The sequence below is a fragment of the Stigmatopora argus genome, chromosome 15 (genome assembly GCF_051989625.1).
Source record: "Stigmatopora argus isolate UIUO_Sarg chromosome 15, RoL_Sarg_1.0, whole genome shotgun sequence".
Taxonomy (NCBI): Eukaryota; Metazoa; Chordata; class Actinopteri; order Syngnathiformes; family Syngnathidae; genus Stigmatopora; species Stigmatopora argus.
In genome coordinates this window covers 10214862-10286950 of record NC_135401.1, presented here as the reverse complement: position 1 = coordinate 10286950, position 72089 = coordinate 10214862, and the positions used below count along the sequence as shown (strand labels likewise).

Here is a 72089-nt window from a genome sequence, read left to right as displayed (position 1 = left end):
TCTGAATTGAATTTAATTAAATTCCCAAGTGGTTCAAGTCCTAAGGATAAAAATGACGACCGCAATTCACTATCCATCATGGAATGCCGACCATTTGCTGCTCCATGTATCCCTCCGCCTCACCAGTCGCATGTGCCACAGCGTCTCCCATAGAAATGGCCCAGACTGATTGACAATAATGGGAAGTGGCAGAATCGATGAGAAACAAGAGGGTGCTGTGTGTGAAATTCTCCCTGAGCTTCAAGTCACAGACCAAAGGCTCTGACTCGGCTCACTTGTCATCCCTCCAGCGTTGAGATTAAGGCCTGTGACAGCCGCAGAAGCCCGGGAGAAGGATGCCGCTCTCGTCATTGACCATTGACAGCTGGGAACTTCTGACATAGACGACATATTTGAATCATTACTTGACTCGACCCAAAAAACAGCACAAGAAAATACAGGCATGGTGAAGACCTATTTATTGCATGCAATATGTTTAATTCTGCAATACGGAGGGTCCATTTTTTTCAAAAGTGTAACCACTCCAAAGTGCTTTAAATACACCTAAAACACTTTTACAATAAACTATTAAGTTTTACTTAATAGGCATAGGCCTCTCTCCATCCCCTGTCCTTTCACAATTTTTGAATTCATGACGTCAAAATAAAATTTAAAACATACTGATTTTGCATTGATTTGTAATGCTTGTTTGCATTAAGTGTACATTTCATTTGTTTGTGACTGCTAAAAAAATAACATAAAAATAAGAACAGATAATACAAGATACTGAACATTTGTATTTTATCAAAAGAGTAAAATCTAATGCTTTATGCAATTAAATAATGGCCATTCAATAGAGTGCTTTGGTAAAGTATCCGATATCTAGGACTAAAATAAACACTCACCTTGGATACGTATTTATGCGCACTGTGCCCTATTTGTGGATGGGGTGAAAGTGTGACAGTAGGGACACTTCATTCTCTAATTGATCGGCAAAAGATGCACACAAAGAAGACCAAAATGAAATCATAAGAGTGGATTGAGGCATTTATTAAGTCAGACCCTCCGAAACGTTGAGATTGTTTATTGATTTTTTGTGTTTTGGCTGGCTGCACAAGGGTAATCGCTCGCCACACGGCCAAAGCGGCCACGCCGCTTCAGTACATCTCAGCGCTCAGGCGGAGGCAATGACTTCCTCTTAAAGGATGCAACTTTAACTCTCCAACTTCAATTTCTTGCACTATTTACAGTGTTTGTCAAATGCTGCAGATTTTATCCGCAGGCCAATCAACAGCATAATGTAAAATGTAAAAAAAAGTATATGTGCTGCAGCATTATGGCTGCTGGTAGGATGAGTGTGTGTTTAAACAAGAGGGGAGCATTTTTTTGTTGACAAGCATTATACTGCGCTATCTTTGTTGTGTGTTTCTCAGCTTTGATGTATTTATATATACTTGCGTACCGTATTTTCCGGGATTTATGTCGCATTTTATTTCATAGTTTGGCTGGGCCTTCGACTCATAGAGGTATTTTTTCTGTCTCTCTGACTAACAACAACCTGTTATGTTGTTATTTTTAGACTATAGTAATCTCAAAGACACTTGTTAACAGATGCTTGTTCTTCTCTATTTTACTATTGTTACTTTATTACTGTTTGTTCTTGGTTTCTGATGAAATATAAAATTGCCCTCCAAAAATGTGACTTAAGATAAAGACACAAGACGAAGTTTTGGGGTTCGTGATATGTGTCATATTTCCCTGTCTCTGTGGGTTCAATTCCCATACAGTGATAGGGTGTCATCTGTGTCCAAAAAGTGCCTGGAATTAGTAACCAGCCCATTGTGTCTGCTACTTGGACTGAGCTGAGATCACACCCAGCTCCAGCTCCCCTGTGACCCTGAACAGAATAATCAGTATAGAAAATGGATAGGATGACTGATATTTTATGCATATGATTAACTGTAAACAACAGTTGGAGTTTTCAGTATTCTATGAAGTAATAAAAAAAATCACTGCTTCAGCACTGACCTACTGTATACAATACATGCATGCATGCGCGTGTGTGTGTATGTGTGTGTGTGTGTGTGTGTGTGTGCATGGGTGTGTCCTGGCAAGTGTTAGGCAGAGTTCAACCGTACTGGTGACATCAATCTGCCTGTTCTTTATTAGACGGTGCATTGAAGTGTAACTGACTGCAATGTCCACAGATGGACTGGGGCCCATCGCACACGGGACCCCGCTCTGCCCCCCTGACAATACAATCAATAACCACACACTCATTACAGGAGCCCTGCCTGCCTTCGGCAGCCTGCTCTGGCTCGCTGCATCTTAAACTCCTTTTCCTCCGGCCATATTTTAACTGTTTCATCTCTTCCATATTTTCAGGTTTAGCTTATATATGCACACTGTTCAATTAAATGAATCTCTCAAACTAACAAATCAAGGGAAAGGGGAAAGTTTAAAGGAAAACTGACTGCACTACCTACCCTCGGATGTCCTGGATGCAAATATGCTGCTCCTGCTGTCACTCTGGACAGTTGCAGATGACAGTCGTCCAGGATGGAGCTTGGGGCCTATAAATGGTAATGCCCTCCACTTGCTTTCCTCATAAAGTATAATAAAAAGAGGTTATAAATCGCACCAATTAGCAGCGTCCATCAGTCGGCTTAATTGGAGTGTCGTGACTGGCTACGGCTATGGGATGACCTTGTGCATGCTCCATCGTGCTAAGACAAACGAGAGGGCCAGAGGGGACAGCTCTGTGAATATGTGCAGGAAGGACTTAAGAGCTTCCTTTAGATCAACTCTTTGTAGCTGTCCATATTGTATAAAGTTATGGCTCAAGCTTTGTGTTGTTAACACATGCGCTGTGTCAAAATGGACAATTTCGCTGAAGGGGGGAAAAAACGGTAAAAATATATATATTATTCATTATCTTTTATGAAGCAGTTTTTGGAGCTCACTACATTGGCCAGAAAGTTGTGGCAACTGAGTATACATTTCATTATCCTTTATGAAGTAGCAGGTCTCATAAGTGATTGTTTTTTTTTGTCTTTTTGTTTATTATTTGCTTATGACTTTTGAAAAAAGGTAAATTGTTGTGTTTGCAGTTCTTGGAGCTCACTACATTGGCCAGAAAGTTGTGGCCACTGAGTATACATTTCCCTTTGATTTAACGCCTATGTTCTGATTCAAGAAGCTCAAGTACCCACATTAGTTCTGCAGTCATGTCAACCTTCTGTGTTCCCGTGTGGGCTGCCTGCTAGCCCCACGCCACTCCACCTCTCATCACCCCATTCAAGCACCCTCTGTGCCCAATCACACCGGAGACCTCAGTTTCCGCTGTTTCTCGGAAGGAAAATCTCATGACACCGCTTGCCCTATGAGAGGAAACAGTGAATGTGTTTGTCTGCGGCGTTTAGGGTGGGGGGTGCTTCTTGATCTCCGAGTGATGAATCTTTACACTCTCACCTCCCCGTCCCTCCACCCCGGGATTAGGCGGCAAAGAGCAGTTAGCCAACCAGCTGTCGGTGAAGAGTTTCTTTCCGACTGACCGAAGGCTGACGACAGTTGTTTCCTCTTCTCTTTTGGGCCAAAGATAATTCAGTCAATGCTCTTTGAAGTGCAGATAAGACAGGAAGGGGATGACCCGAGGGATGGGTCCGTGGGACGGGGGCAGCAGACTCGAAGGGCAGGACAGGAAGAGAGAAGCAGGTGTATGGAAACTGGAGAAACTGGAGAGGGGAGAGTCAAATCAGATGATTTTCTATGTGAGCTCTTAATAGCAGTGCTAATGTTTTTACTTGCTTGCGGAATTCTATTAGTGTGTACAATCAAGGTGACTTGATTCTTCATATCAAATGACCTTGACAGACCATAAAGGAACTGAAATATTTAGAGTAATTGAAACCGCGATGGATGAATCACAATTAGATTTTTGAGGGTTTTTTGAAAGGGTTTGTTTCCCTGAGCATAATTTTGCATGAAACACTATGTTCAGGGTGAACATTTGGGATTCATTTTTGTTATATTTATATTTAAGTATTGATATTGGGGGTGACATCGAGATCACTTGAACTGATCAAATGAGCAAGACGAATTTTCCACAGTGGATATTTCCACAAAATGTGTCTTATCCTTTATTAGTTTCTGTCCTTGGGTATCAGCACCACATATTTTTCTTGATGCCGACGGACTGGTGATCAATGGATCACCACCAAACTCCGTGTAGTGTTTTTTCCTACCCCAACTCAAATGCATGCCTTCAGGTGTTGTGTAATGGAAAAAAATGCAGGACCTTGTCTCTATTGGAGTAGTCCACACTAAGAGATTCAGGTCAACAATCACTTCTTCCGCACACTTATCAGAACTTTAGCCAGTTCAATCAATGAAACAGGTTGATTTGTCATTTATATATGCAATGCAAATTAATCACAACAATGTGATGATTGCAGTAAGTATTGCATCTTTAAAAAAATGATTTTAAAAAAAAGGACTGGCCGAAGTAAATGGTTGAAGTGTTTCTGTTTTGTCATGTGTGGCTTTAACATGCTACACACTTAAAAGTTTAAGCTCTTTCCATGAATAACCCTATTGAACAATCCCCTCCTAACGTCACACCCAACACAGATGGGGGGAAATGTGTTTTAATGAAATGTAATTTAATTTAAATTATGAGCCTCTGAAGTTAGCAGCAGCTGCATCACGACTGGGCTACCGCGCTCATTGATGGCCCCAAATAAGCCTCGCCTGTTGGTCACTAAGAATCACGTTGGTGACTTCAATCGCTAGTAAGCGTGCAGTAGACATGATTCTTTCATCTAATGCCTCAGCTACAGCTATTCATAAATAGAGCACAAATTCCGACCAGTACTCAATAAACTCATTGTACGTGTGCAGTTCAATGCTTTGAGACATAAAAAAACAATACACGGTCAGTTTCTGGCCCATATCATATCTATGATTAGATGCTCACCCATAATACATGTTAATCATTGTTATGGCTTTGTGGATCACATTCTTACAGACTCTGGAAAGCAATAATAAATGAGATTTGTTCTTGTTCAGTTCTGGGCCTGCAAGACTTTTCAAAGTTTTTTTTTTAAGTTTAAAAATGCATTTTCATATCCCATGACATACTTAACCTTTTTTGTATATATATTTTTGCATTGCCATGGTGCATATGTATTTTTTTTGTTGCCTCCAATAAAAATATCTAAACAAGACAATGGAAAATGTTTTGATGGGCTACCTAAAATAACACTGTTCCATTTTTAATACCAGCATGATTGATTCCATAGACAATGGGATGATAAAATTTATTTAGCAGCGTTTTAACATTAGGAATAGGAAATGAAGAAAATAAACAGTCACACGTGATGCAAACAAAATCTTGATACAACTTGCCTTGCAGGTCCTTTGATTTACTGAAATGCGATCATTACAGAAAAAATTACACACATTAATAATGGGAATATTTTACCATATACTTGTGTCGCTTATTGTTCAAAGCATAGTCCATCATGTGGCTGAGATGCAGCTTTCTGTGATTATACATCTGGAGAGAAGGTGATACATTGAAGCTTTGAAAAATTAACTCTTTCTCGAACAAGCGGATCAATTGGATCAATGCTTGATGAGGCTTCATCTTACCATTACTGCTTTACAAACATAAGACGTTAATATTATTATCTCTTATTATAGTTTAATCAACTATCCTTTTAAGACATAATACTGCTGGAAACAACATACTTTGGGTCAATTTATAGTGGTGTTCATTTTGTGGTATGTTATTTGGATGTAGAACATTAAGTTGTCAATTTAATTAAATGATGCTAGTCTAAGTATTGAATCCTGTCACCTGTTTAACGACAGTCTTAAATAATTGTTTATATTGATGCCATGGTGGTTGTTTGTTACTCAGTAAAATATCTCATGAGCGGAGCAGAGGAGTTGTCACCTGTGGTAGCTGTTCACCCTGGAACCGATAAATTGCTGTCTAAGACGTTCACTGTATCCTGCAGCTGCCTTTCTGTCACCTCAGTCCACAGCAACCCTCAGATCTCTTAAATGCACATATGTTTGCACCTTTTGCACGTGGCGGTGCTTTGATGAGCTGTCCCCTCACCACACAAGTAGATTCCACCCCTCCCCTCCGAGAGGTCACGCATCTTCTTCAAGTGCCGCCCCAACCCCCCAAAGCTCCGTGCCAGCGTGCCGGGCACATACAAATCACTACGGCCTTGTTAGCATAGTTTAGTGAAGATGTCAGCTTTACGATGAGCCCGGGATGTTTGCTATGCGTGTCAGGGACAGCCAAGCCTGACCCATGAGGGAGAAATGCAGCATGGATCCACAAGTATATATATTTCAATAAACTGAAAATGCATGCTAGAAATGATATTCATATGAAAGAGGGTTGCTCGAAGAATCCTAAAATATGCAAACTACAAATTTCTTAGGACTATGATCATGGAAAAAAATTATGATTAATCAGAAAATGACTCACTGAGATGAGCCTTGGATTTGGCATCTTCATTGAGAAAATAGTCAACATGTCAATCAGAACTAAGTGACGAAATAATTAATGTTTGTAATATTTGTATCATATAACCACTGAGAAGACTCTGAAACATCAGTAAAGAGGGGGAAAAATAGGCGCAGACTTAATAAAAAGATAAAACAACTACATACTGCACGACAACGAGAACAGTAGACTGCAATAGTAACCATGCCACACAGAACCAAATTACGGTAATGCATACCAACCACCAATAACATCAGTAAGACAAAATACACAACATTAATTTTTGTATATTGTTTTTTCAACTCCTGTAAACAACATGCCATCACAATAGACTTGAAAATTGCTAGTTTAACGAGTAACGCCGGACGAACTAAAATACACGCATTTGATTGGCATTTATGGAATTTTAAAAGAGGTATGCTAAAAAGATTTCCTGGGAATATTGGCTTTTATTGACTTTTTCTCCACGATAACACATCAGAAAAATAAAATTTGGTTTTATTGTTTTGTCAAACAATTCTTTCAGCTGGGATGCTCTTAATCAAAAACTTTTCTTGTGCTATAAGTCTTGGGGAGCTGCGGAATGGATGAACTCCACATACACCGACAAAGAAAATGCTATGGTTCCTCCGTGAAACAGATACCGTACGTAATCTCTGATGTTTCACTAATGATCATTGATCAATGCCTCAATGGTGGCTTTCTGTCCATGTACATGTCGGGGCTTCACTGGCTGGCATCATTACTCTGTTAATCTCATTTCTGTTCTGACAATTGAAAATGGAGAGAGGCTGCGAGTTCATCAGGCAGATAAATGGAGAGCCCATTCTCACCCGAGATCTAATCTGTTTTGCATCCAGCCTGCGTTTGAAAATAACCACATCGAAGGGCACTGATGATTTAGACCAATCTTTTGTTTGCATTTAAAAACGGCCACGCTCTCATTTATTAACACGCCTCAATTAGCGACACACCTGACAGCACGAGGAGCTGAAAGACGTTAAAATGCAGGCTGGAACTCAATTATGGCTGACCTTTTCTGTGAAATGACTGATATTGAGATTTCATTCAAAATTCGATATAAAATTCTTATACTTAGTGTCCGAGCTCTTTTCGGCTCTGCCTTTGAATGGCGTATTGCACAGCTTCCAGCTCGTTAATTATGATCTTTATAAATTGAATTAAGAGTATGTCACTGCTTGATTTATTTTTTTTATCTCCTCGTCCTACAGGTTATTGAGAAGATAAGATACTTATCACCTTTGGAATGATGGGGAAAAAATATCACCCCTTCCATACTAATTGCAATATGTTCTATTTGGCTTCTTCTGCCCATGTTTAGCTTATAATTCATAGAAAATGTGATCTATTTTTTTACTTTTTTTTTTAATGTAACAAATGGCAGGGTACACCATCAAACCTAATTGGCCAAACATTTCATATTTGAAACATGAATTTTGTCTGTTTGTTCCTAGGGACGATTAAAGGCTCATCGTTTAACAGATTTTAATTTGCCGTTGATTAAGTGGTGGTAATTTTAGTGGTTTAGTGATTAGTTAAGAAACAGACCAAATAATGTAATTGTGATTCCACAGTCATCGATTCATTCAAGGACGAACGTGGTGATGAAGTTAAAAAAAAGAAACAAAAAAACACTACAATAGAATCAAGTCATAGTCAAACAATGTGTTTTTATATGTTCTCGATCAGTACACTAACAACTTCAACACCCAACTCTGTCTGCTTGGCCTGTTCTTGGGTTGACTCAGAGCCATAAAAGCTGCCTGATCTTATTTTATATCTCTCTCCACCACACACAAGTATACACACACATACCGCATGCATTTATTTATTTGTTGGAGTTCCTAATTCACTTTGACGAATGAGTGACAGTTTGACACTTCATTCGGCAAGATTAATAGAACGACACAATATTTACGTGGCACAGACAGCCAATTATCCCACCATCTATCATCCAGATTATCTTTCTGATTGAAAACTGCTCGTCCATGTAATCGGAATTATTTGGAATTAGAAGGGAATTTATGGCGCCTTGTGTCACTTTTCCCGCACGGTGCTAAATTAGAAATATTAGATACATAAAGGCAGTAGAGGAAATGGCATAAATAGAGGCACTGAGTTAATGTCACACATTTATATATGTATTTTTCTCGCTCCCTCTCAGTGCCCCTGCATGAACCCCATTTTTGAGTCACCGTTTTATTGGTTCCCTGTGCATATTATTAATGCATAGATTACATTGCATGGTCAGGCAATACTGCAGTTCATGCCTGTGTGTAGGAATTATGCACACTGGTCTCATGGGCATGAGGGGATGTTGATATGTTTGAGTCGGAAGGGCTTATTTTAATGAGAATGCTGCATTAAATGTGTTCACGGCTGTAATGGATAGATCTTATCATCATATACTGTTTGTTGAGGGAGAGTTGACATTATTTAGTCTTTCGGCCGTTGATGAGTCTTTCTCTACTATTTTCATTTTTTTTCATTATTTCCTCCTCACTTTGTATTTAGTTTCTTGTTTACATAATTTCTTGAGTTCATGCCTTGCTATACTACGTTTTTTTGCCTCCTCCCAGCTTTTCTTTGTACCCCCATTTTACCCGTTTTTTAAAAAATATAAAAAGATATAAATTGCTCGTGCCCCCCTTCTTCTCCTCCTTGCTTCCTGCCATTGGATTCGTGACCGGACGTTTGGTCGCCGGACGTTTGGTCGCCGGACGTTTGGTCGCCCGGGTGAATATAATTTTGAGAGCTGGTTTCAACAGTAGAAATTTAGATAGTAAACTCATTCTCTCATGAATATAATTTTGAGAGCTGGTTTCAACAGTAAACTCTCTGTCATGTTGTCAAACGTCCGGCGACCAAACGTCCGGCGACCAAACGTCCGGGCGACCAAACGTCCGGGCGACCAAACGTCCGGCCACCAAACGTCCGAGTAACCATTGGATTCATGCTTTCCTCATGCTTTGCCTCTCCCCAAAGCTGTCATTTGCGTGCTGTAAAATAAATTACGTCATTTATTTAGAACACAGCCATTTCACCATACCTTGTTCTTTTTCCATTATAAACATAGATGGAATATAATTGTCAGGCTTTTAAAAATCAATATGTTCTGAAAGTCTGACAGCATTTGGTGTCCGAATGTTTTCATGGATGTGAACTTTCCATGGAAAGAGCTTTGTGACCGTTGTCTGTGAAAGGTGCTACACAAGAATTGATGGCCAGCCCTTTTCTGTGCAGGCCTGCAGTAATGACATTTGAAAAGTGATGTTTTATCCTTTTATCAAATCCTAACAGTCTAAAAGCGTCACACTCTTTCATTGCCTATTTAAGGAATGGTGAAAATTGCTACACATACTGTTGAAGGGACCTTGATTTTATTGGCCAGAGTGCATTCTGACTTGTAAATAGGATTAGGCCATCCCAATATAGTGCCTTGTTTATTTTTATCCTCTTATTAGGACAGTTGGATCTTTAAAGGGTGCCAAAATTATCCTGCAAATTGCTGACAAGGAAAAATGAAAGGTTATTATAAGCAATCTGTCTGCATTGAAGCACAATGTGACTGCTGCGCTTGCTATACCAACGAGGTGACCCCACTGAGGCAGCAGAGGGAGGGGCTGGGGTGCGCTGAAAGTCAGAACAGCGTACAGACTGGACCACCAGGCGCGTATACAGACACAATTATGGATGTGGAGCTGTACAGTACATATTTAAAGGTCTCATGCCATCAAAATCTAAATGTTCCACTTGTTTTACGCATTAAAAAGGTAAAAATGAGCCTTTGACCCGATCAAAGTTTAAATTATTTGGGGCCATTATGACCTAGAAAGACCATTGAGAATGTAATTTTGTAGAGTGAAAATAATTATAAAATTGAGATTGTATTTCACAAAATGTCATTTGTCAAGAATGAATGTCGAAAATGTGACTATATATTTACTGCGCCAGCTTAGTAGCGGTAGTGGTGAGAGGTTCTTGGCAGGAATGCAAGTTATTATTTATTGTATTTTCAAGCAATTTAAATTTAGATACAGACTTTATTTCACAAACAATTACGATTGATTCCCATTTTTTATCCAATCAAAATACATAGAGGATTAAGAATTGCAATACATGCAAGGTCTACAATGTATTAAATCATTCAGTTTTTAGGGAGTGGTGCTTTTATGGCATGCCACTGCCCATTATGCTAATCTGTATATGCTGCAATTCGACTTTCTTTTTGACTTTGTGATAAAAATGCCCACCTGGCCGTCAACTAATGCATGGAGAAATTGGTGTGTTTATAATGTAAAAGAGATGTAGGTAGTTGTTCATTTTTTTTTACTAGATTTGTCCACCAGCATGCCAAAGAGGAAACTGTTTTTGCACTAAAACATTATATCAACAATACAAACCACAATATACAATTATTCAACAATTACAAAACAATAAAAACAACAATGCAACTACAGCCACATTATACATTATTGTTATTATTGACAGAAATTTGCTGACATTGCATGCTATTAATTTTGTTTGACAAAATATTCTTGAACTAAATTGCCCCTACTTTTAATTAAGGCCACCAGCGCAAACCATACTTTATTTTAACCTAAAGAAAGTACAAGAACCTATTGTGTGCTCTGCAATCTCTAACTCAAATTGATTGCATTGTTACTGCTGTTACATTTAAAGCAAAGCTGCTTGTTGTCAAAGTTATTTTTCATAAAATTGCCTCTGGCTGCCATATGACCAGGCAGCTAGGTTGAATATATCTCTTGAGTTAGCAGAGTCAGATCAGGGTGTGAGCTGACTTCATGAACCCCAGGGAGCAAATTAACAGTATCAATCTCTGTGCTTGGCCGTAACCTTTCCCCCATCCTGACTGACATTTGTCTTCTCCTTTGCCTTGGGCCTGCGCGTATGGCGGCCTGTCAGGCGATGCACACGCAGTCTCTGCATATGTTAAACAATCGCCTGCATGAATTATGCCTGTTTATTTTCTGTCTGATGTGAGAACACGTGCACATATACACCATTGTCTGTGTTGGTGCAGGTTAGCCCGACTGTGGCGTGTTCACTTCAATCTCCAGTGGAACTGAAACTGCGCAACTAAGGTTGCAACCTCGGGTCATGGCAGAGAATCACAAAGTGAGACACAACTATCTGCCTTTTTTTAAAGACATGTCTATGTTATCATCAGCGTCGTATGACGCTGTATATAAACCTTTACTGCATTAAAGGGTAATGCACATGAAATGGAATGTATTTAATTAGTACACAGTTTGGCTATATTTTAGAGGGAAGTATTGCCCTCAAACAGAAGTTAAATTAAGAATTTAGTGCATTTAATTTTTTTTAAAGAAATTACTACAAATTCAGTTTAGAAAAGGCTATTTTCTTCATTCTTATTTAGGTCACTTTTTTATTTATTTTTGTTGTTACCTGTTTTGGCAGGTTGCTAAAACTACTCTAATCAAGCTGCGAAAAGCGTAGTAAAAATATTTCTCTGAATTACGATTTCAAATGAGTGGGAGGTGTTATCAATATTAAGAGTATTTTTTAGTAAAAAGCCTGTTCTTTGTAGCATATATTGTTTCACATTTTAAAGATGACAGCCATTGTTTGAATTGAAAGCACTTGTCGAGGTCTCTGTTTTCTTCCCTACCCTTCCTTGTTTGAGGTTAAATTTTCGATATGGAAGGATCTCTTTAATATGAATGAACGTCTGAGTGTTAAGGGGACACTTAGGAGTTCTGTCCCCCCTTCAGGTGAAGTGGCGTGGGAGAAAAGGGGAGGGAATAAGGCGGCGCATATGAACCTTTCAGTTGAGCTGTCATGGCACTAATGGAGGAAGTGGAGCAGAGGGTCAGGAGTCCTGAGCACCTGCGCAGAAGATTAACGACCACAGAGCCAAGGGATGAAAAGCTGGGCTGAAACATTTGGCTACCTCTCAAACGACCTATCTAAAGAAAACAACACTGAGAAATGTTAGTCCTTTGCCAGAGGAGAGTATAAGATTGCAAAATATATCCTCTTTCAAAAATCACTGAAATCTCGCTTTCTGCTTTCAGTTATGTGACGCCATCATGGTCTACCTGGAAGGTCCTCAGTGCGCAAGGTGCCGTGAGATTGCTATTGGGCTTCAGATTGTAAACTGCAGCCATGACCGCAGAAACCTTTATGATTACTTCAGCATGTAGTGGCAGAAAAGAAAAGAGATATCATCATTATTTCGACTCAAAGGCGGTCCCTCGCATTGTTAAAACAATTTGCCGCTCGTTAATGGAGGCTGTCAGGGCGGTGCGTAGAGGTCTGCTTCGAAGAGTTAAGTTGTAGGCTTTTTTTTCTGCCTGGGGAATCACGGCGGGTACAAAGCTCATTTCCTCATCAAACACAGCACGAGTGATTTGGAATATTTATGAGGCTCCCAATTTAAGTTAAACATTTAACGAGGAAAAAAAATGCATCCGATTAATATGAGACAGCAGAAAGGGTTTAAGTCCCTCTGGGCAACCAAGGCTAAAAATTAAACATGAAATGCTAAGCATGAATTAAAGTGCCAGCATAGTTTTACACGCATGTGGTGTTACTGTTTTGGATGTACTAAAGTGATACTGTACTTTGAAATAAGACTTTCATCAACTGTGACAAGAATACCAATAATCTTTTATTTCTATCATGAATTAATAAAGTGAATGCCCCATACTAATATGAGAATGCCATATAATTAAGACAAATACGTGAATACAGTGGTATTTAGAAGACAAAAAAAAAGATCATTGCATCATCTCTGGCTGACTGCCGACAAATTATAAACAATCTTCTGCCATTTTTCTGCAGACATCACAGTTAGTAAGCTTGCTTAGGTCAGAGGGCACATGTAACACAACTCTGTATTGACTTTATTGATAATCCATGGCTCCCTTTCATTCTTTGCAGCGTCTCTTGCAGTTTCTGTTGCAGAAACAAGCTGCTAAAGAGGATGAGGGGGTGAGACAGATTCTACTAGGCTACTTTGCCTTCCTGTTTAATTAATGTTCATTTTGACATAAACTGTAGTCATAAAACTGCAAGTGTGTAATGGCAATTTCCGACCTCCGATCAGGGAAAACTGCATAGGAACCTCACTCAAAGATGCGTTGTCTTAATTGTATTTTAGGATAGATCTACCTATGTGTCTTTGTCTCACATTACGCAACAATGACAGTGCCCCAGAGATACACACCTAAACAAAAGATTCCTTGGTAGGACTTCTGGTAAGAGGCCCACCACCGTCATTTTGACCACAAATTTTTATGTTTTTACATAATGTATTGATGGGTCGGTAACATTAGGAGTAGTGTGCTGAGGACACATCCCCGTTGATCCCCCTGTGGGTCCTGAACAATTCATTACGTAGTATTCTCTTGAAGTTTCAGAGAGAAGCACTGAGTCACAACAGATTACAATTTTGAATGAGCTGCTAAGGAACAATCATGCTGAAAATCAAAGATACAGATTTTTTTGCTAACAAATTCATTGTTGTTGCACATATTTGTTTCCCTTATTTCCTTAAACATGCAAACTAAGAATCCGGTTTGTTTGTGTATTCACTGGCAGCCTTTAGAGAAATACCTTTAGAAATTTTGCCTCAGGCCACCATGCTTTAGCTTTTTATAAGTGGCATCTCGATGGTTATGTACATTTATACATGCATGCCTGGGCTGTTGGTGACAAATTACACTCTACGTATGAACCCATTTCTATATGTTGTGGAACTTGGAGTGGTGGTTGACAGTCCTTCAAGAGGGAAGAATCAGTTGAATGAGTGTACCATCCTCTTAGAGTTGTGAAATTTCCTGCGTTGTTCATGCAAATGTTTTTCTGCTGTTATGTTGTCTAAAAATGCTATAGGCAAACCACCCCCACCCCCAGGTGCGCTGTTGTGATCTCATGTTCTTAGCTGATAGGAGCCACGTCAGCCTCCTTCTGATCCACTTGGCAGGAGGTGAGTTTGGAAGGAGATTCGGCGGATGGCCCCTTGACCCTTGGGTAAGAACCCTAGCTGAGGCGACGGAGTCTGGATGACTAAAGCAATAGGAGTGTGATTAGCTGACCTGGTGTTTGAGTTTTGCAAGCTGTCCCATTTCGGGGGTTGTGGATGAGCAAAAGGGGCAGGGCAACTAAAATGGGACTGGATATTGATCGCGCCGCCATTATGAGAACAACACTCACATGCTATTTTTACAGCAGATGTGAAAGAGGAGGAAGAGGGCAATGCTGCTGAAGGCAATTCCATCTGTGACGTAATTCAGCTCCTAAAAAAGCAATGGCACTCAGTTTGAAAGGAGTGAGATGTACTGGAAAATACCTGCACAATCTAGCCAAATCCAATATAGCAGCACAAATGAGCAATTACTGCCTTTCACGTCTTGATACATCTCTTGTAGAGGAAATGTCCGCTGGTGAAGTTGTAGGTGGGTGAATGACACTGAGGCACATGCGCTTAAATCCAGCATCTACATATCATGGTAGGCCGAGATTTTGTCATTCTGGCCAATATTTTGCTTCATGAAAATGTATTATTAAAACAAGGAGGAGATGAGGGCAAAGTTTCTTACCCATCAACAGGCAGTCTCAAGTTGGAAATGCTATTCATATCAAAGCACATGATGTGTGATCAATACCGGTTTATAGAAAGGAGTCAAGACAACTAATCACAAAAGTAAAATTAAAACATTACAAATCACCTCCAGAATTTCCTATTCACGGGACTCTGGTGAACACCTGGATGTGGTTCAATCCCACGTGCCCCCTATCTCTGCCTCAGCCACGTCAGCCTGATACAAAGTGCAGGTTGCTGGTTTAGCAGATGGCAGAGAAATCTTTGAAAAGTCTTGGCCCCCAACAAGCCCCAGGCGGCCCCACGGGCTCACATGTGGCCAAAGCGCCACATACGCTTCAAGCTAGAAAGGACATTAAGGGGATAATAGTTAATAGCGAACCAGGTCATTTACGATCATGTGCATACTTTATGGACCACAACCACCGAAATTGTGTGTGAGGGACTTATGCATGGCTGAGCACATTTTTAACTTTTCAGTTCAGCCAAAAGTACTAGAAGTATTCATAGTAGAGTCACACTGCTGGATAAACATTGCACAATATTTCAGCTGACTTAATTGCTTGTGCCAGTTGACATGAGTGAGATTGTTTATTTTTTAGTCATATGACTGACCATGGAGCAATGGAACATTTTTCACTCAGCATGATATTGCCACATTCCATTGAACGGCACGTGACGTGTCACTCCACCATGGTTAAGTATATAGATGAAAAGATAGGCTCTTTAATATCCAGGAATCCATTTCATTGTGACAAGCATGATGAGAGCTAAACTAGCTCACAGCACAGAACATAAGCCAGGTTAGTGCATGTGAATTAAACCCAGTCATTTCCTCCAAATTGCAGCAAGCATTCCTAATGTACCCATATTGAGACACAAAGCATTCACGGTAATTAAACACTACAATAATAATAACATATACATTCAGTAAGTCACCTGGAATTTTTTGTCCTACTGCTTATCATGTAACAAAGGTTTGAAGGGACACAAACTGATATAAGATAGGACTGTTTAAAAAAGTGAATCGGGACATCTTTTTCTACTATACAAAGTGACATTATATGTATTATTTATAAATGTGATAGTACTTTATTCATAATTCAATTCTAGCTGCAGAATGCTGCAACATGCCGTCAGCATCTCAAATATTGGACTTAGACGGCAATATGAGGAAATGCTTCTATTCACAAAGCCCTCTCTTTGTTCCTTGTCTGTTGAAATGACATGGTTTTTAATCAGCCAATCCACAAAATGTCTGAGTGCACCCAAGTCATTAACATACATACACACGCACGCAAGCACACCTATCCTGCTCACTGCAAAGCTATTAGAGAGATGGAAGATGACGAACTAAATGAAGCCATTAGTTACGCAAACCTAATGACCATCTTATTTGTGTGTCTAAACCTGATCCATTCCCCTTGCCGGAGGTAAATAGTTCCTCCCTCAAATGGTTTTCAAGGAATTGAGTAAAAACAACAGGCGCATCATCAACAAAAACAACATCAGGAGCCATAATGAACAGAGCGGGGTAAAACACTCAGGCGATTGCATCCATTACTTCTCTACACTACGCAGGCCCCTTCATAGGGATTACCCCTGCTTGCAGAGAGGTTGATTATTAGACGCTCGCAAAGGTTTCGTTTGAATCGCCCCAGTTAAACGAGAAATTGCAGGATGAGGAGAGAGGGTAATAACTGTTATTAACCCCGTGCGGGCGGCGGTGTAAAAAGAGCACCACAATAACGAGGTGCACCACCAAGGTTTGAGTCTCAGCGCAGCTAGCACACCCCCGAGGAGAAGCTAACTTATTAAAATAATGAATTAGCCGACCAGATTACTGCAGCCTGCGGCAAAGGCAATTATCCCCCTCCAAATCCCTGGACGGGGCTCCCTAGCGCCACCATAAAACAAGTGCTTGGAAAGCAGGAGCTTGTCCCTCCACACAAATGAATAGGCTGTTAATTAGGAGCCCTCCCGTTGCGGTTAGTCTTCCCACTGCCATAGAAGAAGCTTCTTCCATGGCTGAAATAGGAGAAGGAGAGGTTTCTCAATGAGCATGTGAGTGGAAAAGTGGAAAAGGAAAAATAATGAAACTGAATGATTGGATGACAATAGCCAGGAGACTTGTTGGAAAAACAGTGTGTGGCCTCAAACTGCCATTTCAACAATTAAAATAGTTTTGTATCTGGAGATTTTATTGTGTGAATGTTGTCAGATGACAGAAAGGCATTTTTCATGACCGAAACAAAACATTTTTAATCAATATTATCGATAAGTATTTTCAAATCTTGTTCTCTTACAGAATTTTGCCAAAAAATAGCCATGTCCGTTCTTGTTGTTGTTTATCAGAATTATCAAAGATGTCAACATTGTTTCATATTCTCTTGCTTAAGGTAAAATGTAATGATGTGAATTTACTGTGTTAAGTAAGTATATATTGTAATAAACTGACTCAACTTGTGGCAGACTTTGTAATGTGAACAATACTATCTTCCATTTGAAAAGGTTTTTTTTTTTCCCCTGTGGAGTATTGGATGTTTAATTTATCTCATTATAGGCATTTGAAATCAGTTTGGAGCTAATATGGAGCAAGTCACAAACTTTACAGTGTGACTAGTTCCCAAGAGGATGATTAAATCGTCACACAGATATGCAATATACAGAACATTATGCCAATGTACTGTATGCATATGGCTGCAAGCCTGGACACAAATGCAATTTCACGTCATTTGAATGTCTTTCATGAGGCAAGAACTCTTTTGAACTGTCTTAAAACGCTCTTCGGCCATGCTAGCTACTAGTGGCCCTGGGTACAGAGGAGTCATGTCGACAGGCCCAATTAATGATGGGCGTCGGCGAGCGAATGAATGAAGAGCTTTGAGAGGATTCCTCCACCTTAAATCCCTCTGTGCTGCTGCTCCCAGACTGCCTGTGAAGAACAATCAAAAGGCAGCAACCCCCTCCTATTTGTCATTTTTAGACATTAGCCAGACATGGGCCTGAATATTAACCAGCTCCTTTTCCAGGAGAGTTCCACACCAAAGGCTGTGTGTGGCAATATACATTTTTAATCACAGCAGAGAAGCAGACATCTCAGTCACTCTCATCTATTTCAGTGTGTTTAACTTAACTGTCACAAAACAAATCTCATATAACTGCCTTCATTTGCTCTGCTTCATTTTGATCCTATTCCCAATTAACGGGAACATGTACTTTTCATATATTCTATGTTCTCTTTTGTAGAACAGGTAGGTCAAAATGGCAATGCTAGCAACTCCCTTCAAAATAATAATAATGGACACCTCACTGGTATTTGACAAGTGATTTTTTTTGTAATTACAGCCGTACCTCTACTTACGAGGTTTCTTCATGTGAAATATTCAAGTCACAAAACACTTCAATGGCAAATTTTTGTCTCTGGATACGAAATAAGTTCAAGTTATGAAAAGAGAAGTCTCAGAAATTCAGACATCCCCCAAAAGGTAAATAGACTTGTACCACCCTGTATTTTATTTTGATATTGGTGTGATAGAGTTGCTCTCCCATTGGCTATCTTCCAGTACCCCGCTGGCCTCCCATTAGCTAGAATCGAGCTGCTTCTTCATGATGCTTTTTGTGTGCCTCACCTTTTGTGAGTATTTGCAAGTGTGCTTAAAGAAACTTTTTGCTTTTCATCATGGGCCTCAAGAAAGTTATTGCGGTGCAAATGAAAAGAAGAAGCATGCCCTGTTATCAAAGAGTTCACAGGTGGTTCTATCGCCCAGTTTGCTGATGCATGCCTTGCACTTTTTAGGAAAATTCGAAAAAGTCCTCAAAGTCAATTGTCGCTGGACCGATGTTTCACCAAATATAACATAAATTAAAGTTGAATTGAAATTACAGAACCACACAATAATTAATTTTGTAAGTAGAGGTATTTGACTCAAACCTGAATTAATTAGATGGATATTTGAGTTATATAAGAACGTAGAAAAACAATAGTTATTAGCAATGTATTGTTTTTAGTTTTACTGCTTAATAATAATTTATAATAAGTCATAATTTGCTGCTCTTCTCTGTGCACCGGGCCAGTGTGGTGTGAGACGTGTGGATAGAGAACGAAAGGTAGGGCACGGGTGCCAGGCCTGCAGGGAAATGATATGTCCACCCATCCCCCTATAGGCCTCCCCTACTGTGGCCCGAGGCACCTCGGTTACAAGATCACTTGACTGTCATGGCACCGCACGGGTGATCTGGCCTTATTATCAGGAGACAAGACATTTTTTAAAAAAAGATTATAATGGGGAATCTGATGTCTTATTATTAAAAAAAAATACGGACATGGCTGCGTAGAATATGGACACGATTCAGATGTGGTAACAAGTAACCCTGCTCCAATTGGCGATCCATTTTCTCTTCCTAATTCATGACACCAAAGAACAATGCTCAAGACAAGTACACCATATGATTGAAATATTACATGAGAAAGAGCTCTCTCAGCAACATGCATTTGAATTGTCTATTTTTCACTTGTGCAGCTTGCCATTTATTAATCATTGTTTATGGAGAAATTATAGAAATCCGTTAAGTGAGGCACGCCATGCATGGCCTGGCATTGCACTGCCAGCATTTATCAATCACTCTCTCCCTGTGTTACTAAAGTGAAAACTGAGGAAAGTCATTGGCGCCCAATGAAAGTTTTCCTATGGAAATGTTGCCTTCCATTAAGAACCAAATTAACCACTAGACCAGTGCTTTTCTAGAACATACAACCGCAACGAGCTACAGTCACTAATGTGTGATTTATTATGTTCTTGGCGTCGTTATATTACTACTTCTGCCCAGCTTATCCGTTCCACTGTTGGGACACTGTAAGCATACGTGTATTTGTGTGAGAAGGGGGTTGAAGCGCAGAAGGCAGCCATCATTCAGTGGTGATGGTCGGCAGTCACACGTAACAGCAGTTGACCAATGACAGACAGGGAAGGTCATACGAGGCTTAGACATCTTTAAAACCTAGCAAACCATCACACACCTTTTAGTCTGATCAATCGCTTATATACATCACTTTATAACGCGCATTTGTGTAATATTTAAACCAAGTTTGCGTACTTACTTTCATATTTTCTCTTTCCAGATGATCAACTCTACTGGCAATGAAAACTGACTAAAAGTTACCCTCAATTGCATGGTACACTTTAATTTTTTTGCATACCCTCTCTGATCATATTTCTGTGTTCTATTTATGAAATTCAGTATTCTTTCCTAGCAATCATTTCTGGAAAGTAAATATGCTGCAATGCAAACATGGACAACATGGATTTTTTAAAAATGTTGGATCAATCATAATGTGTAAGGTCACACCCCGTTATATAGATTACGAAAAAAGCTCATATATACTAATATATTACGGATGCATAGACTTGTAAACAATGCAATGTTGGGAGTATTAGTTTTGTTTTAATGTGCCACTATCTGGCAATGTTTCTATTCACATATTTTGGTTTAAAAAAAAACTGGCCTACAATGGGTGTCCCCCCCATGTAGCCCGACCCCATGGATCAAATATTTGCAAGTGGAGGAAGTTTGTGCATGCTTGTGTGTAATATTCCAAATTTATGGCAAATATAGCTATATTTCATGCTTGTGTGTATTTGGAGATTGTCTAAATAAAGCTCACGTTTACTTCTGTTAAAAGTTTACATGTACAGTATATACAAACTAAAAAAAAGACAAACATGCAACTGTCACAATTGAGGTCTATAAGGTCGATGTCAGCTTTGGATGGAAGCGATAATTCTTTGCAATTTAAAGTCGAATAGTATGACATCTGGCATTTGATATCATCTTTTACCAAAATATCAGTAAGTACATTAAAAGGTTTTTTTGTTTTGTTTAACTATTAAGATGTCTGTTGGATGGAGATTACCCATGAAGTTTTACGTCGGCAACCTTTGTACTAGCCCCTCCATTGTGGAAAAAGGGCATAGATAGGAAGGCAGATAGAACGGATCAATAAGAAGTGCAGTTTTCTCCTCAGGCATTCTTTCATATCTCTCCCTTGTTTGTGCTTTCAAGGGGTCGGGGGTAGGGCCCAGTAAAGTGGTAGCGTGGGCGGGCTTTTACCCCCTTTATCAATCGGGATTTTAATTACACACGTCTGGAGCGACAGCTAGATTAGAAACCAATCGACGCTATCGGCCACAAAATCTAATTACTGTTTATTGACAGATAAGGGCAGGCCCCCTTACTTTTCCAAATAAGATAACCCCCCTCTTGCACAATGAAGAGCAGCTCATACTGTCATGAAAGACTCTATAATAAGTAAAGCATCACCAGAGAATTCTTCCACGCTTTTACAGAGACATTCCCTCTAAGGAGTTTTCTCAAACGGATAACATAGGATCAGTGAGACAGAGAGAGAGAGAGAGAAAGAGAGAGAGAGAGGAATGACACCTCTTCTTTCGGAAACAAAACATGTGCGATTGAAATGTTACAATACCGTTTCAATATTCAAATTCCTCCATTTTACACATTAATCGATCAAACTTAATGATGACTAATGTGTGACCTTTAACCTCGTGGAGAGCACACAGCCCTCTCTGTAGCTACAGCTCCCTCGAGAATGTTCCATCCTCACCCTCCAAGATGTCCCACTCTCATCCAACTCTCAGCCCCGCCCCTTGACACCCTTGCCCATCTCGTCCCTTTTACAGCCTTCTAGGCCGCTCTTTCTCTTTAAACTGAGAATGTGCCTCAGGTAAATATGGGAGTAAATGATTGGATTATTGTTCTTTCATTTGGCTGTGTAGTAATGGCTGGATTATAAACATTGCAGGATATAGATTTCCTGTCAGATCCTATGAATCAGACATCCTTATCTCATTTCCAGACTGCCGCTCCACCCAGAGCGGCTGTGCATGCGCACGCAAACACACGCATACACACACAATAGCAGATACATGCAGCTTGTGATTGAAACTGGGAGGGAGATGGAGGGACTCTGGCCACCAAGCACAAAATAGGCGGTCCAAAGTCCATTTGAAGATTTCAAAAACCACTTAAGCCCCCTGTCCATATTTGTTAAGCAAGTAAATCTAAGGGCCGTGGTGCATAGAATTCAAAGAGCACACAGGGATGGCAACGTAGGGAGCATCAAAAAGCAGGGGAAAGGGAGTAAGATGTCTCCTAAATGAAATTTAAGGGTGGGCTGAATTGAGCGTGGCTGACAGTAGGTGGAGAGCAAGAGGCACTTAAAACCTGATTCAGTTTGAATGCCAATCACACAAAAAAGATTGGGTTACTTTGATGCAGTATTTTTGGGCTGAAAAAGACAATATTGCTCGTCATATCAGTGTTTGTGCCTGAACATGTTTCACGTCTGTTGCTCTTCGTTGTCTCTTGTTTCTTTCTGATTCATTTCTCTGAATGAGCCAGCAGTGTAACCATGCTGAATGGCCGAGTGAACCAGCAAATGCTGCAATTCATCAATAAAGTCTGCTTACAATTACAGCCAATAAAACCACACACTCTTCTATAAGGTCACTAAAGCGACTGAGTTTGAGGACAGATTACGGAATAATCGTGTAATGCGCTGGTTTCCTGAATGATGCGTCCTCCAATGAGAAACTCTGTATGTATTCGTATGTGTGTGCATGCGTCTTGATCCCGTCTAATTTCAAAGTGCTTTAGTTTGACTTGTCTCAAAATTGTATTTTTAGACCACTTCAAATGTTTAGCGAAGGGCCATCAGAGCGAGCAGCAGAGAGCGATAATCGCTGTTTGATTGAGGATGACTTTGAGAGAGGCCGTACACATGTGTACACACCATTGAGTTACTCTTGGGAAGGAACAATGGGCTTCTTTCAATAGGCAATTCTTTAAACTTGTGGCACTTGCATTGGTTAAACAGTATCTGTGCTTACATGTATAAGAACACATTTTTACAGCTTAGTAAATGACTATTAGTTTAGTAGTTATTGGTAGTGAAATTGGCACAGTCAGTAGTGTATGCTGTACAAAGTGCTCAATTACAAAACAGTAGTACAATTCACTCATTCATTGATTCATTCATTCATTTTCTTAACCGCTTCATCCTCATTAGGGTCATCGGGGGTGCTGGAGCCTATCCCAGCTGATTCCGGGCCAGAGGCGGGGAACACCCTGAATCGGTGGCCAGCCAGCCAATCACATGGCACACTCACACCCATACTTTGGGGCAATTTAGAGTGTCCAATCAGTCTATGCATGTTTTTGGAATGTGGGAGGAAACTGGAGTACCCAGAGGAAACCCACGCAGGCCCAGGGAAAACATGCAAAGTCCACAGAGGTGGACCGACCTGGATTTGAACCCAGGACTTCAGAGCTGTGAGGCCGATGCGCTAACCACTCATACGGCGGGCCACCCGGTAGCATAATCATATTTAAATTATTCAAAGCAAAAACTTGTTGATGGTAACAATTTATTGAATTTGTCAAGCCTAGTGTAGTGATGCAAATGAAATGTGTTAAGAGTGTACTCTGGGCAAGTCTCCACAACATTAGGCAGGGCGCTTATCGTGATTTGAAATGAAATTCCATTTTGAGTGTATTTCATGGCGCATGGTAGCAAACATTGATATATCACGCAAAGGAGTGTGATTTTTTTTTTAACCGTTATTATTTGTTTTTCCTGACACATTTTGGAATAGAGCTCTTCATACAAACATAATGTTGCATTTGATTTCACATTTAAGACTAGGAAAAGACATGATATATTTTTAAATTAAGATTAGGTCAACTTAATCCATTGTTTTTTTTAACCACAGACTGGTAGTTAATGCTCCAAACAGAGGGAACTCAATGAGGCCCTTTTGTCATTCCTTTGTGCTAAAGTGCTGCACCATTACATTTATAGATTTTCTCTTTGATGGCATAATTTGGCCTTTATATCTCTCTCAAATGAAGTGATCCTCAGTTCTCCTAGTGTATGGCTCAATGTTCAGGTTCTATTTTCAAATACAGTTAATTGCATTTGAAAGTCATCAATAATACTATCTCGGGTGGCAATATAATTATTTTGATGTCACTTAATTTCCACACTGAAATGATTCCATCAATAGTCTCCAGTCAATTTCTATCTTTCACCATGAATTAATCTATTAGAGACAGTAATTACATGTTTGTAAAGGAGGTGCTTTTTGTGCTCATAATTCAGTGGAGTTGAGTGTCCATTGTGCGCCTGCCTGTTGGCACTCTTCTGGCTGTCATTCATCGGCTATGCGAATAACAGTCTTTTTTTTAGGAAAATAAATAAAGGCACCCCTGCTGTATAGGTCCTCTGTGGCTTTGTTGTGAGAGAGCCCTCCCTCTAGTGGAGACGTTCAAATCAGAAGTACAAACTATCAAATTGAGAGGGGAAAATGTATTGCTTTATGTATTGCATGACTTTGAATTGAGCCGTTTTTTTCTTAATATACAGTATCTCCTATTATTGATGTCACTTATAATAGTTTCCTCTTTTCACTCTAAGGTTCATATTTTTCACCTTGTAACTTTCAATTAACTTTACAGAACCGATCCTTGAAAAATGTGGAAAAACTGAATTTATAGAAATAAAATGATGCTTATTGATATAGTTTTAAAAAACTGCAATAAAATATTTGTTAAATAAACGTGTGTTACAAAATGGTAGTCATTTGCTTAAATCTGATCCCAAGAATAGTTCTCAGTAAAAAATTAAAGTAAATAAATAAATAAAATGTTGAGTTCTCTGCACTCAATGTTAAAGCAGGACAAGTGTATGTTTTTTTGTATATGTGTAAAAATGGTAGCCCTTTGCTTCAACCCCCAGAATAGTTGTGAGTTAAAAAAAAATAAAAAAAATAAAAATAAAGTTTAATTCTGTGCACTTAAAGATTTGTGTGTGCGCTTGTAAAAGGCACACGTTATCAAATTTGAATCAACCACTGAATAAAATTGAATTTAATTTAATTTGATTATTTGCACCCTCACTTATTCAGGCAAGATTCAAAAATAATATCATTTTAGGCTTATTTAAGCGAATAATATTGAGACGCTCTTTCTGGTTGACGTGACTCGCAAGTCTAGTTTGCAGGTGGGGGGGTGTTTGTTTTTACGTGCCGGGGGCGGAGTTGCAAGTGAGGCTGTGGCGTGCGACAGTTTGACGGGGCGCCCTGGTAGCCCACAGCCAGCATTACGCCCACCGAAGTACTATAGCCTGCTTTCCAATACTACTATACCGCACTTCCAGAGGCTGAGAAACCCGACAGACATCATCACTTTGTGACAGTACGCTAGTCGCCTGGGACAGTGACATGCCTAGAAAGGTATTTTATACACTAGTTAGCTAATCTCATATTATCTTTACATTCTCCCTCCTTTTTTTGGTGATGTTTTAAAATTGTAGCTTTCATTGTCATTCAGGAAAATATAGGGATGGATTAGTAACATTTAATTGCATTTGTCAGTGGATGTTAAAAGTCAATAAATCATTCGTTTCAGGACTAAATTGTATGTATTCTATCAGCATCACTCCCATTTTATTTGAGGTCCTGTAAGGTCAAGAGGAGGTCAACTTTAGTGACTGAGAAATGTCCCACAAGATTGTAATGTTACTTTACTTTCATTTATCTCTCTACCTCAACTCCTTGTTTTGGAGTGTTTGCTTCTCACAAGCAATCACAGATGGACTTGTGTATGTATAAAGTACCTATATAAACATACTATATTACTTAACTATATTTAATCTATCGTTTCTGTCATACTCATGCTGACATCATGATCATTTTCCATTCAGCAGTCTGTCTTTTTTTTTCACTGTAGGCAAAACAGTAGTAAACATACAGCAACTAAATTCTATTCTATCACCAGCACTTGATTGCAATAACCATGTAATTTATTATTTGAGATGCTGAGGTGTCATCTAAGTTGGAAAACTTTAATAACTTTGCTTTTTCCCCCCTTCGAGTGTCACTTCTTAAGTAGCAATTGTTAATTAAAAATAAACACAAGTGGACATGATTTACTCCTTGACAAAACAAACACTTATTTTCAGTTTAAGCTTGCAACAATTCCAACAGATGACATAATCAAGCCCTTGCCTACTCCTGTTACCGCTTTAACTTTTCATGCAGTGTGATCGAGTGCCGGCCTCACGTGGCTCTATTCTTTATTTCTATCAGATCCTTCTCTGTCAAATCAACTGTCACATGCTGTGATTTTTCATAACAGAGCTGATAAGGAGGAGCGATAGCAGCTTTCAGCAGGGCTTTCATAGCTCACACGGTGCGACACAAGTCAGGATGTCACTTAAAAGATTTGGCAAGCCACGTGAAAACATGCAGATATGAGATTTGTCTCATCGAGGCAGTTACCAAGGTGAAAGGTACCATTCAGGTTAGATACCAGGATAATACTATTGTGCATTGTATCATGACAGTATCACCACTTCTTCTGATTCCCCTTGGGCTCATTCGTGGTGATCCCAACATAAAACAACAAGCCTTACTGGGAGGCATAGCATCATCTGCTTTGCACCCTGAGTTTTACTTCCATCACTCTCTGCGGTGTGATGTCCTATTGGAGTCTTGAACCTTTGTTTGACAGTATGTTTGTATGGGACCCTGGAATTACGCTGACAGATGCTGGATTTGGCACCGGTCTTAATTGGATTGAATTTATTTAGTCATTTGTTTTCGTCCCAAAAAAAGAGAGAGCAGATGCTATGAAATGAGTGCCACTGTGGAGACACTATTGTTGCGCATCAATAGGCTTGTGATGATCAATAGGGATTGCGTGATGTTTTTGCATCGATTATAGAAACGTGAGCCGATGAATGGAACAGGATTCCTCTCCAGGGCTTACACTGTTCCTGCTCCATCTAGCAAAACCATGGCATGAATCTACTTTGCCTCTGCTGCCACTTGTGTAAGTCTTGAGTCAGACTCATCAGGCCTTTTTTGCCAAGTTGCATCTATTCGTTTTACCCAATAAATGCCATAATCTGTGCTCGTACAATGTGAGGATACAGTAACACGGCAACTCTTGCTGACTGTGAAATGCTATCTGCATTCTCTGCATTCTTACTGAGCTTGATCAACACTGAAACACAGGCGCTTCTAAAGCCAGGGTTAGAGGAGCAGAGCTGGATTTTCCGCCGCTTTAGAAGATGATGGGTCTCCACACCATGAGTTATAGCTCCAGATCATTTCTCGCAGGTGTCGAAAGGTTCACAATGCTCTCACACATGTAACATCCGCATGCGTTGCCAGCGACATAGCTCAATAAATAAATTAACTGTCTTTTGTGGTTTGAAAGCTATTGCCTTTTTTTAAAACTGAAGTGCTGCAAATGCAAGTGCATCATCCATACATACTGTGGCTTTGCTGTATTGCATTCACCTATGTGCTTTTCAGACACATTCTGTGACACTTCAAAATTGAATTCAGCAGGGTTCTTTTGACAGTAAATGTCCATTTTAGACGAGTTCACTATTTGCGTACAGATTCTAAACTCAATATTAAGGAGAACACTGGATTTTGACAATTATGAAATCATCTTTAGAACAAAATTGCTTCCCCTTTTACATTTTTTGTTGTAGTCTGTGTGGTATACTCCAATGATTTCAATGGCGTTCGCCATATACATAAAGATTATGGTCTTCCACGATCTCGGAAACGGTCGTAATAACCAAACACATCTCCAATTTAGTGATGTTACAACAAGATATGGATTCTTTGGACAACAATAACATATTTGCCGATATCAAAAGTTTGCCAAATTTTATTGGCAAGCATCACAAGCCTCTGATCAATTCAATATGTTATTTAGGTACACATTAAACATAATCGGTGACACTCAAAAATGTATTCTGAGACTTTTAAAACTGTTGCTAAAGTATAAATGAAACTAATTATTGTTAACAAAACCACATTTTAAAAGATGACAGCATTGATCAATGTTTTACGTTTTTATAAACTTCCATCGATTTACTGATTAATGTATCGATCTAGATTAGGGTTGTCCCTATGCGGACTTTTTTCACTTCGGATCCGATGTTTTTCAAGATATTTTTTGCTGCCCCGATGCCCATATTTTTAGACCAGTGAAAATAATACAAAGAATACTGCAACCAGTAAATGACAAATCATATTTTACCTATAAAAGTGAGCCCTGCTGGTACTGCTTCAGGAAATATTATGTTACTGTAATTAGTTTCTAAATAGAAGTAGTCCCACTCAGCCGACATGTTTGCTTGCTTAGTGGTTTGGATTTACATTAGCCGAAAAGCACCATGGGACTGAAAACACATGACTACTGGATTGGATCCGATCTTGTGACAAAATCCGATACTGTCCAATACTCCAAAAATAGATGTATCGCATGCCAATACTGAATATCGGATCGGGACATCACTAATCCAGATTGATGTGTCATTACACCGCTTCACTAGTAATCATACATGTTTGCTTAAAACATGTATGGTTCACTCGCCTGACTTCTGTGCAGGCATTCGCGGGCTCAATTCCCGCTGCTGGCAGTATGATTGTGAGTGTGAATGGCTGTCTGTCTCTCTGTGTCCCCTGCGATTGACCGGCGACTAGTCTAGGCTAGGGTCTAGTCTGCCTTTCGCCCAAAGTCACCTGGGATAGGCTCGGGCAACCCTTACGAGGATGCGCAGTACGGAAGATGTATGAATGAATTAGACACCGCGAGGTCCGCATTCTAAAATAGCAATGCCGTTAAGAAAAAAAGAAACTTGTTTTGGAAAACATTTTATTTTCCTTTGGTTTTATATAAGCAGACAACATCTTTTAGGAGCTTTGCTTTTATTCACAACTTTTGTTTTATGCGGTTCAGTCTCAAACACTTTTTTGATCCAATATCTCCTCCTCCCAGTTCCAGTGCAAGTGATTTTGTTATAGTTTATAGTTTCTCAATGACTGTACAGTGTGGTGTTTTTTTTACTATTCATTGCATATTATGTTTATGGCACCTTGCTGAATCCTGTCTATGTTTTGAAAGTTTTATACAGCTTCTAATGTTGTGTGTGTTGTGGTGTGAACACGCGTATGCGTCCGTGTGTGTTGTATCCACGCAAAGCGAGAATTTCGGATCCCTCCTCCTCGGCGCTGGGCCGACTGCCTCCCTCACTTTAAGTCCTCCCCCTCGGAGCCAGCCAACAGCAGCTGTTCCATATTCATCAAGCCCTTGAGTCTTAAAGAGCCCTATCCCGCCTGTGGAAAGAGTCATTCCTCTCGCTGGCGCTTTCATGCACTCTCCATCTCCGTCCTCCATCCCGTCACTGCCTGTGTGTCTCTCCCTCCCTCTCTCTTTCTCTCTCTCTGCCCCCTCCGCTCTCTCTCTCTCTGTCCTACACACATGCACTCTCTTGCAATCAGAGACAGTCTTCTTGCCACACATCTAGGCGTAAACAACACACATGTCCCCTTACACACCCTCACAGTCACTCAGTCCATCAGAGTCCAACATACCTGTGCAGGCTGGGGGAAGCGCTGTTGGAGGGGGGTTTCGGCAGCAACGTCTCTGAGGGTGCCCTGCTGTCATTTGGGGAAAGAAGCGGCTCTCAATTGTTTTCTCTTTCCTCTCCCTCTCATTCCTGGAATGCTAAAAGTGGACTGATGGACATTTCAGAACTTTGTCTTCCAGACCCTCTCAGCTATCATAACCAGTAGGTGCACTCTTTTTCCTTCCTTTCACTTTTTCATTTTAACTCCTCTGTGTTATCATTATTGGCTTTAATTCATCTTACGTCTTGTTTCATTTTGTCTGCACCTATCTGTCTAGTATTCCATTTTTTTACCTTATTAACTTTTTCTGTGTATATGCCCTCTTGCATCAGTTATTTTAGGTGACAGTTTCCAGCAACAGGGCAAGAGAAACTGTATGTGTGAGCATGTGCGTCTAGTGTACATGCTTTGTGTGAGCACATGACCGCCTTGACATGTTCCATTCCGTGTTTGTGGGCTAAATTAAGTTATTCTTTTTTAGTTATTCTTTTAGTGTCATTTTAATTACTTCAGGGTATGATTTTGGCTATGGTCACCCAATAGCTGTGACAATACAAGTTTTAGGTTAAAATGGGTTAAAACAAATGTATATAACATCACATCAGTGTAGAATATTTGCACAGTAAAGGCCGTAACAAAAAACAAAAGGACGACTCGCTGTCATGTCCTAAGCGGCACGGAAAACAGTCTGCCACCTCAGTTCAACACTCTGATTCACCCCATTTAACATCACTGCACCTATCCTACAATTTGAGCTTTTAAATTACATATGTGCAACATTTTCATGGTATGTTCAGTACTTAAGGCAAAATTAAACACTGCTAATTTTAAATGCTCTTAGTAAAAAAATAAAATAAAGATATCGGCAAGCCTTGGGTGTAAAGCCTCTCAAGGGTTTTTCAAATATTCAGAATTTAAAGTCAAGATAAATTCAGTCAGCTATTTATATGTATTGAAATATTTACTTAAATATAATTCACTGTGTAGTTTAGAATTTACATGGCTTTTCTTGTTAAAATTATGGCAAGTTTTCCGCCAAATGAAATCACATAAAAATGTAAAATCATTATTATTCAATCCCTTGTTTAGTTACTTTATACATTTAAAAAGTTTAGAAGATTCAAATAAAAATGTCAGGGAAGTTGAAAGGTACTGGGCTTGCTTTTTTTTAAGACACGTCCTCTTGCCGATATTCTACTTTGCTTTAAAAACTTCAGTTTGTAAAACTTGTGGCATTATTAAAATTGTAAGGAGTCTTTGTTCATATGCTAGATGTAAATTTTACTTGCATTATTAAGCTTGTCAAGTTAATAGTAAAGTCTAGGTATAGCACATAGGATATATTCTAAGTATAATTTTAACTTTACGTCTAAAATCACTAGTTTTATTTCAAAGCAACTTTTCAGACGTCCCACTGTCTGAATAACTATGATCCTTTGTTTAATAAATTGTGCACATCTCATTATTTATCTGAAAAGTTAGATGAAGAATTCAGGTATTAAAATCTGAAAATTCATTTCCCAAATCCCACATGCCATAAACGCAAGTACATCACATTTTGCATGTTTCCCAGATATTGAAAATTATTTGTGTGAAGTTTGTTTTACTCTCCTTTAACTGAACTTTCACACACACACGCATGCACACGCACACACGATGAACACATTTAATACAAGCACTAAACTGATTAAATATCAGCATATTTACAATTTTCTAAATATTGAAATATAAAGGATTCTCTTAGTGTCGCACAGTATTTACAAGATGATAAATTAACAGGCATAAAGTGCGGCAGAATGTTGGGAAATATGTCCTGCCAAATAAATGTATGATTATTACACCCCCACCCCCATACACACACGAGCACAACCCCTTGCCCCCCACCACCAACACAACCAAAAGCCAAGCAAAACTTGACAACGAAAAACATTGTCAGCCTTAAAACATTTTTTTCTTAAATATATCTTTTTGTCTGAAAATTTAAAACTATTTTAGTTAAGAATTGTCTTTTTTTTCTGTAGCACATACATGACATACACTTTCCTTTGAAGTTGACAGCATTGGTTGATGAGAGAATTAGTTGAATGTACAGAATTGACTCCGTTTAAGTAACAGTAGCATCATAAAATCCCTATCGCAGGACTTTATAGATTGACCTGAAAAGCTCACTTTTTCCAAAACGGTCTTCGGAATAGATGCTTATTTTAAATAAATTATTAACAACAGGTTTAATTGTCATTTTTGGGATTTTTTTTATTTTTATGAACATAGCAGCAGTTTTATGTTTTCTCAAATTGCAACCTTACAGCTAATAGTCAAATGTTACGACATAGTGGTGCTTTCGGACACTCAGCATGTGACTTTTTGGTGGTCTTAAATGTTCCATCAACACCTTGGTTTTTCTTCTTTTCCCACCGCTTCAGTGAACTGCGCTATCCAATCCAGCCCCTCATGAAATCAGACCTTTTTCATGTTTTTTTGTTTTTGTTTTTTAAGTTAACTTAGCACACATTGATGGATTAGATTTAAATTTATTTGACATTAGACCCTTTCTTCTGCAGCATTGGAGCCTGCAAACACCCAAGCAGGAGTCCATCCGATAGATTCTTATTAGGTTTCAGGAAAACAAGGCGAGGGAATTACATTAGTGTATCTTAAGTTAAAAGCTCTTTGCTCTTTGACCAAGTGTTTCATTGTTGTTGGGCTAATCAGATTTATGCTGTCTTCATGGAGATGCTATCACAGGTTAGAGGCAATGGTGGGTAACCAAAGCAGCCGTGCACAGACACTATCCAGATGGGATCATCTTACGATAATTTGGTTTCAGAATACATTACAAGAAGAGGCTCCTAGCTGAGAAAGGCCACCCCGCTAAGAGACGTGAGCCTCAGTAGCCTCTGAAACTGCCGCCCCAGCTGACCAGCCCGCCTTCTTCCATGCCGCCTGTATTCAGGAGGCATTGTGGCGTCTATAATGTCTATAAATTCAGTTTGTCACACCATTCTAAATACTTCTTCCTTGTACCAACAGGGCTTTGTTGTCCAATTCATTAGAGAGATTCCTGAGTCCACTGGCCACGCTGGAGCCTTCTCATTTCTGGTATCTAGTATTATTACTTTCACTGTAAATGTGTCACTCAGATTGAGTTGAAAGGGGGAGGGGTAGAAAGTACCCTGGCCAAATGGGGATGCTGAGTAAATGAACAGTCCATGGATGCTCACGATTGTTTTTTGTCAGCCTAGAACAACCTTATATATTACACAGAAATAAAATCATTTTAAAGGCGCTATTCCCGGATATGTATTTTGGGTCAGATAATATTAATATAAATTTTAGACATTAGTTTAACTTAAGATGCTGTCCCCAAAGCAGACTTTTGGCATTTTTTTTGCTTTAATACTGCTCAAAGTAGCTACTGCAAAAAAAATGGTTGTGTACTAAACCGTCATCACAAATACGTCAACTGATTTATTTTACATGGTAACCTTGGAGACCTTCGCCGCAGTACGAGAATCTGTTTAAAAATAACCAGGTCCATTAGTCTATAGAAGGATAATGCTAGCCTACGTGGGCTCTTATGCCCTTGTGGCAGCCGAGTGCTATCACTGACAAAGCGCGTCAGCACTTCTTCCTGTTGCTCCAACAGTGGCAGGCTTCTCTTCATTTACAGACACATTTTTGCAAACACAAACACAGGCTTTACTCATACAAGTTCCCTAAAATAACTCAAGGAAGAAGTGTGAATGTTGAAAATGTGGAAATGTGCAGGAAAACAAACAAACTTTCTTTGCAAAGTTTCACCTGCTGCGAAAAGTGTGCTTGATGCCACTTGGCTGAAAAAAAATGATGTGAGGGGATAAGTATATGGGTGTTTATCAGTGAAGGCTATTGGTATTGAGCGGCCTGTTGTTTGAAGGTTATGTTTCTGAGCAGTAATTGAAATGCAAAATAACATTAGGATCGATGGTTAGCTTTGTTTATTTATGGAATCAATATTGGAACCGTCCGTCAGAGCAGCAGCTCCCATTCCCACTGACAGCTTCACCAAGTCTCCTCTGTGTAAGCTGGATCAGCCTAACAACAGCTAAAAAAAATTACACAAAAGCGCTTTTTCCAGGTGTGAGCAACTGACACACCTGTGTGTGCATGTATACGGATGTTGTTTGCAGTCCAAATAAAATGTGGATGAATCTTTCTAGGAATTCGTTTTAATTATTAAAGTGAATTGTGATTGTGCAGGTTACATAATACGAATTTAAATGTAGCGGTATCGTTATATTACATTCAATGACTCATGCCTGTCTGCAATTTCAGGCTCATCTGGATATCGGTAAAAAAAATATGCTCTTGTTCAAACAGCACCTCAGGATAGCACTGCGACGGTGCTTAGTGCAATCAAATAGTTACATTGAGTGGCTGGTTGTTGAACCTGCCCCTTGAAGGCAGAAAGCCCCCCCACACACGCACACACACACAGCATGACACACACTTGCTGAGTGTCCGCAGATACCAGTAGCACGCTGAAATGTATGTTTAGATTGCCCCCTGAAGGAGACACATTAATTCATGAAATATCCCCAAAGTTTAATTATTTCTGAATGGTGTGGTGGCGGACCCTACCATATAAATCAGTAAGGCCCACCCGCCTTTTTATTACCGACACTATTTATGGGAAATATGTGGCAGCTGGTGGAGATGAGCTAGTAAAAAGCTAGAGGCCATTGCTATGACGATGTGTGCCACAGCCGCAAACATCATCATAGCATCAATTAATTTACATTCATTTGATTTTGCAATCTTATTTGATGCCGATGTTATTTTTTAGACAGTTCTGACGGCTACATTGACCGACCTATAAAAATAATATGTATGTTAAAAAAAGTCATCATTGTAATGATGATCATTTAGTAATTTTGTTTGCATGTTTTTGTTTGATTGTTTTCATCTTCTGTTCTGACTAGAATTATTGTTTATGGTGGAGGTAGGACAGGCTCTTTGTTTCAAGCAAGTAGCGTTGCCCCCCAAACAAGAACAGCCTATCAGAGGAAGATTAATGAAGCAATTTCATGCATGGTGCTATGCCTCTGTCCTCCTGTACGCACACTCACTGTTTCTAAACCTGTGAGCTACGCTGGACTTAAATAGCCTTAACCCTTTACAATAATATTTCTGTTTGCACTAACAAAAACACATCCAACAATACCCCATGCATCGCTGATAAACCTATTTTTTTTCCATCACAATAGCGGTATAAATATATAGATATTGAATGTAATACACACTGTCAGTGTTTCAATAAACTAATCGTATAATGTCACTTTGACGGGTCTGAGTGATTAATTTAAATTTTTTGACTTCCCGTATCACTTTAGGATGGAAAAATAGGCCATTTATAAAAACTACTTGAATGTATTAACTTGCTGAAAGTATGACGTGTGCAAATGATTCGAGCCTACTAACACAGCACAACTATTTTGACTTTTTTTTTTGGAACACAGCACCTGTAGTCAAAAAGCAAAATTACAATGACTTTTTATTTTTCATGGCCCATTGTAAATTCATGTTGTTAAATTATACCAAGACAATGTCACAGAACAGATGTAATGGGAACTAATCTTTTCAAATTAAAAGACACAATTAGACAATTAATCCCAAATGTACTGTACCGAGGGCTAGACTTATCATGAGCTACTTTTTTCCATTCGGCATGATGAGCTGTTCAATTCTGCAGGGAAGTCCCCCACTGGGTTCTGAAGATGATTGTACTTCTTTGCTCTATATAATCTAAAGTTTAGTCAGTCACCCCCTTCCCCCACACTCACACAATATCTCGATCAGAAGCCATTTGCTCCCATCAACATCCTGAACTCAGCCACTTATACGAACTAGATCTGCCCTGTGCGGCCCAGACGGTTTACGTCAGTCGGAATGCACAACCTATATGCCAGCAGCATCTCCACAACAGGAAGGAGCAGGAGGTGGAGGGAGGCGGGGATCAATAGATGTGATCTACAGTACTTCTTGGTCTGGGCTATCATATGGTGCCGCCGGAGCGTGGGGCTCATGTTGTCATAGTGGAGTGAGCTCATTGCTTTATAAAGATGATAGCGGTGCTGGCATGGTGCAGCTAAATATAATCTTGTGCTAGAGACTGTGAGACTTAATTGTAGAGGCCACAGATAGCATTGTCTTAGCATATGCACAATAGTCTTGTATGATTTGCTTTCTCTTTCGTGCTTTCTCACATTTATATCTCTTTTTTTAACGGCAAAGTTTTGTAAACTTTTGGAAGGAAGCCCATCCCATATCTTGCAAGGTAACTCTGCTCACCCACTTTATGAGAGAATAAGACAAATAATTGCAAAATTATTGACCTCATCTTGACTGATTGAAGTATGTCCACAAGAAGTGCAATCACAAGAGGGCCACTCTTTCCCGCTGATATTTCCATCTTTCATATTTTGTCTGGAGATCACACATTTAGCACAAACGGCCATTCAAACCTTGTGAACCCCAAATTCCCGTATTGGTCATTAACGTTGGACCAGCCAGATAAAAAGGATATCTTATGTGTAAACTGATGCTATATCATAACCCCGAGGGGTGTTCAAAGTCCTTCCGGATCCCTGATCCCTTTTCTTGTCTGTTTACCCTACTGTGAACACACCCTGTAAACTTAATGTGTCTTTTAATAGCTGGAAGGTTCTCCCTCACACTTCTTCAGGCATCACTTTTCCACTGAGTCCCTGGCTGTGTGTTGAACCGGTAAAGGGTGGTAGTAGCCCTTCGAGAAGAGGTCACACACAGTGGCGACTGCCAGGAGGTTCTGACTCTGCTGCAGAGGTTGAGCTATGCTCAGAGGAGGTCTGTCAGGAGCTAATTGAGTTTTTCCTACCTGCACATGACTCCAGGACCAGTGGCTTATCAAACCACATTGCCTGGGGCCACGTAGACAGATCTCCCCCTACTGGGGCATCTGATATCAACATCACCCCGCCTGCAGATGTCATCCCCCACCTTTACTGCCCATCCTCACTCAATTTGAGGTGGCAAGTATGTGACGCCTTGTGATGAGGTTAGTATATGGTTGAAATGTGTTTTTTGGAATCAGGTCTTCTTGCTGGTATAAAAGATCTGAAGATTGCCACTTGTGTTGTGAGCCGAGCCTATAGAATTGCTTTGCATGTTTTATACATGAGTCATGGGCTACAATGGAGAATGGCCCTATCCTCCAGAAGTGAGCAAGTTCTTCACAGGAAGAGTTACAAATTGGCTCAGTTACAAACAGCTGTTCTCAACATGGTCTTGTCAAGGTTTCGCTTGCAGGGGAAGGAATAGTCAAGAGGATGAGGGACACGTGTTCTTGATTGTTCCTTTCTGGTGTAGAGAAACTGGGAATATATGAGAAGCATTTTGATTGGTGAGAGAAAAATGAAAAAGGAGGCATTACTGGGTCTAAAAAGAGCGCTGAGATCCTTTGGCCAGACAGGCAATAGAATATGAAATGCTTGTACTTACCTTGAGGAAGGAAGTGAAACAGAATGATAGATTTTTCAGCATGAAAATGTCTGCAGTATTTTGGCGCACCTGCTAATTGTCGCCTATCCCACATTTTGAAAGAATAATCCCGCCTATTGTGACTGTCAAAATATTTAGTGTTTGTAATTCGTGGTGCAATATTGATGCAATTAAATCAGTTCGGTCCCATTTGTCATCAGGAATATTTATGGATTTTTTTCAGACTGTTTGATTAATTCCACAGGTTCAAGTGGTTAGTATTCCCTCAGTATCATTAATCAATATATGCAGACTTGTTAAAAACATACGCATAGCAGTGGTGTAATGTGTCATAGCAGAATGAGTTAAGGGTATTCGAGCCAGCACATTTATAATAAATGACCGCATTGAGCTGGAGGCGAAACAGTTAAGACACTTATGCAATTATGCTAAGTGTCACCCTGAAAATGGCCTTTGAACCAGGGTTAGGCTTACTCTGAATTTGTGAAATAAAAGCTAAATGGAGCCATCTTGTGTGCCTGCGTTTTAATATATAGCCTTTAATAAGCCAAGTGCAGGTGCCCTATCGCACAGGTGCACATATCCATCTGAAACAGAGAACATAAAGCAGATGAACAGGGAGCTACGCATTAATTTACGCAGATGCAATCTGCATTCATTATCAGGAGCGGCAAGTTCTATTTTAGAAAGGCATGAAATTGATTCACCTTTCAATTTCTGTCTGCAAGGACGTTTAAGAGAACAAATGGAATTTTTTCTAATCAGTAAATCTGAATAACAATGCCATCCCTCTTAAAAATGGGTATTTGCTTGTATTTTATATTAACGTAAAAAATGGGAATATGTATATTCTTTTAACTTAGTTAGGACAATACATTTAGAAGGAAAAATGATCAGTGAATGCTGACAGCTATGTCCTATCAAGGTCATTGTTTTTTAGCAGGAACTGTTTTATTATTTATTTTAGCGGTTAACCTTTTTATTTAATTTTTGGAATTTCCAGAAGTGTTAGGGACCTAGAGCTCCGATGAATATACATGAAGGCACGGAGAGAAACCTGGGAATCAGATTTAATTTGACACACTGACCCCCATCTCCACGGGCTGAGGAAGCCAGGTTGAGAAAATAAGGTTGACCCGTTGACCCTTGAGCCTGAAACCCTCTGTCACCCACCTTCGCAATTAAATCATCCTCAGAGAGCAAGAGACAGTTTGGCCAACTGAATGGAGACGTAGCGGAGGCCTCTGGTTTCCTCTCGTCAGCGAAAAGAGCTCAAAGACTGACAGCTGACTTCCAAGTCCTTGAGTGCAGCAGTGTTAAAGCTGTTCAAAAATTTCCAACATGTAAACATTATTATTCCTTTGCAATATACTGATAAGAATAATGTGCCAAAGCCCAGGTTTGACTGCATTGGTGCTATTATTGTGCAGCCGATGCATGCCAAATTAGCATACACCACGCCATGCTCAATGTTGTTACTGCAAGAAATTGCAAGTGAACTTTCACCTTCTCTGCAGTACCCAATGCTAAGGGGCATGTCTGTATTCAAGCGTATGACCCTGCCATCACCTTAAAAAGTCACTAAATCTTCCTAAATCTTCAGGTTACACCCAGTCATTCCCCTCACCCAGCACACCTAGCCAAATTAATCTATTTACCCATTAAAAAAAAGAAGCAAAGTTGTGGCATTTTTTTCAGTCCACTGCTAAAGGTCACCTGAGGCCAATTGTTGCTGTGTGCAAGGAATTTTTTATAGCACTTTCTCCTATCCAAATCCAAAATTCTGCACTTTATCTTGGACACCCTACATCATGCACCATTTGTACTCCAAAATACAGTTATTACAGACAGGGAAAAGCCAATATGTTGTCGTGTTTCCTCTCGGTTCACTGCAAATTCAAGGAGACAATTCAAGGTCCGGTCTTGCTTTTGCTGTGTGGAAATTGTTTTTAATTTACAGTTACTCCCTCAACGCAAGTTGGTAGGGCTTAAAAAAACATTGTTCCCATTCTTGTGTACACATAAACATTGTATTGTAACTGTAAATTATGGTTGTAGTTTGTTTAGTGGCATATAAAGCAGGGATTCTCTGCCTTTTTTGAACAATAGGCTGGTTTATCATAAAGATTTATGAGAGACGGAAATAATAAATGTAAAACTCGAGTAAAACTACGTGGAATGTTGTAGTATTCATGAGCCCCTAATTATCGCTTCATTGAGCTGGTCCCTTCCAAAGGTCTTTTTAAAATATATCTTTAAAAAAACAACACATTTTTGGGTTTTAATGTTAGGTGCTTGAGCCATATACTGTAGTGTGAGCTCCTTGTGTCAAAGGAGATTTGATGGCTTAATTGCTTCATTTGCAAGCCTATAGTGACAGCATGCTATATGGAGAAATGTGTGCGGGATAACCTGCAATACAGCTTGAAGTAGGGTTGCCGATATTGTCTCTTAATGGCTTTCTTTGTCTCAAAAGTTTCATTTTCCCCACCTTACTTTATTTTCCTCACATCATGTGATTGAGATGAGCATTTTGACAGAGGCACGTACTTGAGTGCAAAGATATATATTTTCTTCAGACTCTGATGATCAATACATTTTGTTTAGTTGGCCCATAATGGCATGTTGGCTGGGAACCTCTATTTTAGAGTATGCGTGTAGGTAATCTTCTCATCATTATCACAATCATTATTTTTGTATTATTCTTTTTTTTCTATATCATGAAGAAAGAAAACATCTACTAACAGTTTATCTCTGTTCCCCCCCCCTGTCATTTCTCACCACCTACTTACAGGCTGCTGAATAGAATGGCTGCTGATGACCGGCACCTTCCCTCCAGCTGTGGGTCCTACATTAAAACGGAGCCATCTAGTCCATCCTCAGTCATCGACACGGTCAGCCACCATAGTCCCAGCGGCAATTCTGATGCTAGCGGTGGCTATGTCAGCACAATGAACAGCCACTCCAACGGCATGGACTCTCCACCTATGTTCACCCCCGGCGGGCTCGCTGCCGCCACCTGTCGCAAGCGCTATGATGACTGCTCCAGCACCATCATGGAGGACTCATCCATAAAGTGTGAATACATGTTGAACTCCCTCCCCAAGAGGCTCTGCCTGGTCTGTGGAGATATAGCTTCGGGGTATCACTATGGCGTGGCTTCTTGCGAGGCCTGCAAAGCCTTTTTTAAAAGGACAATACAAGGTATTTTCTTCTTCATCTTTCCTCAGCTAAATCTTGAACACACTGAATTGACATGATTTTGTCCCTTTTTCCACACACAAGAAGCACATCTCGAAAACACTCCTGATACTACAAGACTGATACATATGAATTCTAATATATTCAATCTAAAGAGCCATCAACACCAATAAGAAATCAAATAGCGATTTAGAACATTGACGTACTTGTTTAAAAAAAACACTTAGCGTTTTTAATTGATTACAAAGACCAGAGGGATACATTTACTTCAAAAAGGTCATAAAATTTACATTTTAAATATATGATATCTGCTTTTTCGTCCTGTAAGTAGTGCATCGTCAGTACATGTTTGGAGTCATTGACTCCCTTAATAACTTAAAATTATAGGACAAGACTGAGACCTGAGCAGATATTATTAGGTCATTAAAGTTGTGATTTAGGTGTTAATATTCTGACTCCATTTTTAACACAAATAAATTTAATTTATACACAGTATATATACTTAAATATGAATGCCTATGTTGAGGTCAGTCTGGGAGGCAGGATATGACAATGCCACTATCTACAAGACATGATATACCACAGCTTCTCATTAAAGAGGAACTGAAACCCCCTACTTCAACCTCTATATTGTTTACTCTGTTCAGATTATTCTAAAATACAGACACCATTCAACCTGGAAAATAGCTGTCCTTGTCTTCATCCAAGTGTCTTAAAACTTCAGTATATGCACTAGACAATTAAATAGGATGAAATGACTTAGTGTAAGTTTAAGAGGGTTGACAAGTTTGAAATGAATGCGATACGTCCCACCTCTCGCTCCCAGCAAATGTTCCCCCACAACGAACAACGTGCGTTATGATTACGCTGCCTGTCTTGATGGGAGGTGTTGATTTTGGACCTGGCATCACTATCAGCTTTAGACAGTCTATGTACCTTTTTCAGGCAAACACAAGCATTAGGCCAAATCCACATGTTTACCATTGCCGCCATCTGCAATCCTGTGTATATTGACAAAAGATGAGCATTTTTTCCCTAAGTAACATAGCCAGCCTTTTGTCCCCTCACTTAAAGTAACACAATGGAACAGAAAAGAGTCAGAGAAGAAGGAGATGTCTTAAGAGAAGCCTGGGCCTAAACAATTAAGAGGAAGGTACATGAAGAAAGAAATTGAAAGCTCCTAATCCCCCATCCCACCCCCACCACACACACACACACCACCCACTCCGACTCCCCCCACTTTGCATTGTCGATTTGAAATCCCTCTCTTTCCCTTCTTGGAGGGCTGCCTGTAATGGAGCTAATCTGCCGTCGTTTGTCCGAGCCACAGGAGTTTTGTCAATAACAATCAGCGTTTGGAAAGTGTAATTAAGGCCGAGGCTTTTCATTAGGAAGAAGGGAGGGGGCGTCTCCAGGGACGGGCATGCCAATTAGAAACTCAGGCACGCGTCGCCGGGTAATTTCAGGGAAAGGAGGGGAAGAAAACCCTGGACTTCTTTAGATTGAAGAGGGACTCTGCTCCTCTTTCACATGAGAAGAGGGGAGGGTTAATGGCATAATAATCAGACAGGGGTCCCGGGCAGAGAAATAGCGACTTTTTAGGGGAGGTGAAAGCACACCAAGACCATAATAGATTCACTTGCAGTACAGGTGGAGAACAAGGAAAGACTAAATAGAGAGGATTTACCACATTTGAAATAGCACATGAGTGAGGTTGATGAGAACTGATTAATTAAAAGGGATAACTAGGCAGTTAAGGTTGGAGTGTGTGACGGTGTGAGGTAATAAGAAAACAAAGACCATGTCCTTTTCAGCTATTTATTACGTTATTCTATTGCACTTGGAGCAAATAGGTTCATGTTAACCACCATTCTAACAGTTATTTTTAATTCCCTTGGTTTCACCTTGTGTTCAATTGCTAGACCTCCTACTACTGTGTTTTCAGAGTATGTTGGCTAAATTTGTGCATGTAGACCTACACTCACAAGTCAAAAATTTATGTTTTTTTTCCAAATCATTTTAACTGGCAGTCAGAAAAATATTTATTTACCCTTTATTTATAAGTTTTCATTGTGTACAGCTATTGCATCATACTGCTAGTTGGTGATTGCATTTTTTTTACATCTCAGTTTAAACTGATCCTAAACCAAAAACTTATGAAATATTGATGATGTTTTATTTATTTTTTGCATTTGTTCTCGTCAGTTTAATAATTTTACTTCTATTTTTTTCCACTACTTACACCTTTGCCTCTTTCACCTATTTAAGGTCTACCCTTTATCACCATTTATTTCATATAATTAATCCCTATGAACTCATTGTTTGATACAGTTAGATTCAGGGCCAACTTTATGTTAACCTGAATCCAGAGCAATATCAGAAATCCTGCTCTTGTCTAGGTCCTCCTAAACACACATCCATTCCAAACCTAAGGTGCCTAACCAATTAAAATCATCATTCACCTTTTGAACCATGTTTTCTTCCCATTTTCATTCTAAGTGTGAAACTGGTAGAAAAGTAATTGAACTCAGTGACCCTCTTTTATATGAACTCATAGACCTTGACATCAGGCTTGTAAAAGTCAGTTTAGATTTTGATGAGAAATACCTGCCATTTTAGTGTAATTTACTTACAAGACCTGACTTTCCCCTCTGTGTCCTGGCACGGGTCCTGAAAAGCCATAAAACAGATTGAGAGATACTTATCAAGAGAAGGAAAAAAATCTTTTTTTCTTCTCCCTTCACTCTAAAATGCTTTTCGTAACCAACCCATAACCTATTTAAAAACAAATAAATGTGCATGAGCTTTGAGCAAAGAATGGCCAGAATGCTACATTTTGATAGGTGAATTTCAAATATGCCATGTCATGTGTGTTACTTTGTTGAAGCACAAACAAAAACTGAATTGCTACTCGGAATAGGGATATGACTAATTTGTCTGAAAGCCAATCACTTTATTAAACATTCAGAGCCACTTATCCTCACGAGGGTTGCGGGGTGGATTTTTTTCTACTACGATGCTGCCATTGTTGTGGAAGCAATTTAGAGTGTTCAACCAGCCTACCGTGCATGTTTTGGGGATGTGAGAGGAAACAAGCAATGCAGTTGAACATAATTGAAAAGTCACCTCAGTTCTGCTAATAGTTTTCACAATTGGCCTCGAAAAATGGGCGCCAAAATTTAAAAGTAAGGCTGAATGTTGCGGGAATATCAGTCGACATAACGTTCTTTCAGTGAAAAAAAAGGCTTAAGAGCTCGTGTAATGATTTTAAAAAAGTTTTTGAACTGTATGCTTACACTGTTGGCATCCGTTTTAAAATAATGTTTAACCACCTTACAATTATGATTACATATATAGTGGTGTACTGGAGTGTTGTTCAAGTATCTAGTCTCTCCTTTATTACAACAGTTTCTTAATGAACATCATTCCAATTTTTACATGGTGTATTAAACAGACTTGCGGCGCTCTACTGCCTAATTCAACAGCAATAGTCCACATTTATGTTCAGCCACTTTAATTAGTTGGCCTTAGGTGACATTATGTTGTTCTCCTTTCAAATGCAAAAAGTTGAGCCTGAAGAAGAATGAAATTTTTTTTTTTTCGACTTCGAGACATTGTGCAGTTTGCGCATGTGTAAAGAGGGGTAATAAAAAGAGGAAAAAGATTGTTAAAATGTCCTGAGTGATGCACAGCGTCAATTGGCTGTATTTCCACAAAGACATGAAATGAATATTTTAAAAAGGAATAGTTTTCTTCCGCATTCCCATTCGTTCATTTTCTGAACCGCTTATCCTCACAAGGGTTGCGGGGGTGCTGGAGCTTATCCCAGCTGAATTCGGGCACGAGGCAGGGGACAGCCAGTAACAGGGCACGAAGAGCTCAATAGCCATTCACGCTTACACTCATACCTAGGGGTAATTTAGAGTATTCAACCAGCCTATCATGCATGTTTTTGAAATGTGGGTGGAAACCAGACTACCCAGAGAAAACCCATGCAAGCCTGGGAAGAACATTCAAACTCCACACAAGAGGACCGACCTGGGATCGAACCCAGGACCCCAGAACTGTGAGACCGACGCGCTAATCACACATCCGGTGGGCTGCCAATAAGCTGCCAAAGAAAAAATCATTGAATTAACGCTCCCAATTTGTTAGCAGTCCTTTTAATTGCATTTATTCCATCTTGTCATTCTCAAGACTAATATAACAAAGAAACTGAAACAAAAACATGGTGGGTTTTGCAGCTTATTGTGGTCCAGTCATGAAGGGTATGCATTATTACAAATGGCAAATTAGCTGATTATGATAGAAATTAAAAAAGAAAAATGAATTAGTTCCAGCACTGATTGCCTCCTCCTGGCATGTGTGAAGACAAAGGGGATGGTGATGGTCTGGTTCTCCTATGACAACAGAGAAAACAGAGTGGGGAAACACAATCAAAGCCCATCAGCCAGTTTCTTCACACCTTTATTTACCCCAACCCCAAGGAGATGGTTGGAATTAGCATAATGATTTCCACACCAGATATAAGAAGGAATTTCTAATTATTCACAACATCTTGGGACCCCCGACATGATCTGTCTAATAATGTTAACATAATTGCATAAGTTGTCAAAGGGTGTGTGGAGCCCCACCAATAGAATATTCATCTCATTTTCTGAACTGCTTTATCCTCATCAGGGTGGTGGGGGTGCTGGAGCCTATCCCATCAGACTCCAGGCCAGCCGATCGCAGGGCACACGGAGACGGACAACCATGCACACTCACACCCATACCTAGGGGCAATTTAGAGTGTCCAATCAACCCACCATGCATGTTTTTGAAATGTGGGAGGAAACCAGAGTATCCTGAGGAAACCCACACAGGCCCAGGGAGAACATGCAAACTCCACACAGGTGGACGAGACCTGGATTTGAACCCAGGACCCCAGAGCTGTGAGGCCGATGTGCTAACCACTTGCGCCACCGGGCCGCCCAATAGAATATTACATAGCTGTATTTGGGAAGTGAAAGGCAATACTGCTATGTGTGAGTAAAGCTTGCCTGTATGTGTTTTCACTTTGTAAAAGGAAGAAAAAAAACATAATATTACTACATGTTTTCACATTTTCATAAAATCATCACTCCATAATAAATTCAAATATGTATGTAAACTAAATAAATAATGATGCGGCGGCAGGGTGTAGGATTTGTGAGCACGTCCGCCTTTGTTATGTGATCGAGGGTTCACTTCCGGCTCTGACCTTCCTGTGTGGAGTTTGCATGCTCCTGCGTGGGTTTTCTGCGGGTACTACGGTTTCTGCCGACCTCTCAAAAACATGCATGATAGACTTATTGACTACTCTGGCATGAGTGCGTGTATGAATGGTTGCTTGTCTACATGTGCCGTGTGATCGGCTGGCAACCAGTTCAGGGTGTAATCTGTCTCCTGGCCGTTGTTAGCTACGATCGGCTCCTTCTCCCCTGCAATCCTTGTGAGAATAAGCGGTTCAGAAAATTAATGAATGACTGAATAAAACAATAATGCAATGACTACCACCGTAAAGGCATTTACAAATGACTAAGGAAAAGTTTAGTGTGACCAATGTCAAAAGCTTTGCAGGTCCAATTCAAATGAGTATAATTCAAATTCCTTCTCTACACTGAACCCCTTTATTGATAACTCTTGAATTCAGGAAAATATAGGGATTCCGAGTCAAATGATGTCCTGCTGTCAATGCCAGCACCGAGCACAGCATATTTTTTTTCTTTTCTTTCTTTTTTTCTATTTTTATAAAGATATGCAACTCTTTTTCATAGCACCATTATGGAATCGTGCTGAAATTGAATAATTCATAAGGCTGCTGCAAATAGTCAACAGTGGCAATTGTGGTAAGAACAGGTTTGGCTCTAAAGGAGTATTATGTAAAGCGGTTAGGGGCAGCATGTTTGATTCTCTCGCCTGCTAGTGAAGCAGTGGCAAGGCCCTCTGAGCACAAGAGGACATGGCCTGTGCCGTGGAGCCTGCAGGGCCATTCACAGAATTAACCAGGCCAATTTAGCTTTGGAGCAGAATTGCTCCAAGTGTAGTCTTATCTTACTCTAGTCTGGTCCTTTACTATTTCATAATAAGCATTTGCTCCATTAGGTTTTAGAACAGGAAGCATTGTTTATTTTTTGATTTCTTTATCTATTGTTGCTGATCCAAGTTTGCATTGTTTTAATAGACTGCATATATTTCATCAGAAAACATTGAGATTTGTCTGGCATTGATCAAATAACCATTCCCTTTGATTCCGAATCCATTTTCAGTTGTTTGATTAATCTTTTGTGTTCCTTTTCTTAGGCAACATTGAATACAGCTGTCCTGCCACAAATGAGTGTGAAATCACAAAACGGAGACGCAAATCATGTCAGGCTTGTCGCTTCATGAAATGCCTCAAAGTGGGGATGCTGAAAGAAGGTAAGAAGAGTAAGAGCATTTTTACTTTCTCTTGCACCCATAAGTACAGTATTCAAAATATTATCTTTTATTTGAGTGTAAAAAACAGTTGTCACCCTTAACACACAAAGGCTCATGAATGAGCTTAGGTTTTTTTTCTCTATCCCAGTCACTCAAACTACCCGATTGTTGAGACATTCGCTTTTCTTACTCAACCTACACATCAGGAAATAATGGTCACTGTAGCTAGGGAAGAGAACAAAAAATATGCTGAATTCCAGCATCTGACTTATAGAAATACAATCGTATTTCATCTGTTAAATGCTGTGCTAAGTGAGCACAGTGTCAGCACTCCCTGGCATATTGATTCTCTAAATGTTTTCTGAACATCTCTGGTCTCTTCCTGTGAATCCACCTGAGAATTCCCAGACAATTAAACATGTTTTGGATGGAATGGTCCTGCTGGGTTTTCCCTCTCCCTAACCTCTAGGATCCCCGTGAGACTCCTAATTGTAACATTCTGTCAGAGACACACTAAGCTGCTCTCCCATACTCCAGTACATTAGTGTTTGTCCTTCTTTTTCTGTGTTTCTCTTTTTATTGCTTAGAAATGATTATATTACCAATGTGGCATTCTATTTTAGCTTGAAATGCTTAAAATATCAGGATGTTTCTTGTCAAATTACTTTTTCCTTCTCTGAAATGCTAATGTGTAAATACTGTTAAAGTAAAATTCTTCCTAATGGATATTTAGTATCTTAAATACTCTGCCGAATAGAATTCTGCATAAAATTGCCGACTTTAACGTTCTCTGGCAAACTCGCACTGTATATATTCTGACATTATTCCTCCCATTATTCACCGAAGAGAGGGATTTATAGATGCATATATATCCAGCCGCCACCTGAAGCCAGAGTCGTAACCTATATGGATCTTTCCGCCGAAACTGAATCCCCTGGACTGCATACAGTCAGATAAAGCCATAGTGCCAGAAAGACAGAGTAATCGCATTACTATCTGATGAAAAATGTATGCCAATATATCATCTTGGGGAGTACGAGACTACAAAAATATGTAGTCGTGGCTATAGATGAATGACCAGTGTCAGGCCAGAGTAAAAAGAGTGTAAAACTCAAATAGGCAGACTTTGGCTAAGCCTGGGGTTCTAATGCAAACTTCCGTCCATGCAGCACAATCTTAGAATAAGAATGTCACATTTGCGGTCGTCTTGTTTCACAATGGAAAGCATTACATCATTGCCTTCATTAGCAAGAACCTGCCGCATCTTTGAAGTTATGCAAGACTTTCTTGTTGGAAGGCCCCTTAAAAGTGTCACCTGAATGAATTGGAAATAGGGGACACGTGATCAGTGGCCACTGTAAGCTTTGTGAAGCCGTCAGCTCAACGCCATGTTGAGGCCTGCGTGTGGAAATGGCTACCACTCATGTGACTGTGGTTGCCACTTACTTTCATTACAGCTGAAAGGTCACATTGTGTGCCAATGGAAAATCACCTAATTATAACTTTACTGCTCTAACAAAGGTGCAGCATTACTGTCTAAAGAAGAAACACAAAAACAATCAAAAATTAATGGCACTGATGAAAGGTAGTGTAGATCATACTATGCCGCGCAGAGAGCTGGGTTGTAGATTTACTCCGATGCGTTTAAATATCTGATAAATAGTTCTTTGTATTTTGCTAAAAAAGAAAATCTAAGTTTTCCAAGTCACTGATTTATGTAAAGCGTGGCAGAAACATGAGAGTAAACATGATTTGCAACAAGAGCTTTGAGTTTCTCAAAGGTGGAAAGCCACTATGCAACTATAATTTACCGTTTAACATTTACCAAAAGATATACACCTCAAATGTTCAGTATCTCAATAAAATTTCATTTCTCAAATGCAATAAAATATTGATTGTGTAAGGTTTTTTGCACTTACTTTAAGTACTAAATTCTACTTTCTGTTCTTATTAGGCCCATTCATCTAAAACTTGGTAATTTTTCACCTAAATCTCTATTCTGAAATGAAGAACATTTTTATACATATATTCCTACTTTTACTTTAAAACAAAAGGGGAAAAAAGCTTCAATACAACGCGAACAAATCACTTTTATTGAGACAGTTTCTTAAACAGATGTTCTATTTCTGTTAAAACTCAATATAACTGTTTTTAAAAATGCCATCAATGTAAACCAAATTACAGATCCTCATGCATGGGATAAATAGGATTGTATATATAGGTACTTAATTTGTTGCTTAGAATAGGAGATTTCTGCTTATTATTATATGCAAAATACTACTTACAATTAGTGTTTAAAGTTTCTTTTTAATATTTAATATACTAATTTACCACCTGAAATAAGTCTGTAAAGCTTCTTTTCATCTTAAATTCTATCTATTTTCTATTTATTATTATTCTTATTAGACTACGATTTAAATAAATGAAATTCTTAATTGAATACTTTGCTTTAGTCACATAATTTAGAGGAAGTTTAAACTTTTACATTGACCATAATAATTTGAAGTAACAGTACTCTTTGATTATTAATGTGGGCCACACTACGTACCTCTGACTGCATATAGTGGAAATAATCAGTTCGATTAAAAGAGATCTGCTCAGAGCTTGTGTTGAGTCGGTGTACTTTCACTCTCACTGTATAAAGGAGGAAGTGATCAATAGAAGAATCACATGTCAGAGGCTACAGGTTTTTCCTCTGATCAATGGAAACGGGTCAGAGCTTAGAGCAAGGGAGCGGACAAGATACTATTGAGAGATTACATTGACATCGCTCAGTGATGGTTGGTCTTTGCAGCAACTTCCTTTCCCTCTCACTTACTCACACACAAATGCCAATACAACCCAGGTTGCAGGCACAAGAGCAGAAAAAAAGCTTTTTTAGTCAATTGAAGTCTTTCTACTGGTGAGCTGTCCAACACGGATACGTTTTAAGATTGCATGGTTTCATATGAAATAGCCACAGAACACTTGACTTTTACATGATAAAGTCTACAACAAAACAACACAGCACATTGATAACCACAAAATGAGATAGGTGACCTAATTGCTGCAATGAGGCAGAAATGCATGCTCTAAAATGTAAATACTTCTTTAATGTGGGCTATGAGCCAATTGATGTCCTTAACTGATGGAAGTTGTTTTGATATGTTGAAATGTTTAATACACTGCACACTGTTGAGTAGATCAGGTGTGTAAATAAAAAAAATAGTGCTAATAATAGTAACTAGTATCACTCTGAATCATTAATGACAATAACTCAGTTTTCTTGCGGTTGTATTAATGTATAATGTGTAATATAAGTACCACTTCCATATAGTGTTTTCATTCAGCAGTCAGGGCAGGGATGTCAGCTCACCTGGGAACCTCTGGATAACCTGTAAATGGACTACGTGACAAGGGTGTCAGTGTGGCAGCCTCTTGTGTCTGAATATGTGAAAGGGTCAACGTGATTCTTTCTCTCATCAGCGTCCGTGATTAAAAACACTGACGAGCATGCAACGTTGCGAACGGGCCCGTGGAAATAGTGCTGACGGCAGTTTAGCATGGCGGCTTCCTTGAAAGGCGAGGTTCACCATGCCTTGCCAGGTGGCCTTCTGATTTTCCCAGCTAAAATAGGGTCTGCCTAAGCCCCCCTTGGCATTGCCAACCATCCCAGACATCCTGACACTTTCCCCAGGGAGAGAGACACAGAACAGGTGAGCGACTCAAAATAAGGGCCCCTATCATGGCCGGCCACACAAAGTAAGTGAAGACAGGCTCTTTTGTAGGAGTGTGCTTGGAAGGGGATTATTATTGTTTTTGGAGAGAAAGAGGAGCCGCAGGTCAGCTGGCCCCAGCCCCCACCCTGAAGCCTGTGCTAATCCGTGCACAAATGCCAGCCGCCTTGGCCAAAAGCCCTCTCCCCCAGCACCCCACTTTGAAGAGATGATACCCGCACTCAACCTCTGCTAGCCTCGCCGCGCTGTGTGGCGGGCCATAAAAGAGTGAGATGACTTCAGATGAGGGGGCAGTAAAATCTCTTTGCACATTTATAACACACCTACTGTTTACTATGGAGAATGCTCAGCAGAGTCAGACCACTTACAGTGGAGGGCCACCAAGGGGACATATGAACCTCACAAAGGACCCTATAATGACCGGTCCATGTTGCATGGTAAAGTGAATGAGACTTTTCTTAATGGCAGTTCTCTTTCACAACACACTTCTCTGAGCCTCTTGGACAGTAATATGAGGCTGAATCATGCCAAGTTTTAATTCCTGTCAGCATCTGTTAATTATGACCAGGACTGCTCTAATTAAAAGAGGCACCGAGCTACCTTCAAACGCCGGCGGTACACCGGCTGACACAGACACATGACTCAACTGGTTGAGAGGATCATGGAGAGCGGGAGTGGAGCCATCTGGCAGTGGTCGGGTTCATCGGGTGAGCTGCAAGAAACCGTAGAAAGTGGTGACATCACTTGAGGGGAATTTTCCATAGCTGTGTCATTGGCTGTATTAAACAGCATCAAATACTTTAGATTTTTTTTGTACAATTCCAATGATGCGACAGAGATTAACAAGCTCCCTAAAAATGTCTTTACTGGACTGATGTTAAAAGAAAAGCTATCAGTGAGTATGCATGTAAAGTGCAGGTGTAGTTGCCATCAGATTATTCCTTGTGTCTTGCTGGAAAGGATGAGTCTCTGTTGGGAATTGGGGGTAATTAGGTTAGTGGGTTGTCAGTGTCAGGAAATTGAAAGACAATCCTAATCAGATTTGGGCTCCTAGGGAATCAAATAATTCATAGAAGTGAAAGAAATCTCTATTTTACAGTTAGATGATAGTACACTTTATGACCTCGCCTATGTGCTGTAGCTTTCGGCCTTCGCGATAAAAGATAAGTGCAGAGAATCAGGGCTTTATTTTGCATAAATCCACCCTTGAATCCTTTTTGGTAAATGGCACTTTTGTTTTACATTATCTGATTTCCCATTCTGTGCATACAGCACATCCAAACTCATCCTCTCCAAGAGCATTTACTGATGGGCAAATTGTATTAGGCACATTTGCAGTGGCCACAACAATGGCCAGGTTTGACACTGTCCTCCCTGTTATAAAGTGATGAAATCATCAAGAAAGTGCTCTGGTCTGTGGTGTTGTTCGCTCCGAGGACGAAGCAAGCTGACAAATTATCCCCTCACCAAACACATTTCATTGAGCCTCTTCTCATCCACGCTTTAGTATTAAATTTGTTTGGATGCTGCTTTATGCATACAAGGTAAATTGAAGGGATTTTCCCTCTTGACAGAATTAAGATATCAGGGCTGTTTAGGCTGGATGGAAGCAGTGACAGGCTTGTATAAACATGGGGATGCAGGAAAAAGGTTTGCATACATTTGCATTGAATAAGTGAATACCGGCGTGGTCATATCAAATGAATAGAACAGCGGAGATTAAGTATTTTAACTATGAAGAAAATGAATAGAATAGAAAAGACATCCAAATAGAAACATTCTTATCAAATAATGAGATAATAAATAACTTATGTTATGATGAGGCCGGCTTGACATTTACAGTATCGGTGTAGAACCTGGACCCCAAGGTGTGGTTGAGGGTGATAAGGCTCTGTTGCTGCTCTACTGAAAGAGGGGTGAAATAAGGGTCTTTTATGAGGAAGTAATACCTAGTTATCTATGTGGTGTATGACAGCGGATGTTTTGTTCACTGTCTGAGGAAGTGAGAGACAGTACATTTACTCATCATGTTTCTTTTACCTGATCGTAAGGACCACACACAGCAGAGCTCTCACTCAAGCAGAAACAAGTAAAGAGCCAATTAGTATGCAGTTCGCCTCACCCAAAAGCTAAATAATTAGAAGGCTAGTCTGTGAGATCATTGACCCTGCATTAAATATTCATATGTTTAGACCTGCTCTGGGCTCAGCTGTGTCACAGTAGACTAGCCAGGCATGGACCACATATGGAAAGACAGCCTTTTCTCTGACATATCCTCATACAGACGCGCACGCTTACATACACGCGCTCTTTCATGAGCCTTTTATGTTTATTTAGAAGCAGGCACCCAATCAGTCCCCCAGGTTTACATGTATCACTTGTAAATATTTTCTTGACTACCTGGCCAGTGTAATTTGTAAATTGCGCTGTCTTTTACTCCAGCCTAAATCTACTGAAAACTTATTGTTTCTACTCTGTGTTTCAATTTTTCCTCCATAGGGGTACGCTTGGACCGCGTACGAGGGGGCAGACAGAAGTACAAGAGGAGGCTGGACACTGAAAACAATCCATACCTGGGCTTGGCACTCCCCCCTCCTACCAAAAAGCCTCGTGAGTACTGCCCTGTCACTAGCCCATTGTCCCCCTTCTCTGTCGCCCCTCCTCTACCAGGCGTATAGTCAGTTAAAGGTTAGGCAAAATTTGAAGCTCAATAACATTCCCCTTCTCTGTATTGTTTGGGCCAGGCAGATTTTATTCGTCAGACATGTGGGCCAATATTATCCAGGAGCTCAAGGACAATCGGGACATGTACATTTATTTTGTTGCAAATGAGATTTTAAACCATCCGTTTGACTTGATACATGTATCACAATGATTTTTTTTTAATTCATGGAGCTTATTTTGGGTTTCTTTTACGATAACACATTTAACATCTCTTTCGCTTTGTCCGCCCTTCCTTTCTCCTCTACCCTCAGTCACAAAGATAGTATCTCATCTGTTGGTGGCAGAGCCAGAAAAGATCTATGCCATGCCAGACCCTACAATGCCGGAGAGCGACATAAAGGCTCTGACCACACTGTGCGACCTGGCTGACCGCGAGCTGGTCGTCATCATCGGCTGGGCCAAGCACATCCCAGGTATAATCTTACACTATGCTCTTTAACCACTCGGCTCTACCTGTTTTTTTCCTCTTGTCTTCCATTCCTCTAGTTTGCGCTTTTACATACAAATAAGCATATGCACTGACAAAGATAATTAATGGCAGACGCTCGCAACGCAATTTGCCAGGTGGGATAGAGGGTGTGTGAAATGACTGTGGAAGAAACAAATCAATGAACTGCATCTAAAATCTCAACATTAAATGGAAAGTGGTATACACTGACCTACTGGCAATGCATGCTGTAATCACATGGGAGACATAGAGTAAAGTTAGATCTCGTCCTCTCAAAAACACATCATATCACACACCGACGCACACATGAACGTACGAAGGCACATTCAGCACAAGCACACACACACACTCGTTGAATTATTGATGGGCATAATCGTGTTTCCTCTTTGGCCCTCAGACATTCTGATAGACGAGGTGTTAGGTTATAAGAGGCTGTTGAATTAAGGACACAGCGCACCTCACGTCAGCAGAGATTTTGCTTCCTGCGAGAGTTTCTCTCTCATTTTGACAAAGAACACATTGTTTGGCCCTTGTTTTTGCCACCAAGGCAGATTCTCCTTGATCTTGAGCTTGACCCCCATAACTCTATATAACATCACAGTGGTGTACGATGGAGTAAAAGACTAAATGACTGTGTGCTCCTCGGCCACTTCCATAACCCTTTCTTAGTAGCACAACTTAAACAAGCACAGCTCTCACTAACACAGATTTTCCTTCTCATGCAAGCATTATATTATACCTTATGTCAAATCAAGTGAAGCGATACATCTCAGTTGTTATGAATTTATTTTCCTCCAAGTCAAGTATTCTATGTCAAATGCATTTTGTGCTGAAAAGGTTTGAGAGTACTTTTCAGAAGGCCTGGTATTAACCAGGTACAGATCTGATAGTAAGAAGATTAGCGGTGGCCCTTGGGCTCAGCCCCAGCCCGTTATGCATCTAAACTGTTTTCATAACTCCCCAACTGCTGTGCACGGTCAGCACGCTGAGAGTTTAACCAAGAAGCTTACTCAGGACTGGACCTCAGGCGACCTGGTAACACACATTCTCATTGATCAGTTGCAAAAAAATGCCAGACAGTTGCAGCTGATCACAAACCAGCATAAAGTTGCTTTCTAGATGATGCAGCTGTATAGTTCATATTGATTCCAGTCCAATCCATTCAGTGTTAAGTACAGCAATTTTTCTTCAGATGCCAAACACTTGCCTTATATATATATAAATATATATTATGTCTTCAAAAGAATCCTCATTTAAAATGTTTCCCTCAGACCCATAGAAGCATCATCAGCATATTACATGAACACATTATCTAGGATTTTGTGTAGCTGTGTTGTGATAATCAGATTATACGAACACATATTGCATATTGCGTAGGTGCATATTGTTAATGGGATTTGTGTCATTCCAAATGCGACGTTAATGATCATTTAACCCAAAACCTAAGGCAGTAAGCCAGTGTGTCTTCTGCTAAACAATGTGCAGTACCTGCAGTACTGTTCAAATACGCTTATGAAGATTATTCTGCTCTGCTTTTAAAATAACTAGTTGGGTTATGTTTTATGTTTGCAAACATAACATTATCACACAACATTGGCATATAAAATGGACTGGTAGCTGAGTGCTCTGTCTGCCACATTGGTGGTGTCTGTATTAGCCCAGTAGGTGTCCTCCAGCCATGAAATAGCAGCATAATTGAGTTGTACATGGCTGAACCTGATCAGAGACGGTTCAGTGGTTTTGCCACTCCATGCGCTAACTCTCCATGCACCAAAGCAACCTCGGGGTAGCGTACCATGCGTTTGCAGTGAGCTGCAGTCTGCTGTGGGACAGGAGGGGTGTAGAAGGGTGATTGCATTCTGATAGATTTCTGAGGCCATAGGCGATGGAATTAAAATGATTAACAGTTCATTATGAACTAGACCATATTGATTAGACTACTGACAGATGGGCCAATGACTAAAGTCCAAATGTAACAATTCAAAACTCATGTTAACTGGCACTTGGCGCTTTGAATAGGTTTTTTTTCTTTATGTTGACCGAAGCAAGAGGCAAAACGGAGGCTATCAAAACATTTTAGATATTAACTTTTACAAGGCGCAAAAATCATTTTTGAGTGTGGTTGGTATATATTTGAACGTTTTGCTAAATTACCCAATATACTAATAATAATACTGTATAACAAAGTGCCATGTCACCTTTTGGGTGTGTATTTTATGAAACTGATAATTGCTCTGGATATTCTTATCACTAGTGTCACAGCTCCAAATAGCACCATGCAGAAGAGTCTAACACGGCTGTTACCTAAGGTGACGGGGTCATTAGTAGCAATGTTAGGGGGATGCTGACAGATGTCTACTTGTCCCTGTAGGTGTTAACAATGTTTGACATACTATAGAGTACATAGTAGTCCACTGTGCACCCATTTTGTCCCTGTGAAGCTGTAATTTACCTTGTGGAAGAGGTTTAATATTTCAGAGAACACGGTATATTGACAGCTACAGGTTGGTGGAAGCTGCTTACTACTTTGACGTCGATGCCTTCTTCGGGAGTGACGAGAGGCGAGTGTGACCCATGATCCCCCATGTTCCACTCTGAATTCCTTTCCACCCACAGTGGGAATGTCATGTGCTCATATGTAAAAAGTTGCAATGCATGTGACTTATACATGAGGGGCTTGTTGTGTGGTGTTTGCCGACTGCCGACGCGGTTTCCGAGGCTGGTGTGTTTTCAGCTGGGAATTCTTGGGAGGCTAAAGGGCCAAGCAAATATTGACACTCTGCCGCAGCCACTGCCTTCCTCCTAAACAATAAAATGTATTTTTGCTCTGGTATTGGACCCATAGAATAAATATAATTCATACAATATTTTGGTCTTCTACCACCTCGTGGTGTAGCAGTTCATTCGCCTGACTTTGGTGCAGGCAGGCGTGGGCTCAATTCCTGCTAGTGACAGTATGATTGGGGGTGCCGATGGTCGTTTGTCTCTCTGTGTGCGCTACGGCTGACTGGCGACCAGTCTAGGGTGTACTCTGCCTTTCGCCCGCAGACAGCTGGGTTAGGCTCCAGCAAAAATCCATTAAAATTTCACCAAGTTCCACTGATTTGGCAGTTGTGATGCCACTCCTTATTCTTTGTTAACTTGTTATATTTAAGTATTTAATGTCAGCCCGTTGCCTCTTAATTTGACTGGTAATTATCTGACATGTAAATTGTTAATGTGCTGCTAACAGAGATATTACGTTAGCGTCATGGTAGCCTTCCGCCATAAAATCCACCAATTCCACCTTCCTTCCTCACAAGGGCTCTTGTTTTCTCTTTGCCATTAAATTGTGAAATCTACTTACTGAGTTGCCATCTTGATCCCACTCAAGCATCGTAATCTCCTTGTAATAGAGTGTGAATACTGGCCAGCAATAAATCAGTACCTCATCAGTGAACTTTATTAAATATAGACATCAACAGACAGCTCGTAGTATATTCAATTTACCCACTGTCGTAGGCTTCAACACAGGAGATAAAGATAGATTGAGCAATCAGGTGCATGCTGAAGCCTAAGACTGAACAGGAAAAGAGCTGGTGGAAGGTGGAAAGGCTACATGGAGATTGAGACAGGACAAAGCATATCAGAGACAGGCAGACAGTCAGGAGGCTCAAGCATCAGGATGGGGAGGTCTAACGAATGGGGTCGGGTAGGGTTTTTTTTACCCATGTGTTATGTTACATTAGAAGGTACAGCCCAATATTGTCATATTATATGTCATAATGTCAGCTGGACTGAAGTCAATTTTTGTACCTCTGGAATACTATATTTGAACTACAGCAATTTCATAGTTAGGGCTAATTTATGCTTAAAATATTGATGTAAACATCACAACACACATACTCTAACACACAGAAATGTTTTATCCTGTATCTAACCCTAAATTTCTATAGGTAAAATCACATACTTTTTACTGTTTTGCCCTTTAAAAATGGCTACCCCTAATAAAAGTGTGGGGCAGTTACATTATACAGTAATATCCCATACCACGGAATTACGGAGAGGGTAAAAATATAATAAAAATGGATTTGTTTGACTTAAGTTAACCATCCAGTAAATGCTTTAGCTTAATAATAAAGACAACCTGCAAGTAAAAAAAAATAACTCAAGAAGCCCTGTAATTTGCTGTGTAAAATGCAAGTATTAAATCATTTTGAATACACTGTTTGCATTAGGTCATTACTATTAAATTATTCTAACGCTGCAAAATTGAAAATCACTTTGTTGTCTATTCTATGTTGAAACTGCTTGAAGCTGAACCATCAGAAAATCATGAGACTCTGGTATGCCTTTAAGAGACCATCAAGCCTGCTCCATCCCCTCATTAAGCTGTGCTGCTTCATGACTGCAGAGATAAATTAAGCGTAATTATGGCAATGATTAAAGGCTTTTTTATTCCGGGAGTCAACCAGCAATATCTAACATTGGGATTGGTCTGCAGATTTCCAATTCTGGGGTCAGGTGGCCAAGCGGTAAAAATTAAAGCAAGTGATTACTATATTCATTCAGTGTTCTTTGACCTCATAATGCTCACAGCGCATTGGTCAAATCTGTCATTTTTTTATGTAATACATACAGCTGACTCTCAGGCACTAAAGATAAAAAGAAACCAGATTATTTCAGACAGTTTGATAATAATACAATCTTAATGTCAAGGAAACCCTTGTTCAACATTTTTGAATGTCAACTATAGATGAAATAATTTCTGTCATCTGCCACATTATATTATCAGGTTGTTGGTATTGATCCTGGTGTTGCCATGTTAATTCCAGTTCCTCTCTCTGTACACGTATTCATACAATCCATTACATAACCCTTACATATACAATCATACATTCTTCCACTGCAGATATAACAGTTCTATACAAACCAATGATTTGTGTGTTTAAGTACCATTTGAAATGGCAGGCTTTGATATAAACGGAGTGTTACACAGCATGATCCTTCTATTCAGTTTGAGGATATAGTGGTGAAAAAAAAGATGTGCTCAGTTAGAGGCAGTTTGGCTCGAACTGGAGCCCAGGGAGCACTTGCCTTGGCTGAGGTGAGATTGCCACTGGGCACAAGTCTTTAGGGCCCGCTTGTCCTTCTGATAACTGGCTATGAAAGATCAGCATCCGTCCAGCCTGAATGACTGTCTATCTCTCGTTTGCAACCCCCTTCACCTCACTCTAGACCCCTTCACTTTATGCTCTCACGCCTTTTCCCTCACCCTTATCTCCCACCTCTCTACCCTGTATCTTCTTCTCTTTTATCCTCCAATTCACTTTTTTTCTGCTGCCATTTTTTCTCACCTTCCCTGCCTCGCTGGCTCCTCTATGTTGTCTGATTGAGGTTGAGTTACGAGGGGGCTGCAGCTGGAGGGGGCCGCCATGCCTCGTAATTACACCTCTTTTTATTACCCGCGCTAATGGCCCTCAGGGAGAGGGAAACAATAATAAATTAATAGAATATGAACTCCAGCTCAACAGAAATCTCCCGCATTTCATTTCGGCCCATCCTGTCCTCTGGAACATAAAGCAGTGCTCTGATTAATCTCCGGGAGGTTCGAGATGGCTGCCTGTGGGTTTTGTCTGCCCCCTCCTTGTTGATGCCGACTGGCGAGATAAAGACAGAGATGATGGTTTTGACTTTTGTCGTTGCTGCTCTTATCCCCAACCCTTTGAGCGGAGGTGTCGTTTAAAGTCAGTAAGCTGCAATTCTTTTTTGCAACTTGATGGAAGTGAATATGTCAGTGTTCATCATGGACATGTTTTGCATCCTGTAATCTTCAAAATGAAAATTCCTTTCAGCGTTAAATGACCAAGGTAATGCTCTGCTTTGTTATTACTCTTATTGTTTTGGCTGGGTGGGACTTTTAAATGCACTCAGCAGTGGAGTGGAAAAGGCCCTTCAAATGTGCAGACAGGCCTCTCTGATTTGGTCAATATCGTGTCATGTTTGGTCAAACCCCACCGTCGGCAGCCAGCTGGAAATGAAGATGTAAATATTGATATTTCATTAGAGGAAATCACCCACTCTGGCGGCACTTAACCGGGCCACCTTCAGAGTGCGGCGGCCGGAGCGCTGTGTGACCTGCGGAGTCGGGAAGTCACTTCATTACTCGATTAAATTGAGTGGAAAAAGGCAAGGCAACGACACGAGATCCCATTTGGAGTGATAATTTCGACCCTGAACAGAACAGATGAAGCAGCGGGAAAACACCACCTCTCCATCTCACAACAGCGGATTAAATTTAAGGACTTTTAGCGTCAAAGGTAATTGTAGGCTGCTGCGCTATGTGCATAAAGCTGAGGGCTGCGCGCTGCATCAGAGCAACTCTAAAGCCTCTTCAGCAAGACTCGGACAAGGCCTTCACACGAGCTGTCACATTGGGAGCGCCGTTTTAGTTCTGCTTCAGCCCTCTCTGCCATTAAAAGGCTCTACAGAGCTTTGGCTGTGATTGCGATGCCAACCTGATGTGGCAATCAAGAGGGCGACTATGCTCCGATGACAGTTTCTCTCTGGCCAGTCCGCATTCTGTCTAATTTAATGGAAACGTATGCAGACAAGGAAATAACACAACAAAGCATTTTAACATTCACTCCGAATACATTTAATGGCGCAGGCTGTTCCAAACTATGGTTTATTGCTTCCACTGATTATAGTGAAGTGCTTAGAGTGCTTTCAGCAGTTGTTGGTGTGGTTTAAATTCTTCAGCCCCCTGACCAGTCCTGCCGGACTGTTAGCACTCGAGTCCGCAGACTATTGATTCCCCTTCAAAATGTGAAGGCCCGCGCATTCTGATCCCAATCTCTTAATTAATGTATCCTGCAGCTCTTCCCCTGCAGTGGTCATCACCACGATAAGGGGAATTGAACACAGGTACCACTCAGCCATGTTCTGGTTCCTTTTCTGCAGCTTTCCCAGCCTAGCATTTATTTCTCTGTGTGTTCATTGTTGTCCCGGGCAAAGACAGATAAACAGAGGGACTGTTAGTGGCCCCCAAGTGTGATTTTTTTTTTAAGAAAACGAAGGGCATAGATGTGTTGAGCAGGCACTGGTCAATACTGAAATCTATCGCCTCTTAATCACGTAGTGGCAGGTGGCATGGCAACAGCGAACTTGTAAAAGCAATCATGTTAATCATTGCTGGAGCTGGAGAGCCTAATATGCTGTCAGAATGGGCCGCCTGCAGGCACAATGGGGGGAGGGAGGGACACTGTCAAAGCGTGGGTTGCGTGGGGGTTGTCGCCTTGACAGTTTATTGTCGCCTAGTATCTGGGGAAATAGACATTTAGATCGTTCTCTTTATAAAAACCCTTTTTTTCAGTCCTCCCAATTTTTAGCAGAGCAAATCTGGGTTCTCTATTGATGACGGAATGGGGTGACGCACCTGAGTTGCTGTTAGAGTACAATTGAGACAGGATTTCAACCATGTGACTGGGCTTTCTGTGTGCATGCTCTGTGCAGGCATTTGAGCGAAAGTGTTTTTCCTGTCAGGTCTCTTTTCCTGGGTGACATGTTTGTTTAACTTTGTCAAGTATTCCCTCCTCACTTCTTTTCTCCTCCATGCACATTTGTGTCATGTCCTCAACCTCTACAATGAAAACTCGTCCTAGTGCTAATCCCCGGCTCACCAACACAAGTATGACGGGATACAAGGGGTAACCACCTGGCTTTGTGCGTCCCAGACCTTTGTACTGATTTACTGTCGTCGCCCAGAGTAAAGCCCACTCAAACACCCTGACACCTGCTTCAAAGCAGACCTTCCTGTTTGCATTTAAATTTAAGCAGGTGCTTTCCATGTTTTCCTCTGTATGTTTGCACGCTTGGGACTCATTTGTTAATGATTTTTTTTAAATCATCATTTGGAAAATCATAGGTGTTTGTTTTTACCTCAACTAATAGATTTTGAAACATAAACCAATACCATGTCAAAGATAAATGTATTTAAGTAAAGGTGTGGATTCAAAAAATGAAGCCTTATTAAGTTTGTACTCTTCCACACTAGAATGATTTGGCATTGGTAAAGGGAGGTTCATTTGTTTTTTGTCTTTTAAAAACCCTTTACTAAATATTTTGCCGGTCTCTCTCAATATACCTATATAGCTCAATATGCCTCAAAACACATTTATTCCCCCCCTGTGCCCTGCCAGGCTTTTCTACTTTATCTCTGGGAGACCAGATGAGTCTGCTGCAAAGTGCCTGGATGGAGATTCTCATCCTTAGCATCGTATTTCGTTCGCTGCCCTATGAGGACGAGCTGGTGTACGCCGAGGACTACATCATGGACGAGGAGCACTCGCGGCTGACGGGCCTGCTCGACCTTTACGTCTCCATCCTGCAGCTTGTCCGTAAATACAAGAAGCTCAAAGTGGAGAAGGAGGAGTTTGTGACCCTCAAGGCCATCGCTCTCGCCAACTCAGGTGAGCCGCTGGTATTTTTTTTTCTTTTTTACCAGTAGGATTTGTATTTTGAAAGAATTCGCTTTTTTTAATAGATTAGTAATATTTTCACTTTGCTTATTATAACATTAAATGCAACAGTTGTTCGAATACACACACACAATTGAATGTGCGATCATTTTTAAGAATCATAGTCATATTTTGTTTCACTTTTTTCATTACATTGTATTGCAGTAGTATTTTCAACTGATCTGAAATATCCATTGTGTCTGATAGAATTTCAAATATTTTTTTAAAAAAGTGTTTGTTATATTTGACAAACTTAGTTGACCAACGAGTATGTCGACCGTACAATAAAATTGAGGTATTACCTAGCAGTTTTGAATATGACATTTCTCACTTTTCCAAGACTTTTAGCATGTAACCTTTAGTTTGTAGCACGAGCTGCACAGATGGGAAGAAGATAAGGGCAATGCACGAAAAAGAGCCATAGAAAGGGGAGAGCTTTTTAATTCAACTGCTTGCGCGTTGTGGTATTTCTCCTCTACTATCTCCATAACAGTAGCTGCAGGGCACAGCAGTCACTGGAGATAAATTTAGCATTTCATTAGGAGCACAGTGGCTGTCAATAAAATGTGTTAAGTCGAATGGAATGAGTATCAGGCCGTGATAGAGCTCGTTTGTTCCAATGCAAAGATGCCACGCTGCTATTGACAGCCTCCTTTTAAGGAAGCAGGACCTGTCCCCCCCACCCCTGCGCCCCACCCTCAATCAATGCACACTCAGGTCACCAGGCCGCTCCCCCTTGTTTTGTCCAGGCTGAAAAATAAATATGCTGATGCAAGCTATTTGCTTTTAACAGCCGAACGTTGATCACGAGGTGAGATGGGGGAAGAAGGGGAAGAGGAAAAAGAGGGGGGTGTCCGCAGCGTTAGAACAAGGTCCCTGGGAAATCATTCTCCTGGGAGACAACCCCCCGCCCCCCCAGTCTGACAGCTGTGAAAATTCATAGCCATTGATTTTGTAATTAGCAGTTTATCAATCACATCGATGGGCGCTCATTGATGGATTCCGAGGAAATTGTTTCTTCAAAGTTGTTTTTTAAGTCCAGCTCTCCTCCAAACACAAATGCTACTTGATCTTCCCTTTTCCGTACTAGTGTCAAGGAGAAAAAAAATAATGTTGTATTGTTCTTCTTAGGATGTTCTAATTGAATTATTACCCTCGTCAATTATTATATGATAAAGGAGCATATATATAGATTCCATATATTTAGAATAAAGTTATCCAATCCAATCCAATATTTTATCACAAGCATGGCTAAATAATATTTCTATTATACAGGGCAGAATTGCTAAATACGTTAAAAGTTAAAAGGAAAATCCCTGTTAAATATCTATGTACTGAAGAAAACCTAGTTTTGTGTCTTTAAATGTTGCTAAAAGGTGTCATTAAATCTGGCCTGAAATATTTGTGAGTTTTACAGTAGAGAAACGGTGTAAGAGTGAAACAAGAAATAACCTAATTTGAACAAATTACTCATTAGGGTTGTGTTTTCTATTCCGGTGTAAATCTAACATAAGATAATTATGTTCTTGTTCTTGTCGCTTCTCCCTCCCCCTACCTTGCGCTCTTCCAAACGACCTACTTCATTTCACCACTGCGGACTTGAAAGCCGTCATGGTGAAAAATGTCTCAAGGTTTTGGGAATACGCTCGTTCCAGTCAATGAATACAGAGCCCAGTTTGAAATCTGTTTTGCCTTTTTATGGCCCCACGTGGCCAAATGCGTGGCGCCAAGGTGAGACGTGTGAGGCGGGCAATGACTCGTCGCCTCCGGGGTGTCAGACGTTGCTTAGCCATTGAGAGGCGTGCCACCACGGAGACTCCCTTAAAGAGGAGAGAGCTGATAGTAACAGAGAAAAAGGCGACAAAGAGAGAGACGCGTGTAACATGATGCACTCAACATGTATGTGGCCTCAAGGCTACACAGGTGGTCGACTCAAATGCGACTTGAATTTAGCCAATTAGGCATTGAGGCCAAGTTTGTGGCAGGTTTTCACTTCTCTAGTGAATCCAAGCAAAGAGGCTACATTTGTGTGTTTCTTATTTTCTGTCATATTTTGTCGTCTTAATGCCGGAAAATAAGCAAGCAATTATTAAATAAAAAGTGAATATGCATTATCTCCTCAAGCTTACCCCTTAAATTTTTTCACAAGCAAACATTTTTTTTCCTTAGCAGATTAATATAAAAACAAAATCTATACAGATATAAATTTTGCATCTGCAGTTATGTATCATGTGAATACATTTTCAAGAAATATGTATGTTTTTCCATTTTAATATAAAAAACTAAGTAGGCACCAAAATCAATTTTGTCACATTAATTACAGACTTTCCATGACATTCAAGTTCTCTAATGGAGCCCCCATTTTATCTACTAATAGTTGTTTGCCTTTCCTAAACGGCTTTTTAATGTGTACTATTAACCCTTGATTCATGCCATTGTAACGGGGAATAACATTGATTTTCAGTGGGGGTGGTCAAAGGCCGTTTTAATACGCTGCACAGGACTGCAGAGTTCGAAAGGAAATAAATAAAACAAAGCACATGTTGTTGTTTCTTTTATGATACATTCTTTGTCCTGTCTATGGTTGAGATCTACTGATAACGTGTTCTTTTCCTCACCTCACTGCACTGAAAGCACTTTGTATCAATCATGGGCTTTCATTTTCACAAATCCACACACCTTCATTTCATATCAGTGTATCCAAGTGCAGCGCACATTTCTTCCTCTCCCTAAATCTTGTGTGTCCCCCTCTCCTTAGACTCCATGCACATAGAGGATATGGAGGCTGTCCAGAAGCTGCAGGATGCTCTTCACGAGGCCCTGCAGGACTACGAGAGCAGCCAGCACCCAGAGGACCCACGGCGGGCGGGAAAACTGCTCATGACGCTGCCCTTACTGCGGCAGACGGCCACCAAGGCTGTGCAGCACTTTTATAGCATCAAGGTGCAGGGCAAGGTGCCCATGCACAAACTGTTCCTGGAGATGCTGGAGGCCAAGGTCTGATTCTTGGATCTACTTTAGTGCTGCCCTGTGAGACTTTTTGAAGCACGATTTGGGGGTGGGATGGGGGGTCCTTCGGAAGGGAAGACCACAGCTTGGCGACCTCAGCTTCCTCCTGTAACACTGGGACACCATCTTTAAAAAAAAAAAAAGAACCAGAAGCAATCTTGGTTATTAATATAAATGTAAGAATGATGAAGATTAATTTAAAATATATAAGAAATACTATGTACAGTAATCATTTCTTTTGTTAATTGTTGGTGGTCATGCTCCCAGGTGTACCTCAGCATCTTCAGAATATGTAAACAACGGCAGTAACAAGAAAAATGATTTATTTCGTTGAATTAATTCTGAAGACAGCCGAGGTGGCAACGACAACATTCTCTCCAATGTGTTTTCATCTGGGGTGTGTATATATTTATTATTGGAGAACTGCGTGTAAAGTTTAAAGTCTGTTGATATCAGTGGCCATTTTCTCTCTCCTTCACATGCAGAGAGGAGAGAAAGAAAAAAAAAGAAAAAAAGAACTGCTTAAATGTGAACTGTTAACACCTCAAATGTCCTCGGACATCCAGTACAGTACCTCTCGGGAGCAGTGTGGTCAGATTGGAAGGCTTGTTTAATCAAACTAGCATAGGCAGTTACACTAGTTGGTAGTCTTCTTCTGTAGTGACTCAGCAATAAATGATGGTGTGGGAACGCCAGGCTCAACCTTCATTTTTCACGTGCTTGCTCGCTTAGATTCGTCGCACGTGCGCAAACCGTTCCTCGTGACAGCCATTGAGCTCCAAATATGCCCTTTTTAGGCGCCTGGAAATGGAAGTTCCAGGTGAAAGCTGATCATCAGTATCAAAGGCTTTCTGTAGAGTGGCACTAGTCCAGGAGATTCCATGTTCAAACAATCAGAGGCCCATATGTCAAAGCGCTCTATTTTGGAACCCTTTAAGCCCGTGGCACAGTCATCCCACACACTGGGAGCAAGGTGGCCAGCATCTGCTCTCACCATCTTAGACACCTTCTATCTTTAAATAGCTGTCGGCATTCATAGAGCCTGGAGCAGCAAGGTAAACGGCAGGTGCACAGACACTTCATACCGGGTTTATATTTAACCCCGCTAGAGGTTGTCGTCTGCATGGCGGCGGGTACGCGGACCGCTTTGTGACCCTCGTGTTGACACGGCGGCCTGTGCCGAATGACACAATTGCCCAGCGGCTTGCTTCCCGGGCGGGATGGCCGAGCTATGCAAGAAACAAAGTGTCAGCATGTGCCATGCAAAGCCAACAATGTGTCACTACAAGGTGTGATCCCTGCTGGGAGAAGGAGATATTAGTCTCCATTTTGCTCCACATCCATTACGCCGTTACTCATTACTCTGTGCTCAACTTCTTTCTGCTTACTTGTGAGACATGCCGCTTTACACCACTGAAGGATTTTATGAGATGTAATAAACGGCGCTGTCACAAAAATACGATACTGTGATCAAAGAAGTAGAGACAGGCGCTGCCATGCTCATGATAGCAATGGCCAGCACGTGTCCAGTTTTCACTGCACCCTAAGGTCTATGTTATGAAGTCAGACCCCCCTTCACCAATTGCAAATAAACATCCCAACTCCATTGTTGTGACACTGTTAGTTCACTTGCGCGTTACAACAGGGACTGCTTCTGGTTGAAATCATGCTCAAAGCATGCTATTCCATCAGATCATTTTCAGAAATCATTTTAATCAGTCACATGTAACCTGTATATCAGATTAATAATTATAATTCATTTGCTTCACTGGCAAGAAACCTGTACTTATTTAAATGAAACTGCTTTACACAGGAATCATTTTCAAAATCAAACAACAACAAAAAAGTTTGTAGTAGATGACGAGTAGCCAACAAAAGTTTTTTTTTTAAATTCTGTCCACCTTGTACGTGACACTGTTTAACATAAAAATGTCTTACAGTACAAGCTAATTGTGTAAATATATCAGCCTTCAGTGCAGTAGGTTGCCGAAGTACCATTGAAAATAAAGTATGCAGCGCCCTGCTGACTACTACCTCACTATCATTTTGTCAATATTTCTCTCATTTAGCATCCTTTCATCATCTGTACTACATAACTGTGACCTAACTTGAGCCATGTTTTTTATCCTCCCTCAGCGCTCCTTCCAAATGTATTTGGAACTGTAATTACTGACCGTCCCATTCACTGTCACTGATCTGTTTGTAAAGGTAACGCATGCTTCATGTTGATCACATGACTTTGCCATCACTGGGTGTGAGACCCCCACCCCTCCACACTTACCACACCCATGATGGTTATAAAGCGGGTATGTTTTTTATTTTGTTTTCGGACTGTTTTTTTTTTGGTGTGTCACTATTGGTCTCTCTGCAGATAGGGCCAGGCAACTGACTCCTTGTTCCTGCAATTTTATTACAAGTAATTACGGTGTGATATATATCATTTGCAATGGTGTACATTTGTTACCGCTGGTCATTCAACCGTCAGTATTTGTGTCCATTCTGATTTTCAGTAAGGTAAGGGATCAATGAATTAAATATTCCCTGAAATCTGTCATTCTTTTGTATACATTTTTCCCTAGACAAACATACATATGCAATATAATGCACTAAGTTAGACCTACGATCTGAAGGTTGACAGAAAGTTTTGTATTTTTATTATAGGATTTTGTATGAATTTCACTGTAGTGAGTAGATGGCTGCCGCTTGATGGTGTAGTGGTTCACTTGCCTGAGTTCGGTGAAGGCACGATTTCCGCTGGTGGCAGTATGATTGTGGTGAGAATGGTCGTTTGTCTCTGGGTGCACTACAGCTGACTGGCAACTAGTTTAGGGCGTAGTCTGCCTTTCACCTGAAGTCAGCTCCGGCAACCCTCGCGGCCCTTACGAGGATGCAGAAGATGCATGAAATAGACGGGTATAGGTGGATTATTATGAAGGAAAATTTGTTTGTACGAGGCAGAAGGTTAGGGATTTTAATTATAGTAGATATGTATAATAGATTTGTACATTAGCAGCGTAACTCAAATACATACTAATTTAATTTAGTTGAAAGGTACATTCTGATTGAAATAGCAATCGGTTTAACTGTCCTCCCTTTTTCTATTTTGTGACAAAAATGATATAGCCTAAAATATATTAACTTACATAGGAAAAAAAAAACAATACGAGGGGGGCAAACTCATCATATTGAGTGGCTAACAATGTCATTATAACAAGAAAATGTCAAAACGCATGCACATACTTAACTTTTTGAAAAACAGTAGTCTGTTCCACTCAAGACAATATCGATATTATATTAAAACTATTCAGAATGATGGCATCGATGATGTGAACAGACAATAGTAATTCAGTCTTTTGGCTTATCCTTTCTTACTAGCATCACTACTCTAGTAAATGTCCTTCTTCCCACCCTCTTTTATATTGCAACTATACAGTCAAAACATATTTGGACAAAATTAAGTAAATTTGTTTGTTCAGAACTAATGCTTTTTTGTTTTACTTGCGCTTTTAAGCTTTCTATCAGAGTGAAGTACATGTCAGTTGCATCTGCTCAAGGCCTTCAGAATCTTCCCTTGGTTGATAAAACTTAAACTTGCCATAATTTTCCTTTCAAAATCATTCTCACAAGACCAGAGAGCTGGCCCGCAATTACATTGGTATTTTCTCCTCCACTCATTGATTGGTCAGAGCAACATTTCCAACATGAGCTGAGAAAATGCATTTGTAGCAATCAGCACACTTAAAATTCCACACCTCAGATATGCTTAATGTGTTTCATATTATTTGGTTTTGTCTGTTCACAGATAAATATTGATGAATAGCTTCAGATCACATATACTACCGTGGTTGTGTGCACTGCATTTTAGGCTTCTTCACCAGCCTGTGTAACCATTCATCTTTGGTGTCCTAATCGAGCAAAGAAGGAGAACAAAAAGCGGCACAGAGCACATCCCCGCAGACCAGAAACGGATGGCAGTAAGTGGCACAAGTCGCATTTATTGCCTCCACACTATGACCATCAGCCAGTGCAGCAGAGGCGTTGCAAATGCATCGGTCACAGGAAACAAGCATACAGACATGTTAGCTGTGAGGAGGATGGGGAGGGCTGTATTATTCCAGAAAGCTGATATTCCAGGGAGTTCAAGTATTCCCTTCTCTATATAATTATATGAGCCAATTTCCCTTTTTGAAATAATGTCTCACGAGCCAATTAATTGTAGTAATCCTCAAACGTGGAAACATCATGTATAGGATGAAGACAAAGACAATGAATGCCCAAACTTTGTTACTTATTCGCTTTCTTCTTTACATCAGGGTTACAACATAGTGAATCCACCTTGCTTTAAGTGCGATAAAAAGCTGTTGTGTTCCTTAAATCTTTTTGGCAACATGTGCTTCTTTCAGTAAAAATACGATCCCGTAGCATTGGCCTGAATTGATACTTCAGTCTCACATACAGTGCAGCGAGGTAATCGTAAAGCCCGAATTGACAAGTCCAAACACCTACAGTTGGCGTACGAGCGTCTCATCGAAATGCGACGCCGCTCACGCGGGCGGTGTGTTTCATTATTCCTGAAGCAACACTGATGATGCAGAGAGAAAGGATTACACGTCAGGGTGAGTGATTGGCTTTGAACAGAGCTGCTGCACACACTTTGCATCAAGTCCATGCTCAAATTACACTTTGCTTGAAAACGGAGCACGCCGAGGCCCAGGAGAGAACTGCTGCCACATTAACCAGGAGTGGGACACCTTCGGTCTCTCTCACAATCATTCTCACACACACTTGCTCTCTTGCACTCTCTTTTTCTCCCTCCCGCACACAGATATCACAAGTTTTGGTTGTCAGAATATCATATGAGCACTCCCTATGACATCTGTCTTGTTTTTCAAATTTATTTGTTAAATTACCTATTAATTACATCACTATTAGTGTTGCCAGATATTGTTGCGTAAAACTGGTAAATCATGTTTTTTTTCAAGGGTTATAAAAATGTACATCTTAGGAAAATAAAAGTGTTCCTGAAAAGTTCACAGCATCACACAAAAATGTCACAAAATGTGTATACGTATATTGAAATTATGAGGTAAACGTTTCAAACTAGAACAGCAATTATTCTTTTGGAAGAGTGGCAGCATGTTGAAACACATTATTTTGTACTGTTTGCCAGTTAATAGAAAGGCATTAAATCGATTTTGCAATTATTATGTATTACTGGCATTATATACATTAGTAGATGAGCAAAGAATATTAATTGTCAATAAATTACACAAGTGATTTTTGGAAAATTATGATAAATTAATTGGATAAATTGCCACAGCACGCAGAATTATGTCGGGAGTCATTGCAAGCATGGCCTTTATTAAACCCCTATTAATTTAGCTGTAGTAAAATTCAAGTGTTGTTTATTAGCATTTTTCATAATCTGAACTCCCAAAAAATTAAAGCAGTCACTTAACAATGCATTGGGGCACCTAAAATGCAATGTGATTAAAACCTTCAGTAAACAATGAGAGATTAGCCGTGGATCCATTTAAAATAAATTCCATTACGTTCCTTCAGTTCCTGTTCCACTGGCTGTACACATGAGCCATACATCCCGCACCTCTGACCCAGTCCACAGCTCCCTTCGGCCGATCGATAGGCTGTCAAAGTGCCTCGCAGGCGCAGCGACTGCAAGCCGTCTGAGATTTCGCCCTCTCATTGTCCATCTTCACTGTTTTAAGTGCATTTATCAGGTTACACGGCGACTCTCCTCCGCACTAATGCACAGCTGAGCAGCTGTCCTGAAAAACCTAATGGCACACATGAGCAGACTTTTGTCCTGTTCGACTCCGGGACTTTCACCAGACTCTTATGCAACTACAGTTACAATGAAAGGTGAGACAATGAGGTTCACCGAGTACCATTTAAATTCCCACGTAAGGTGGGTAGGTGTCACATCACAGGACAATCTGAACAAGATGCTATAAAAAATAAAAATAAACTATTATTTGACCAAAACATGCCAGTGGCTTTAAATCCCTCCTGTTTTGACTTAAAAGCACGAAAACAATTAAGAGACAAATGCACTAGCAGAGGCTGCAAAGACTTTCCAACCTTGTTGAGAAATGACTGCTTTTAGGCCAAAACTGTGTTGGGGCTCACTTTTACCGATCCCGGTGGGTAATAAACAATGCATGCGCACACACAGACACACACATTCCCTTAACGTTAACTGCATGTGAAGGGTTTTATTCCTTGCTTTGAGATTTATTTGCCGCTCTGTATCTTTATCTGTGGGATGAAGCTGTGAGGTAGCAGAAATATTTCCAACTATCAACACAATGTATCTACCTCCAACTATACAGAACACTGTAGTGGGAGGTGTGCATAGTTGTGTGTGTTTTGAGGAGGGGTCTTCTTTCAATGTTTTATTGCCTCTGCCATGTATTTACACGTTCTTATGGGCTTTTCCAATTTAAACACTGCTTTGGAAATAATGAAGGGAGATAAGGAACACTGATAAGAGTGGATACGTCCATCAAATGGTGGAAAAAGCCACACAGGCTCATTGCAGCATTATTACCAAGGAGCGAGAAAATGCTTTGAGCTCCATTATTAGGCTATTGCCTCATCTGAGTGGGCAGCTATCGGGTTTTTGGTGACAGTTATGTTAGGAGTTTTTTTGTGTCACTTTCACAAGTACCTCATCAGATAAGATAATGATGCCTTTTACTAGCATCTTTTGAGTGAATTTTGAAACACACAAGGAAATTCTTATAGATTATTAGTTAAAGGCGTATTCACACCAGTAGTGTCCATAGTTCGCTTTCTTTGGTTCAGACCAAAATCCTTTCATCCAAAGAAGACATAAAGAAGTCTCTTTATCACTCCATCTCAAACCTTGACTTACATTT

At 40.2% G+C, this 72089-nt stretch overlaps 1 protein-coding gene across 9 annotated transcripts; it reads left to right on the top strand.

Moving 5' to 3' along the window:
• The first annotated feature begins 18541 nt into the window (after positions 1 to 18541).
• Positions 18542 to 67744, top strand: esrrb (estrogen-related receptor beta). 9 transcript variants are annotated; one of them, XM_077621522.1, is made up of 9 exons: positions 25315 to 25432; positions 29740 to 29796; positions 32666 to 32734; positions 39948 to 40357; positions 46679 to 46804; positions 53011 to 53121; positions 53487 to 53648; positions 61864 to 62133; positions 64940 to 67744. In XM_077621522.1, the coding sequence occupies exons 2-9, from the start codon at positions 29747 to 29749 to the stop codon at positions 65182 to 65184; spliced, it is 1443 nt and encodes a 480-aa protein (XP_077477648.1). In that variant the 5' UTR covers positions 25315 to 25432; positions 29740 to 29746; the 3' UTR covers positions 65185 to 67744. The 9 variants fall into 9 exon arrangements, with proteins under 9 accessions (XP_077477656.1, XP_077477655.1, XP_077477651.1 ...); XM_077621530.1 differs by lacking the exons at positions 25315 to 25432; positions 29740 to 29796; positions 32666 to 32734 and adding exons at positions 18542 to 18607; positions 20242 to 20295; XM_077621525.1 differs by lacking the exon at positions 32666 to 32734 and having other exon boundaries at positions 25314 to 25432.
• Positions 67745 to 72089: the final 4345 nt, after the last annotated feature.

Excerpts from the sequence above, each read along its gene's own strand:
- esrrb (XM_077621522.1), top strand. The coding sequence starts at position 29,747 with ATGGACATTTCAGAACTTTGTCTTCCAGACCCTCTCAGCTATCATAAC. Across the intron at positions 40,358-46,678 it reads TTTTAAAAGGACAATACAAG|GCAACATTGAATACAGCTGT; the intron begins GTATTTTCTTCT and ends TCCTTTTCTTAG. Across the intron at positions 62,134-64,939 it reads CATCGCTCTCGCCAACTCAG|ACTCCATGCACATAGAGGAT; the intron begins GTGAGCCGCTGG and ends CCCTCTCCTTAG.